At 34.7% G+C, this 72,089-nt stretch overlaps 5 protein-coding genes and 1 pseudogene across 7 annotated transcripts; 4 read left to right on the top strand and 2 right to left on the bottom strand.

The window, feature by feature from the left end:
• The window catches only part of LOC113077212 (cytidine monophosphate-N-acetylneuraminic acid hydroxylase-like), a 5,865-nt pseudogene extending 66 nt beyond the window's left edge, over positions 1-5,799 (top strand).
• A 6,519-nt stretch (positions 5,800-12,318) lies between these two features.
• Positions 12,319-15,682, top strand: LOC113077210 (GLIPR1-like protein 1). The gene is made up of 6 exons (XM_026249664.1): positions 12,319-12,720; positions 13,149-13,397; positions 13,483-13,601; positions 14,380-14,465; positions 14,542-14,568; positions 15,341-15,682. Exons 1-6 carry the CDS (start codon positions 12,559-12,561, stop codon positions 15,469-15,471), a joined length of 774 nt encoding a protein of 257 aa, XP_026105449.1. The 5' UTR covers positions 12,319-12,558; the 3' UTR covers positions 15,472-15,682.
• Positions 15,683-19,037: 3,355 nt separating this feature from the next.
• Positions 19,038-24,096, top strand: LOC113077209 (GLIPR1-like protein 1). The gene is made up of 6 exons (XM_026249663.1): positions 19,038-19,287; positions 21,541-21,789; positions 21,875-21,993; positions 22,826-22,911; positions 22,988-23,014; positions 23,757-24,096. The coding sequence occupies exons 1-6, from the start codon at positions 19,126-19,128 to the stop codon at positions 23,906-23,908; spliced, it is 795 nt and encodes a 264-aa protein (XP_026105448.1). The 5' UTR covers positions 19,038-19,125; the 3' UTR covers positions 23,909-24,096.
• Positions 24,097-26,049: 1,953 nt separating this feature from the next.
• On the bottom strand, positions 26,050-31,403 carry LOC113077213 (KRR1 small subunit processome component homolog). Its single transcript, XM_026249665.1, has 10 exons — positions 31,274-31,403; positions 30,397-30,569; positions 30,161-30,295; positions 29,466-29,591; positions 29,140-29,223; positions 29,001-29,057; positions 28,440-28,610; positions 26,944-27,021; positions 26,756-26,852; positions 26,050-26,477 (listed from the first exon to the last, which is right to left on the bottom strand). The coding sequence occupies exons 1-10, from the start codon at positions 31,341-31,343 to the stop codon at positions 26,338-26,340; spliced, it is 1,131 nt and encodes a 376-aa protein (XP_026105450.1). The 5' UTR covers positions 31,344-31,403; the 3' UTR covers positions 26,050-26,337.
• Positions 31,404-32,224: 821 nt separating this feature from the next.
• On the bottom strand, positions 32,225-39,919 carry LOC113077208 (cytochrome P450 2J2-like). Of its 2 annotated transcripts, none has more exons than XM_026249662.1 (9): positions 39,702-39,776; positions 38,099-38,261; positions 37,849-37,998; positions 37,602-37,762; positions 35,986-36,162; positions 35,751-35,892; positions 35,486-35,673; positions 34,433-34,574; positions 32,225-33,287 (listed from the first exon to the last, which is right to left on the bottom strand). In XM_026249662.1, the coding sequence occupies exons 1-9, from the start codon at positions 39,702-39,704 to the stop codon at positions 33,112-33,114; spliced, it is 1,302 nt and encodes a 433-aa protein (XP_026105447.1). In that variant the 5' UTR covers positions 39,705-39,776; the 3' UTR covers positions 32,225-33,111. The 2 variants fall into 2 exon arrangements, with proteins under 2 accessions (XP_026105447.1, XP_026105446.1); XM_026249661.1 differs by having other exon boundaries at positions 32,226-33,287; positions 39,676-39,919.
• A 620-nt stretch (positions 39,920-40,539) lies between these two features.
• On the top strand, positions 40,540-49,135 carry LOC113077207 (crystal protein-like). 2 transcript variants are annotated; one of them, XM_026249660.1, is made up of 8 exons: positions 40,541-41,564; positions 42,378-42,579; positions 42,953-43,086; positions 44,143-44,270; positions 44,342-44,460; positions 45,436-45,576; positions 45,652-45,824; positions 47,615-49,135. In XM_026249660.1, the coding sequence occupies exons 1-8, from the start codon at positions 41,187-41,189 to the stop codon at positions 48,068-48,070; spliced, it is 1,731 nt and encodes a 576-aa protein (XP_026105445.1). In that variant the 5' UTR covers positions 40,541-41,186; the 3' UTR covers positions 48,071-49,135. The 2 variants fall into 2 exon arrangements, with proteins under 2 accessions (XP_026105444.1, XP_026105445.1); XM_026249659.1 differs by having other exon boundaries at positions 40,540-41,564; positions 45,436-45,824.
• The last annotated feature ends 22,954 nt before the right edge of the window (positions 49,136-72,089 follow it).

Raw genomic sequence — 72,089 nt, 5'->3', positions numbered from 1 at the left:
TGATGAGCGACTTCGCCGGTGGTGCCTCCGGGTTTTCCAATGACCTTCCACGGCGGTAAATACACCGGTGAGTCACACGTGCCGCTTTAAACAGGTGCAACTAGGAACAGGTGACCATAAGCAGCACAATGCTTTCTAATGCACATCGTGTTTGTTTGTTTTTGACAACAGAAAGCTGGAAGGCAGATTTCATCAAGAACGAGAGGAAGAAGCTGTTAAACTATAAGACACAGCTGGTGAAATCACTACAGCCCAAGATCTACATCCCTTTTGCAGGATACTTCACTGAAGCGCATCCCTCTGACAGGTGAACACACATGCCTCAATCAACCTTATCACAGAAACTCGTCCAGCTAGTCAACGATTAACTACGGTGTCCAGGAACACATTGTAAGTAAAATCAATAAAGTCAACATGAAACAACTATATGCACTATGATGCATTTCTAAGTGAAATATAGCAGAATGATTTCTGAAGATCATGTGACACTGAAGACTGGAGTAATGATGCTGAAAATACAGCTTTTCATCACGGGAATAAATTACAGTTTAAAACATATTCACACTAGACATTTCACAATTTAACTGTGTTTTTGAGTACATTAAACAAATCTTTTCGACTGTAGTGTACTCTATATAACACTGAAGTATGAAATGTATGACAGGAACACTTGAACATGACTAACAGGTACATAAAGGAGACGAACAGCAAGAACAGTGCAGCAGATCTGAATGAATCGATAAGGAAGAGCTGTCCGAATATCTTAACCTGGACTCCTGTACCCGGATCAGTCCTGGACTTGGCCCTGGCGTTAAATGACCCATCCAACAGGTGCGTTCACACGGCTTTACGTTATTATTACGATGCAGCATTTAAGCACACTGATGTAGCTTGAGTGCATTAGACTGAAATTAATAAAGCTTTAATATTTGCATGAAAAGCAAGCAATTTGCAAAAACACTAACATGACGTCAGTTCAGTTCAGTTCACTTTATTAGCCATTTGCAGTGTAAAACCACATTGGTTTATTTTAATATTACTGAGACACTATACAATTATTATTATCATTATTATTTATTATTTGTATATTAATTTGACTTAAGTTTTAGTAATTCTATTTTAGTATCTGTATTTTGTTTTGTCATTTTAAAACGTGTATTTTGTTTTTATTCCTTTTATTTGCTTTAGTTTTTCTAGTCACATTAAATGAAAATGAGAAATGTTGGCTTGGCAGCTGAAATACTTTGTGTATAGTTGTGTTAACTATTAAAATGTATTTATATATATATATATATATATATATATATATATATATATATATATATAATATATATATATATATATATATATTGATCAATAATTACTAAGTTTTTCAATTGTTTATTTTTTTTAAAATAATTTCTGGTCATCAAAGAATCCTGAAAAAATGTGTGATGTTTAATTGTGAAATAAGTTGTGACATAAAATAAGTGTTTTCATATTTATTTTATTTCAGTTAACCAAACTGAAAGAATTATTCATGTTTAAAACTTTTTTCATTTAATACATATTTTTTAAATGTTATTATTTTTACTTCTAGTTTGAACTATAATAATCCTTCAAGAAAGGCTGAATATTTATAAAAAAAATAATTAATGTGATTTATATTTACAAACATATTTAATACAGTCTCGTTTGGTATTTTTTATTTAGGCATGCATCTGTTTTAATTTCCATTTCATATTAAAATGTTCATTAGCTTGTATGCATGTGAGAATTATGTCGGAGTCTGTTATTATTTCTGCCTGTTTTCCATCAGCATTATTTATTTTTCCTGGTTTTAATATCGTGACCATAGGAGAGTCATCACTGAGCCGCCCAATGGCACGAAGAATCTTTAAGACAGTTGGGACTTTGACTTGTATTTGGATGAAACTGAATGCTTCCGTTTCAGCTGAAATCTTTAAATACAAAAGCTGGATCCAGTACTATTATAACTGGGCAGGATTTAAAGACTACAATCTCGTGATTCGGGTAAATCATATACTTCATAAACGAACTGCTGGTGGATTTCACACATAAAGCAGCTTAATGCACAAAAAAACCCCATGCAATAAAATGTTTTCCCATCAGGTCACTGAGACGGATGATGATTTCAATCCTCTGAAAGGAGGTTATGATTATCTGGTGGACTTTCTGGATCTTTCTTTCCCAGCCGTGCGTCCGGAGAGAGATCACGCGTACGAGGAGGTACAGACTGAGCTGTATGAGACGCATGCTGAAGCCTGAATACAAACTGATGAAATCAATACGTGTGCGTTTCAGATCAAGAACCGAGTTAATGTGATGAGACACGTGGTCTGAACGGCCGGCTGTGGACGACCTGTACATCGGCTTCAATAACAGAATGAGTCGAGATCCCGATGTTTACCACCACAAGTAAATACACACGAAACAACATCATCACAAGATGAAACAGAAAAATACATAAGAGTGCATTAGTCATGCATTCAAGTGAAAATATAGTCAATTCAAAGACCAGAATCCAGAAATGTAATCATTATTCACGTGGTATCCTGAAGGATTCCTCGCAAATGAAGCTTCAAAATGTTTTTAAGTTTAAACATCTATAGTAATACATAGTTAAATAAAAGCCGGTCCTATAACATTATTTATCATCATTTCATATCATTAATTTTTTTATGGCAGATTCTGAATCATTTTCAGATAGAATTGCCACTATTGCAAATATTTCTAAAATGTTTATATTTAGCTTCATTTTTTTCCCCAGTTTTTTAATACTTTAGTCATTTTAGTACTTTCAGTTTAACCTTGTTTTGTTTCAGTTTGTATTGTTTTGTTTTCTTTTTTGTTCTACAATTTTCATCATGCATTTGTATTTTATTGTAGCCTTGTTTTGTGATAGGTTTCTTGACGCATCTTAGAGATGTTTCCACGGTTCTTCTGGATTTTATCTATCTGAGTTTGTTGTGTCTCTTCATTGCCAACTTTTTTATATCAGTATTGCATGATATAAACTTGCAATTGTGAGATATAAATGCGAGATATAAACTCGCAATTCTGATTTTTCTACTCTGAATTGAGAGTTTATATCTCGCAATCCTGAGAAGAAAGAAAATCAGAATTGTGAGAAAAAAACTGAGAATTGCAACTTTATATCTCTGACTTTACTTTTTTAGAATTGCAAGTTTACAAAGTCAGAATTGTGAGAAAAAAAGTCACAATTACTAGTTTAATTACTTACTTAATGGAAACTGATATTTGTTACTGACACACTATAGCAAAAGATAGAAATAACTGATTAAAACCATTTTTCAGCTGGTGAAAATACTACTATTCTAATCATCTTGGCCATCACTGTATATATTTTATCTCAATATTTTCCTCTTGAAGTGGTGCACGCATGAGTGGGGTTGTTTAAAAATGTTTAAAATGTTTAGTCTTTCAGTCATCTTTTCAGCTGTGCACCACATCTGTGTTCTTTGTTGTACTTTTTACGTTGAAGACTTTCACGTTAGCAACACATAGACCCTGTGATTCTTTTACTCAAATTTCAGATGCATCTCTTTAATCAACATTATCTAAGGTGGTTTCGAGTGCAATTAAGATTGTCTCATGGGATCAACCTTATAATTAAAAGGATATAAACATTATCTTACAGTAAAAGGGAACAAGCTCACATTGCTAATTTCCAGGAAACCTGAAAATCGAACTGAAAACCTGAAGGTCAGACGAGGATGACTGGGGTCAGGTTTTCAGCTCCTCTTTCAAGTCCTCACAGTAGACGTCTAGCAATCTTAAGTCATAACGAGTTTAGTTTTAGGTTTGAGGAAATGATAAATGATAAAAGATACAGGAGGATGTTACGTTCTGATTATTAACCAGCTTTTTGGAGAAAGGATCAATATCAGAAGTGTGTGTGCTCCAAATTTGAACCTACTTTTTGCTCTAAATTAATTTCCGATATTTAATCTTTTTCTGTTAATTCACATCGTTCTTGGAGAAAACTTGATGGAGGAGCCACTAACTGCCTTTTTATTATTTTTTATAGTTCACTGAGGTCCACTTATTTTTATATATATAGAATATTTACATTAAAAAAAAAACATGATCATTTAGAAGAAATAGGCTATTTTCTGTCCTGTTTTTAACCCCTCGTCAGAACGAATGAAAAGGCGTGATGGAGTGTAAACGCCCACAATAGTTGTGTAAGTTCAACAGTGACATTCCTTACAGATGGACGCTGCTGTGATTTACGTCAAAAATGCATAACTCAATACATATCAAACAATCCATAAGAAGAGCCAAAGCAATTGTGATCACGTAATGAAAAACGTGAAAACTTGTGTTGCATCATTACTGTCAGATCCAGTGTAACTGGCACAACATCATCATTGAATTGTGTCTTGTTTATAAACAATCTGCGATAAAAAAAAAAAGTTAGGTTTATTTGGAAAAAATAAAACAGAATTCATAGGACCCTACAAATATCATGCATCCGAAGCTATAATTTAATACTAAACAATAATGCATATTATATAGGGCCTATTTGATTTGTGTTTGTGAAGGACCCAATTAGGACCATGCACTTTCACTTTCCACACAGGCACACTTTATGTTTTCTTGAAATAACCCTTAAGCATGTAAATGTATAGCTTCCTTCAGTTTAATTTAAATAAATAGAAAATAAATGGATGTTTTAAAGTTTAGAATTAGACAGCCTTGCATTGTGTGTAGACAAATGCATAGTGAAAATAACCCAAAAGCACCACCTAGTGTACAACCTACTCTAATACTATTCTAGTATATATACATATATATATTTTATTTATATATAAATCCCTAATTTTCCAACATGTACATGAAAAATAAAAAATATTGGATACAGCTATGGGACACAGTCATGCAGCAGCAAGCCTCACAACAGTGAAAGGAACCTCAAATTGTACAGGTCCCCAAATCACTAAATAAATAAAATGTGTATTATAGAAATCAGTTGCACTTTGCAGATTCATGTGGTCTTTAATATCTGTTGCTGTTGTTTTATTTGCAGGTTCTGGAATCACTTTCAGACAGACCTGCCTTTATCAGCACCAGACTGGGATGGTTTCCTTCAGGAAGCCCGTGAAACACACGTCCCAGACGAGAGCAGTAACGGTTGCGCTCTATCTTAACACAAACACACACACATCACAGTTATCTGTGTCATTTTTCTGGATCACAGCGCTGTTTACGTGGTTTTGAGGGTCTGAGGGGTTTGAATCTGATGCTGCTCGCTTAATACCTGTAAAAAGAAGACAAACACTACTTGAACAACCCCAGGTTAATATTTATAAAGTTTCATCAGGATACATGATTCTGTGCTCAAATATGCAATATTTTTGTATAATGATGCTATGAAGTGGATAATTTTGATTTGATTTGGATCATGGCAGTTTTCTGTCTCTTTACATCAGGTATTACTGGCATGTATTTCTTATTTATGAAATGTGTTTGGGATGGATTTTTGTATTTTTTGGTATTTGGTTCTTTAAATCCTTAATCACTAATGAAGAGTAATCAGGTTGAGTTATTGAACACTGGAATGAGACTTGAATTGCTTTATAAGCAACTATTTTAATGAATGATAATTAAAAAAATGAATGTAAAATGCAAATTATGTGTTAGAGACCACATTGAAAACATGTGACTTAAAAATCTGATTTTAATATTTCATAATAATCTTTTCACACAAATGTATATAATTATGTAAATGTGCAGTTTACAAATATAATTATGGGGTTAAAAAAATCATTTATATTGACGAAAAGGATTTTCACATTTTGTTTTAGATTTTAAGACCCACTGGAAAAATAAAATGAATATGAACATAAATGTATTGCAATATAATTTTTATAAAATAAATATATTGCAATGGATTGCAATAAATTGTGTAATTTTATTTGTATTTTTTATTATATTTCTATTTAGCTTTTTTGTTTGTTTGTTTTAATTTTAGGAACTGTAATACTTCAATTTAAATTTATTCTGGTTCAGTAAACTGCCCAGACAAGTATTGGGTATTATCTTATACTGTTGTTTATAAATGTTTTATATATATATATACACACACACACACACACACACACACACACACACACACACACAAATAAAACATTTATTTGTAGTTTGGATTTATTTCAATAGCTAAAACATTTTTTAAATTAGTTTTAATTAACATTGGTAATGTTGATTATTAATTACAGAAACATTTCAGGTCAGAAAATAAACCTTTTTCCAATGAATCACAGCAGAATCGCTAAAACATAAGAGCCTGCATCACTTCGAGGAAAACCTGTTTTCAGTATATTGCAGGTGAATCCCCTGCATGCAAACATCAGAAACAGGAAGCAGAGACTGCAGATATTTACTTCCTCATATTTACATGCGGTTAATGAAGCTCCGTGTGCTGAAGAACATTCTACATGAGTTTGAGTTTTTACAAACATTCTGTAACAGATATAATAATCTTTTCGCTTTATTTAGCCCAGATAACCTGATGAGCAGGGTTCAAATGGTGAGAAGGTGAAGTGGTTTAACCCACAAAAACACAGTGCGGTGTGCCAACACAGGTTTCTGCACGTTGGCTTGATATGAACAGAGCCAGCTAACTGATTACATGCATACTTTGCATACTCATGCATATAACTAATACTCATAACAAGACTGGTAATCTAAAAGTATTCAAAAAGCAGTCTGATTATATTACCTAAAATGGCAAGTCAAGTCAAGTCTCCTTTATTTATATAGCACTTTGAACAAAAAAGATTGTGTCAAGCAACTAAACAATATTAATGAGTGCAGGGCCAGATTGGGACTCCTTTTCAGCCCTGGAGTTTGATGCCTTAGACCGGCCCACTTTAGTTCACAACTGACTATATTAAAATAATGTAATTAAAACCTCAGAATATAATTCCCTACAGCCTTGTAATTCATTGTATTTTTAAAAACCTCATCATTTCCAATTCAGTGCAAAAACAATAGCCTAAGTTTTGCTTCACAGTGAAGATTTATTAGAACAGTAAATAACAGGATAGTGTAAGAATCTCTTTTCTTTAAGATTTAGTATTCATAAATATCCAAACATTAAATTAAAAATTAAATGTATGCATTTAGCAGACGTTTTTATCCAAAGCGACTTACAGTGCATTCAGGCTATCAATTTTTACATATGTGTTTCAAACATAGAAATAAAGAAAAAGAAAAAAGAAAATAAAAACAATAACGTTATATAAAACAAAATACCATTCTGGTGTGTTGGGCTCATGACTGGAGCTTGGTAACGTTACTGGGCCTTGCTCTTCACTGTTAGCAGCAAACTGGACTAGAGGCGGCTGCCGCTGAAGAGCTACAAGAAAAAGTTTGATACATGAGCGGTGGTTTGCAAACGACGTTGTTTTGCAATGTCGCTAGCATCTTGAACTGCTCATAACTACCTTAACGTTAGCTTTCTTACCGGCCTCGTCCTTTGAGGAAGAATGTGCTGCAGCTTAGAAAATTTGGACGCGTCAGTTTCCAATTTATTTATTTATTCTGGACTTTCCAGCGCCACATTTGCGCTTTCTGTTATCCATTTTTATCTCACATTTATTTTATTTAGAGCAACTTGCAAGGTGACGTGTTGGGGGCGGGGCCAGGGAGTCAACAGATAATCACGTCATCATTATCTTGCAGGCTGCACTCTGCGAGAAAATATTAAATAAAAAGAGTGGGGCTGCGGTAAAATAATAATATTTTATATATATATATATATATATATATATATATATATATATATATATATATATATATATATATATATATATATATATATATATATATATATATATTTATTTATTTATTTATTTTATTTTTCAACCCAGTGCCATGACAACAACGGCCCTCGCAGTTATAAAAACATACCGGCCCACAGGGAATTTTCCCGGTGCTCCAGATTACCCAATCCGGGCCTGAATGAGTGTCAATAATGCAACATTACTGTTAAAGAAGACTGAGCCGAGCCGGAAAATGACTCGTTCACGAGTCAAGAACCGTTTCTGTCAGACGTGTCCAATTCGAGAACCGAGGAGCTGATGATACTGCGCATGTGTGATTCAGCGTGAAGCAGACCGACACACAGCGCCTGAACTGAACTGATTCTTTTGGTGATTGATTCTGAACTGATTCTGTGCTAATGTTATGAGCGCGGGTAAACCGAAGGCTTGAATCAAGGGCAATCATCGCCAATGACATCATTTAGTCGAGCGCAAAAGCACCGGTGAACAATTTTCTTCAACGGGTTTATTGAATCGAACTGTCAGAAAGAACTACTGGTGATCCGAAAACAGATGCAACCGGTTCTTGACTCGAGAACGAGTCATTATCTGGCTCGGTGTTCATCTTCAGTTCTCTCTTCACAGCAGTTCAGTCAGTGTACTGTTTGAGTAAATGAATTACTCCGGGATATTGGTTTGTTTTAACTCAGAGGGAGTGTCAGCCATTTTTAAAAAGTTAACAGCTTAAGTCATTTGTGGATTAATGCGTACTGGAGACGCGAACCGTTTAAAACGATTCAGTTCGATTTGGTGAACTGGTTCAAGAAGATCTGGTTACATCGAGTGATTCGTTCACGAAACGGATATCACTAAACTGCTGTGTTTGAACTCTCTCTCACAACAGACACAGAAGAGAAGACAATGATGAATAAAGTCGTAGTTTTTGCTACGTTAGTTATGAATAAATAATGTTAAAACATGTATAAATGACTCATTCTTGACAAAAGGCAAAAGAGCTGTGTGTGTGCACACATTTGAATAATGTCGGGCTGTAAATGTGATCGGGTCAATCAAAATGTACTTGTCGGGCTCGGGTCCTGTCGGGCCTAACTTTTATGACCCGATTACAGCTCTAGCTTGAAATACTTTTAAAACTACATTTCATGACACGATAACAGAAATATTTTGAATTATCAGAATAAAATTGGTGGTTGAAAATGCTGCGTGACCTCAACTGGCAGAAGCCCCCCCCATGACACGAATTCGCATCTGTTGTGTTAATTTGTGTTGTTTAATTTCACGCGGAAATGAATGAGTGTATAAACTCAAAATGTTCAAGCGTCTAACTACGGTGTGAATGCACCATAAGGCTATGTGTCATATTTCTAGTGAGAAGAGTGGCACAACCCCAGAAGGGATGAAGACCATCTCTTTTCAACCGGTCAGGTCTGCCCCAAAAGCTTGTCCAATTGTGTATGAAACCTATGTTATTCTGTGGGCAATTTGTAAGTAAACTAGTCTGCTCTGGATATAACTACATTTCCTCTTTGAGAAAGCAGGTATGTGCAAACCACTGACAGGAAACCTGACGGATACACTGAGAGTTTTTAACCAGTTGTATGTTTAACAGTCAACCTCAACGATGAATGTCTATCTTCTGATCTCTGTCACAGTTCTGCTAGGTTTATGTTCCTGCGAGCCGGTCTTTGATATCACGGATCCAGCGTTCATTGAGGAATGTGTGAGAGAACACAACAGGCACCGCTCCAACGTGAAGCCCACGGCCGCAAACCATGCAACGGCTGCAAACAAGAGACGTGTGCAAGAAACCTCTGTCGTAAGTGTTTGTAACAGACACCGTATCCTCCTTCCCAATAACTGCATTACTTTATAACTGTTACTTCCTTTCACAGAAAACTCCACTCGAGATGCACTGCAGAGTAAGTGATCTCTCACTCATTCACAGTTACAGATGTCTGGATGTTTTTTTTTTTTTTTTTTTTTTAATCTATAAATTTTCAAGAAGTAGATTAAGAAATCGTGAGATTGTGGTTAATAAGCTTCCATGTGTTTCCATTGCTTATGCATTTACAAATACACAAATGTTCTATTTTGTTCCTATTTTTGTCTGTTTTGGGTCACCACTAATGCAATGTAACATGCAATGCAAAGTCACTCAGACATCTGTAAGAGCAGTAGACCGCTATAACAATGTGTGTGTGTGTGTGTGTGTGTGTGTAGGTTATAATTGGACTCCAGACTGGGACCCATCGCCGTCCTCCTGCGCCTCTGGTGGTTGTGATTATCAGACTCATATTTTGGTCCTGCTCATGTTTGCCTGCGTTTATGGCCTACAGCACCTGTATAACCTGTTTGAATACGAGTAAACGTCTGGACTCACAGAAGCTATGATTCCACTGGACCGAGAGGAACATTGATGTTTGGGAAACCGTAATGTAATGCAATATTTAATGCACTTCTTGCTATAAATAAAGAATGAAGTATATTTTCCTTTCTGTCTGTATCTTCATATCAATGTTACGTGCTCGCCCTTTCTTAGTCCAGGATTAAGGGCATAAAAGAAACAAGTTTTGGAGCGTGAGAGCACAGGAACTTCTTTTTTCCAGCCCCAGCAACACACATCCAGATCAAATAAGCTTAAAGATTTATTAAATCAAAAGAGAAAGATACAGGTCCTTGTCATATAATTAGAATATCATCAAAAAGTTGATTTCACTAACTCCATCCAAAGAGTGAAACTTGTATATTATATTCATTCATTACACACAGACGGATACATTTCAATTCTTTATTCCTTTTGATGATTATAATTGACAACTAAAGGAAAATCCTAAATTCAGTATCTCAGAAAATGAAAACATTGTGAAAAGGTTCAATATTGAAGACGCCTGGTGTCACTCTCTAATCAGCTAATTAACTCAAAACACCTGCAAAGGCCTTTAAAATTGTCTCTCGGTCTAGTTCTGTAGGCTCCACAATCATGGGAAAAGATGACCATTGATACCTTGCACAAGGAGGGCAAGACACAAAAGGTCATTGGAAAAGAGCTCGGTGTCCAAGCACATTAATAGAGACGCGAAGGGAAGGTAAAGATGTGGTAAAAAAAAGAAACAAAAACCCATTCAAAAATGTGGGGGAGACTGACAAAGAGTGGACTGCAGCTGGAGCCAGTGCTTCAAGAACCACTACACACAGACGTATGCAAGACATGGGTTTCAGCTTCACATTCCTTGTGTCAAGCCACTCTTGAACAACGGACAGCATCAGAAGCATTTTGCCTGTCTAAAGGACAAAAAGTACGGGTCCAAAGTTATGTTCTGTGATGAAAGTGAATTCTGCATTTTCTTTGGAAATCAGTGTCCCAGAGCAAGTATAGGTCTATTCAGGAAAATAATGGGAGTTACCAGAACAGTCTGTTTTTATACCATGATAAATGATTGGCTGACGTCATAGAGATGGTAGGTCTAGGGGTGGGGTAAGATAAGGGGGATCATTTTGATTGCATGATTTAGAAACACCCACTAGGTCATAAACACCCACTTTTGCTCTGCAGAGACTGAAGTCTCTCCCAGAGTCTGGAGGAAAAGAGCACACAATCCACGTTGTTTGAAGTTCAGTGTAAAGTTTCCACAGTCAGTGATGGTTTGTGGTGCCATGTCCACTGTGTTTTCTGAGGTCAAAGGTCAACACAGCCTTATACCAGGAAGTTTTAGAGCACTTCATGCTTCCTGCTGCTGACCAACTTCATGAAGATGCAGATTTCAGTTTTCAACAGGACTTGGCACCCACACACAGTGCCAAAGCTACCAGTACCTGGTTTAAGGACCATGGTATCCCTGTTCTTAATCGTCCAGCAAACTCGCCTGACCTTAACCCCAATAGAAAATCTACGGGGTATTGTGAAGATGTGAAATGCCAGACAAAAAGGAGCCCCGACAAAGTATTGGGTGCTGTACATGCTCATACTTTTCACGTTTATACTTTTCAGTTGGCCAAGATTTCCTAAAATCCTTTCTTTGTATTGGTCTTAAGTAATATTCTAATTTTCTGAGATACTGAATTTGATGATATTTTAATTATATGACCAGCACCTGTAGAGGAGAAAACAAACGTCAGGAGAGAACAAAGGCCAACACAACAAACAGTTTCTAACTTAGTTATAATCCTAATTTACCTATACATAAAAGAAGATGAATAACAGACAAACTTGCCCATCTCCCTGACTACAAAGAACCGGGAGAAATGCAATATCAAACAAAAAGGCACTCACCTCCCTACAGGTTTCCTTTAAAGAAAATCTTAAGGTCTCAACAACAACAACAACAACAAAAAAAAAATGTTTTCAACTACACTCACAATAGCACCAATGGTTAGCACTTATCAATAACAAAAAAATACTTTATATGCTGGCTTTCTCCTGGATGCAGCCAATCAGTGGAGCTGAGGTGAATGGGCAGCAAATTAGCAACAGGTGAACCTAATAGTAGCAGCAGACATAAGGACAAAAAACACAAAGCAAGTCTCAGGACGTTATGATCAATATGGATTATCTTATTTAAATCAACAAGCTAGGTCAAAAGCAATCCAAAAGTAGTCTGATCACCTAATGTCTAACGTGTAATTAGTAACAGACAACCATTTATAAGTAATCTAGCCAGCTCTGGAGATTATTTAGTTTCTCTGAGGAACCTGGCAGATACACAGAGTTTTTAACCAGTTGTAAGTTTAACAGTCAACCTCAACGATGAATGTCTATCTTCTGATCTCTGTCACAGTTCTGCTAGGTTTATGTTCCTGCGAGCCGGTCTTTGATATCACGGATCCAGCGTTCATTGAGGAATGTGTGAGAGAACACAACAAGCACCGCTCCAACGTGAACCCCACGGCCGCAAACATGCGCTACATGGTAAATATCAGATGTTTCCTGATGTGTGTTCAGAGATCAGCAGGTCTCGAGGGAGTCTGTGGAGGTTAAACATGTGAATGTATGTTAAACAGATCTGAATGCATCGCTAGATTTGACCGTCTTCATACAGTACAGCTTCATGGTCTTATTGTGCACGACAGATTCAGACTCTTGAACACCACTGTACAATACGTGAGATATAAACTACAATATTGTCAGTGTGGTTTAGTATTACTTGCATAATGTTATAGAACTAAACATTTGAGTCAGCTTTTAAAATTGGCTTTCTTTTCAGAACCCATTCTCATTTTTTTTGTTCAATAACCTGTTTTACCTGGGGTTAAATTTTACATTTTTATTCTTTTAAACCCCACTTTAAAGTAAACCGTGCCCTGTGTGCGTGCGTGTGTGTGTGTGTGTGTGTGCAGACGTGGGATGAAGGCCTGGCGGTGACGGCGCGGTCCTGGGCCAGATTCTGTGTCTTTAAACATAACATTTACCTCCGAGAGGTGAGAAGAGTACATCCCACATTCACATCTGTGGGAGAAAACATCTGGGTAGGAACACCGTACTCCTTATTCAAACCTGAATCTGCAGTGAAGTCGTGGAAGGACGAGGACAAAGATTACAATTACGATACAAAGCAGTGCACAAAAGTATGCGGCCACTACACACAGGTACAGACTCCGATCCAGTTACAGCTGAATCACACACTAGAGAATACACACAAGTGAATGAAACCTCTGTTTTCTGTCCATAAAGATTGTCTGGGCAGATTCGTACAAGGTTGGTTGCGCCGCACAAGTGTGTCTCAATGGTGTGGCTGAAACTGACTTCTCAACAAAACCTGGGATCATTTTTGTGTGCAATTATGCGACAGCGTAAGTATGAAAACCACCACACACTGTGTGTGCAGAGCGCCAAAACAATACTGCAACTTGCCAAAACAACAAGCTAATAAAATGGTATTTCTCGTCAGTTGTTCTAAAATATTGCAGCAGTTGATATGAAGGTTCAATTCGTTAAGATTACTGCATGATTAACAAAAATATGAACACCTCAATTTGTAAAATCTGACTTGACTGATAGTTCATGCACTTTTTATAAAATGTTAATCTGCTTATAGCTGATGTAAAAGTGTTATCTCATCTCACATGTTATCAATTTAAGTTTTTTGCTTCCCGCAATTTTGACTTTAGAATTGTAGAGTTTGTATTTCACAACTTTGACGTCTTGTATTCTGAATTTATATCTTGCATTTCAGACTTTCTTTTCTCTACAATCTTGTATTTACATCTCACAATTCTCTTTTTTTTTTTCTGGTTTACATCTTGTTGTTCTAACATTTTTACTCTATTTTTTTTAAATGATAGTTTTTTTATTTTGCAAACTGATTTCTCATAATTCTTTATATCTGTATATGTAAGTTTATATCTCTATTTCCAAGTTTAAATATCACAATTTTGGCACACTTATTCTCAAATTTGAGTAATTCTATAACTTATTTTATTTTTAATTCTTTAGAATTCGTATATTTTCCTTCCAGTGTAATGTTAACAGATTAACGCTTGTTGGCAGGTGTGGTAAGCACAAAGTGTCTTTTATATGAAGAAGCAAGAAACCGCATGATTTCATACATGTCACACTGATTCTCAACAGAGGAAATTATCCGGATGTATCTCCGTACAGAAGTGGAGAACCATGCAGCGGCTGCAAACAAGAGACGTGTGCAAACAACCTCTGTCGTAAGTGTTCATAACAGACATGGTCTCATCCTTCCCAGTAACTGCATTACTTTATAACTGTTACTTCCTTTCACAGAAAACTCCACTCGTGATGCACTGCAGAGTAAGTGATCTCTCACTCATTCACAATTACAAATGTTTGGATGTCACTGCTTTAACAGATGTCTTTGTCTACACTCAACACTTGTCAAGTCAATCATGTGGAACAAGCGGAGTTCAATGGATGATCACAGTTTGACAAATCTGCATTGTTTTGTGTAGTGAAGAGCATGAAACCACTGAAACTCGTCTAATATTTAGAGACCCTAAAAGTATGGTTTATGCCATAAAAACAAAAATATGAAAAGGGTCATTGTAACTTTTTTAACTTCTAATTCTCACATTTTATTTTCCCCCCAAAATGAAGTTTGTATCTCCCAATTCTGACACATTAAGATTTCTGAGTTTACATCTTAAAATTTCCATCACCTAATAAAAATATTAACAATTCAAACCGTTTTCTTCAAATTGCAAGTCTTCAAATTGACTATTTCCCTCCGAGTTATTCTATGAATACATCTATACATCTTGCAATTGTTTTTGCCCACATAATGTAATAAAAATAAAGGCAATCTCAATACTAACTTTAATCTCGGAGTTTATATCTGCAAGCTATCTTAAAATTCAGTTTGTTTCCACCGTGGAATTTAATAATAATAAAAAAAAAAGTATAGCTTTTTCTCACAAATGAAGAATTTCTAAATTCTGAGTTTACATCTTTCAAATTTTTTTTTTTTAAATCTAGCAATTCTTAAAAAAAAAAAAAATACAAAAAATTTTCAAATTGCCACCACTAATGCGGTGCAACATGCAATACCGTGTGTGTGTGTGTGTAGGTTACAATTGGACTCCAGACTGGGACCCAGCACTGTCCTCCTGCTCCTCTGTTGGTTGTGATTATCAGACACATATTTTAGTCCTGCTTGTGTTTGCCTGCGTTTACTGCCTACAGCACCTGTTTGCATAAGAGTAGACATCTGGACTCAACCGCAAAAACCATGAAAGTCTACATTCAGCAGAAGCCACGATTCCACTGGACGGAGAGGAACATCCATGCCCTGAAAAACATTTAATGCAAAGAATAAGATGCCTACTCATTGTATAATAAATTTGTATAATAACTCCATGTGTAACTGAATTTTTGGAAGCTTTGTTAAATAAAAAATAAAAGATTTCTCTGGAAATATCTCATTAAATCTATAAATAACTTATATTAAATAATAATAAATGTATAATATAAGTTTACAAATAACTTATTTATTGAACATCTTTATCCAAAACACCTCTCTTATTCCTCGTCTCCTACAAACTAAAGTCTAATCAATTATTGTGAGATTCATTCAGGTTTTATAGTGACCGAGACAAAATCTGAAACCCAGCATCTTTTATTCAAACACCCTAATAAACAATATTACAACAAGGTGCTGATCCAATGAAGAATTGAGTGTGTTTCTCCAGGATCACAGTTGTTTACGTTCATGTTTGTCATGTCCAGCTGCCTAGGTTAATGGAGGATCTCCAGAGGGTCTGCAGTATGGACAATCTGGATCAGTTTTAGCAATTTGACACTCTCCGGGGGCCTCTCTGTGCCACTGCCCATTTGAGGTGAGAACACAGGAGGTTACCGGCTCTACAAGAAGGCTATAGAACCTAGCGGACGTGTTAGGGGTCACCCAGCCCGGCGAGGCGCCACGAGCCAGCGCCCAGGATGATGCAACACTTCTAGGTGAGTGAGCTTGCACCCTGAACGGGCAGGGCACACCCTGTGCCTGATAAACTAGGGTTATGGCATCCACAATACAGTGGGCCATCCTCTGCTAAGAGACGGCATTCCCCTTCTGTCAGCCTCCGTAACAGACAAAGAGCTGGTCTGAGGACCTGAAGCTTTGTGTCTGGTTTACATAGCCTCTCAATGCTCGGATGGGACAGAGCAAAGCCAGGGCTGCATCTGCCTTCTCCAGGGGCAGTGCATGCAGGCTCACCACTTGGTATGTGAAGGGTGTAGTGGGAACCTGTCAGCGGGCCCAAACTCCGCCCCTTACCAGGACCCTTCCTCCATGAACACTGCCCGACCCACACGATCCCCACAGCACAACGAGGACACCAGATTCACTGTTTTTTTTGGCCACTTTTCCCCTTTGGCCACTTTTGTCCCGTTTTATTTTATTTTCAGTTAATAAAAGCCTATCCGAGGCCTGACACCACGCCCACATCTATCGTGTGCTCCTCCTGTTATACTGGTGGAGAATGCGGGAAAGGCAGAGCCTAGACAGCGCAGTTGGGAAACACCTGATGACGTCACTCCCTCTCGCATGCAAAAGTTAGTGAAAACCCGGACTGGAATGGAGGAATGCCGGGGACAACCTCCCAGCCACAAATGGGCTAAGAGACTTCTCTCCAATTGTCATTTTACCCTGTGGTTGGTTGAGGCTGTTGATTAAAACACAGTTTCTCTGTCCCTGTTCCGGCGCGATGCGAGAGGGAGGACTGCCCAGAAAGGAATCCCCACCCTGCCCACTCCAACTGTTTGGAGCCTGGTTGAGGGTGGTAGCACTCCCATGTGGGCGGCGCCCTGATGACGGGGATGTCACTTGGGAAGGAGAATGTAACAAGTCAGCTGCCTCCTCCCTTATTATCATCGACACCCCTTCCTAAATCGCCGCCCTTCACCAGGCTCCCGACAGGAGTGGGTGTGTGAAGAGGAGGGGCTGCAGGACGAGTCAGGGCTGGTGGCCTGTGATGGGGCACACCTGATGTAAATGGAGCCTCATCACCGGCGCTGTTTAAAAGCCCAACGCGCCTCTCTTCGAGACCTGTCACTTCCCCATGCATGCATGCACACTGGTGTCTGCATGGGTCCAGGAAGGGTGCATTTAGGGATTCCCACAACACCAGAGATGTGAGCTGCCGGACCCTCAGTCTGGAAGAGGACTGCATCTGTTTACACAGCTATCGGGCCATGTGGAATGTGAACAGCACAAAGTGACCTTAGAACCTTCCGACTCCTAAGCAGGCAGGCGAGTTGCTACATGGGATGGGAGTGCATACCACCTTGTCGTTTGTTGTATGCAATGGTCTCTGTGTTGTCCATTCAGAGCAGCATGTGCTTGCCTCATAAGCAACCTTTGAGGCAGTTCAGCTCAAGGTGTACTGCTAACAACTCTAGGCAATTATTGTGCCAATGCAGCGGCTGGCCTGTCCAAACCCCTGAGACTGCATGCCCGTTGTACCTGGCCCCCCAACTAGTGTCGGATGCATCCGTGTAAACCACAGCATGCCTGGAGATCTGTTCTAGGGGCACACATGCCCGGAGTAACATAAGATCTGACCACGGGGTGAAGGATTGCTGACTGGCCGGTGTAACTTGAACCTGGTGAGTGCTGCGCTTTCATGCCCACTTTGGACTCGGCCATAAAGCCAGTGCTGGAGTGGTCTCATATGTAACAGTCCGAGCGGTGTAAGTGGCACGGAAGAATCAATACATGAAAGTGCACATGGATGGACCTGAAGATGCGTTTCTGCGGCAACATCTTGAATGGTATCCAATGAAGGGCCTGATTCAAAACTTGCAGATCTAAGATCGGTCGTAACCCACCGCCATTCTTGAGTACAATGAAGTAAGGGCTATAAAACCCCATCTTCATATCGGCTGGACGGACCAGCTCTACAGTGAACGGTCATCAGACGCGTTCAATGTAGTGAAGTGGATACTGCTGAACTTAGGGGGGATGCTGGGCAAAATTAATTGCATAGCCGAGGCTGATTTTCCACAGAAGCCAGCGAGATTAGCTGACCCAGTGCTGACCAGGTGCTTAGAAACTGTACAAGCGGGACCAGCGGAACCACAGCTGTACCTGGACTGGGGCAGCGAGGTGGAACACAGGGACCCAAGTTGGGCAGCTTGTGAGCATGACGGAGAGGGGTCTGAGTGTGGAGTGCAAGGCTCACCTGGTTCCATGAAGGCCACCTCAGCGTGCTCGGTGCCCAGACACTTCATTGGTCAGTATAGCAGTATAGATGTACTATCCTCAGAAAATAACTTAACATACAGCCATTATTGTCAATATAGCTGCAACAAAAGTGAGTACACCCTTAGTGACCCAAGGTTCTCTGACGTTGGTTAATGGTCACACGAGAAGCGGGGCAAACAAATTAAAAAAAGTGTTTTACTTCAACTGTTGGTATTTTAAGATGATTTCTTTTAATTGTAACATTTTTTTGTGATTTTATTTTCAAACCTCCTGTAGTTCATTCACGAACCTTAGTTCGAGAAACCATGATGTTCTGCAATATTGAATGCACTTCTACATTCAATATTAATATCAGTACATTTTCCTTTCTCTTTGTATCTACATATCAATATGGATTATTTTATTTAAATCAATGAGCTAGGTCAAAAGTAATCTAAAAGTTATAAAAAAGTAGTCTGATTATACTACCTAATGTATAATGTTATGGATTACAGTTTTTGTCGTTTAATTAGTAACAGACCCCAGCCTGCTCTGGATATAATTATATTTCCTCTGTGAGAAAGCAGAAGTGTGCAAACCCACTGACAGGAAACCTGACGGATACACTGAGAGTTTTTAACCAGTTGTATGTTTAACAGTCAACCTCAACGATGAATGTCTATCTTCTGATCTCTGTCACAGTTCTGCTAGGTTTATGTTCCTGCGAGCCGGTCTTTGATATCACGGATCCAGCGTTCATTGAGGAATGTGTGAGAGAACACAACAAGCACCGCTCCAACGTGAACCCCACGGCCGCAAACATGCGCTACATGGTAAATATCAGATGTTTCCTGATGTGTGTTCAGAGATCAGCAGGTCTCGAGGGAGTCTGTGGAGGTTAAACATGGGAATGTGTGTTAAACAGATCTGAATGCATCGCTAGATTTGACCGTCTTCATACAGTACATCTTCATGGTCTTATTGTGCATGACAGATGTATCATCTTCAATATCCTTTTTTATTGAGGAAGAAAGTATTTTCACTTTCAGTTTCAGGCTTTTTTCAAACCCCACTGAATTGTTGGCCTTCTGGAAAGTATGTTCATTTACTGTACATGTACTCAATACTTGATAGGGGCTCTCTTTTGCTTTAATTACTTCCTCTATTCGGCGTGGCATGGAGGTGATCAGTTTGTGGCACTGCTGAGGTGGTCTGGAAGCCCAGGTTTCTTTGACAGTAGCCTTCAGCTCATCTGCATTGTTTGGTCTCTTGTTTCTCATCTTAGTCTTGACAATACCCCATAGATTCTCTCTGGGGTTCAGGTCTTGTGAGTTTTCTTGCCAGTCAAGCACACCAACGCCATGGTCTTTTAACCAACTTTTTGTGCTTTTGTCAGTGTGGGCAGGTGCAAAATCCTGCTGGAAAATGAAATCAGCATCTTCAAAAAGCTGGTCAGCAGAAGAAAGCATGTAGTGCTCCCAAATTTCTTGGTAAGCGGGTGCAGTGACTTTGGTTTTCAAAAAACACAATGGACCAACAACAGCAGATGACATTGCACCTCAAATCATCAAAGACTGTGGAAACGTAACACTGGACTTCAAGCAACTTGGGCTATGAGCTTCTCCACCCTTTTCTCCAGACTCTTGGACCTTGGTTTCCAAATGTAATACAAAACTTGCTCTCACCTGAAAAGAGGACTTTGGGCAGCAGTCCATTTCTTCTTCTCCTTGGCTCAGGTAAGACTACTTTGATGTTGTCTGTGGTTCAGCAAATTCCTTGACACGTCTGTGTGTTGTGGCTCTTGATGCCTTGACCCCAGCCTCAGTCCATTCCTTGTGAAGTTCACTCAAATTCTTGAATCGATTTTGCTTGACAATCCTCATAAGGCTGCGGTTCTCTCAGTTGGTTGTGCATCTTTTTCTTTCACATTTTTTCCTTCCATTCAACTTTCTGTTAACATGCTTGGATACAGCACTCTGTGAACAGCCAGCTTCTTTGGCAATGGATGTTTGTGGCTTACCCTCCTTGTGAATGGTGTCAATGATTGTCTTCTGGACAACTGTCCGATCAGCAGTCTTCCCCATGATTGTGTAGCCTAATGAACCAAACTGAGACCATTTTGAAGGCTCAGGAAACCTTTGCAGGTGTTTTAAGTTGATTAGCTGATTGGCATGTCATCATATTCTTATTTGTTGAGATAGTGAATTGGTGGGTTTTTGTTAAATGCATACCAAAATCATCACAATTAAAAGAATCAAAGACTTAAATTACTTTAGTCTGTGCGCAGTGAATTTATTTAATACTCAAGTTTCACAATTTGAGTTCAATTACTAAAATAAATTTAACCTTTCCACAACATCTTAATTTATTGAGATGCACCTTTAAAATATATATATAAATAAATATATATATACCTAAAATACATATTTTATATACTGTATATATATGTGTGTGTGTGTGTGTGTGTCTGAAACTAATGTGAAAATACATATATATAAATATATGTATACATTTTAGTATTACTTGTATACTATTATAGTAATTATTGACATTTATTTTTTCCCATACAATATAATTTGATTGCAAATTTTCATGTTTAGCCTCAGACTCTTGAACACCACTCTATAATATTTAAGATATAAACTACAATATTGTTACGTGGTTTCAGTATTACTTATATAATGTTATAGTATTTATTAAAACTTTTTGAAAAGCTTTTCAAATTCGCTTGCTTTTCAGAATACACTCAATTTATCATCTTTTTTCTTGTGCAATAACCTGTTTTACTGGATCAATTTTACCTTTTTATACTTTTAAAACCCACTGTAAAGTAAAATGTGTAAAATATCAACTACAGTAGACATCAATGTAAAATATCAACTACAATATATATTTTTCTTCTCATGCAATATCCTGTTTCATTTCCTATGTTCAGATTACGTAATTAGCATGCATTTCCTTTTAGAAAAAAGCAGCCTAAGTTAGTTTGCTGGTCTTCTCTTGTTTAAATTGGTCTACCCGCCTGACCAGCTGAACATTAGATTAGTTTTAAGGCTGTTTTAGGGTGTGCATGTGTTTGTGTGCAGACGTGGGATGAAGGCCTGGCGGTGACGGCGCGGGCCTGGGCCAGATTCTGTGTCTTTAAACATAACATTTACCTCAGAGAGGTGAAAAAGGTACATCCCACATTCACATCTGTGGGAGAAAACATCTGGGTAGGAACACCGTACTCCTTATTCAAACCTGAATCTGCAGTGAAGTCGTGGAAGGACGAGGACAAAGATTACGATTATGAAACTAAGCAGTGCACAAAAGTATGCGGCCACTACACACAGGTACAGACTCAGATCCAGTTACAGCTGAATCACACACTAGAGAATACACACAAGTGAATGAAACCTCTGTTTTCTGTCCATAAAGATTGTCTGGGCAGATTCGTACAAAGTTGGTTGCGCCGCACAAGTGTGTCCCAATGGTGTGGCTGAAACATCTTTCTCATCAAAGCCTGGAATTATTTTTGTGTGCAATTATGCGACCGCGTAAGTATGAAAACCACCACACAGTGTGTGTGCAGAGCGCCAAATCAATACTGCAACTTGCCAAAACAACAAGATAATAAAATGATATTTAGATTTATATAGGCTGAATGCACTGTAAGTCACTTTGGATAAGAAATGCATGTCTGCTAAATGCATGAATTTAAATGTATTTAAATTTAAATAAAAAATATTAACTACATATTTAGTTTATGCGCTATTTAAAAAATGTCTGCTTACAGATGGTGTAAAAGTGTCGTTTGTTGATATCTCATGTTAGCTATTAAATACATTACTACACAAGAAAAGTAAGAAAAAACACAGAAGCTTGTTTGTGGCATGGAATATAAAAAAAAAGATAATTGCATTTTTCTTTCAGAATTCTGCATTTATATCTCAAATTCTGACTCTTATTTTTCTGGAATTTTGAGTTCACATTTTGCCATTTACATTTTTTTTGGATCCCACAACTTTTACATTAGAATATAGAATTTTACGTTTGCATACTTTTTGTCACCTGTATTTTGATTTTACATCTTGAATTTCAGTCTTTTTTGCCTTTTACAATCCTGGGATAACATCTTGCTATTCTGTCATATTTTAAATTATGGTTTTCCATTTTGCAAACTTTTTCCTCAGAATTCATTATTCTTCTGTTTTCTAAGTTTAAATATCACACCTTTTTCTCAAATTTGTGAGTTTAAAAATCACAATTCTGTAGAGCCCCCCCCCTCCTTGTTGGCAGGTGTGGTAAGCACAAAAAGTATTTTTTTATGAAGAAGCAAGAAACTGCATGATTTCATAGAGTAAACATGTGACCACTGATTCTCAACAGAGGAAATTATCGAGGTGCATCTCCGTACAGAAGAGGTGAACCATGCAGCGGCTGCAAACAAGAGACGTGTGCAAACAACCTCTGTCGTAAGTGTTTGTAACAGACACCGTCTCATCCTTCCCAGTAACTGCATTACTTTATAACTGTTACTTCCTTTCACAGAAAACTCCACTCGTGATGCACTGCAGAGTAAGTGATCTCTCACCTATTCACAATTACAGATGTCTGGATGTCACTGCTTTAACAGATGTCTGTGTCTGTACGCATCATGTGGCACAAGATGTATTCAATAGGATGATCATAGTTTGACAAATCTGCATTATTTTGTGTAGTGAAGTGCATAAAACAACTGAAACTCATCTTATATTAATTTATTGCATATTTATATTTATTTCTAATATTTATTGCGAATTATTCTGAGAATACATCTAGCAATTCTGTCTTTTAAAGGCAATCGCAATACTAACTTACATTTTCTTTGAGGTTTATATCTGCAAGTTTATATTTTCTCGCAATTCTCTGAGTTTACATCTAAATATTCTGTTTGTTTCCAACGTGGAATTAATAAAGAACATTTTTAGTTGCCTAACTTTTTCTCACAAATCAAACTTTTTCAGAATTTTTTTTTTTTTTTTTGAGTTTACATATTTCAATTATTTTTTATTTTTTTTACAATGGCATAAAAATAATGTAACTTCAATTTTTTTATTGCAATTGAGAAATAGAGTCAGACTTGTGAGATTGTGGTTAATAAGCTTCCACGTGTTTCCGTTGCTTATGCATTTACAAATATGCACATTTTCTATTTTGTTTTGATTCTGTTTTGGGTCACCACTAATGCAATGCAACATGCAATACAAAGTCACTCAGACATGGGTAAGAGTGACAGCTATAACTGTGTGTGTGTGTGTGTGTGTGTGTGTGTGTGTAGGTTATAACTGGACTCCAGACTGGGACCCAGCGCTGTCCACCTGCGGCTCATTCTGTCTGGCGGTTGTGATTATCAGACTCTTATCAGTCCCGCTCATGTTTGCCTGCGTTTACATCCTACAGCACCGTTATAGTCTGTTTGTGTACGAGTAAACCGTCTGGACTCACAGAAGCCACGATTCCACTGGACAGAGAGGAACATTAATGCTCTGACAAACATTCAATGCAAAGAATAATACATGATAAGGAATAAGATGCCTACTGATTGTATAATAAATGTGTTTAATAACTCCACATATGTAATTTAATTTTTGGATGCTTAGTTCAAATACAAATATATATATATATATATATATATACATTATCAGATATTTCCATGTTATCTTTTTCAATAAAATGTTGACTAAACATTTGTACGTTTTGTTTTTGTTAATATTTTTTTTTATTGTGATATTTTGATTACAATTGAGCACTGTAACAAATCATATCTATGTTATATAAACAATTTAATTACAATAAAATTTTGTTCACTGCCAGCCAGCAATGCATTAGATATCATGAACTAAAAATGAACTTACTTTAGTCATATAGATTAATTTCTAAATATACAACAAATGCATTTTTAATATTAAATGGATGTTTAACTTATTAACAGGGTAGCACCTAAGTGGTCCGGAGGTGCGCGACCAAAATAAAAAATGCTTAATATAAATATGTTCTGACAGCGCATTTGCGTACTGACATGGTTGACATCTGTTAATGCACAATTACCATTTTAGTCACAAACTGTACTATATGTTTTATTTTCAACCTGAAAACATAAATCTAGGCTATGCTTACCGTTTCAAAGCACAATAGAAAACTGTGACATGCATCCACTGACGCTCTTTAATCAGCAGCGATAAATCCGGAAGCGCGAATACTTACTTGCCGGCAACCCGCCAAAATAAAAGCCTGAAGTTTGAATGTGATGAAAACGCTTTTATTTATTTATTTTTAGACGTTTTTTTTTTTTTTTTTTTTTTAAATTGGGCAATACATAAAGCGATTCTTCTTAAAGAGGCAAACAAACAAAGTAGTAGTAAATATTAGCATTTTATTTATAAGTTTTTTACTAAAAAATAAATGCATTTGTATTTAATACTAGGACTGCTTTCTATTTTTAGTTTTATCACACACTATTATTTAGTTTATTTACTATTATTTATTTTTTTAAAAACAATAAATAAAGTGTAATAATATTATAACTATTAATTATTCATTTTTTATAGTTGCATTTAATGGGTCACGCTATATGCAGTGTGAGGACCAAACCAAATCTCCAGGTTTTCTTATGAGAACCAGGCTGAAAAAATTATGTGCACCCTTGCTTAATAACAGTGAACAAATGTTTTTATAATTTAACATTAACTTGATGTAAAAGTGCTTTTTTTTTAATTCACAATACTTTGTGCATTAACAATTTAAATGTAGTGTCAGTTTATTTATTAAAAAGTGTTTGTATTTGTGTGTACTGATTTTAATTTACTCCAGACAAAGAAAAAAAAGTTACCCGTATTTTTCGGACTATAAGTCGCACCTGAGTAGAAGTCGCATCAGTCCAAAAATACATCATGAAAAGGAAAAAAACATATAAGTCTCACTGGACTATAAGTCGCATTTATTTAGAAGCAAGAACCAAGAGAAAACATTACCGTCTCCAGCCGCGAGAGGGCGCTCTATGTCTTCAGTGTAGACTACAGTAGAACTGGGCAGCATAGAGCGCCCTCTCGCGGCTGGAGACGGTAATGTTTTATCTTGGTTAATTTCTCTCGGTTCATGTCAAATTAATTTTGATAAATAAGTCTCACCTGACTATAAATCGCAGGACTTATAGTCCAGAAAGTGTTATTCATATATTTTTTATATTTATATTAATATATTTTAAATAATTATATTATACATTATAAAAGGTAAACATACAATTATATTTTATTTTATAAATTATATATATAGTAAAATAATTCAGTATTTTTTAACTTGCAAATTTTATCATATGATCTGTAATTATATTTATAATATTAAAATATTTATGAATTATATATAGATTTAATATTAAATGTTAAGTATTTTATTTAATTTACAAATTAAGCAAAATATTTAAAATTTAATCAATTATATAAATAACTTGTACTGATAAAATAAATGTCTAATATATATACGTTTACAATTAACTTATTGGGACAAATGTGCTTAGATGTTATGAAAATATCAAATATAAGAGGAAGTATGAGCTAGACATGTTTTGTGTGTTTTTTTTATTAATTTTTTTGTAAATAAGTACAAGTTTAAATGACTGTATGGTGCATTTCATTAGCATTATTGTCATATAAATAAAAAATACAATAAAAACATGTCACAAAGTACATCTTTATCAAAAACACCTGACGTCTCTTATTCCTCATCTCCTTCAAACTAAAGTTTAATAAATGATACAGGTTTTGTAAAATCTGCAAGCATCTTTTATATAAACACATTGACTAATAAACACAATATTACACAAGCTGCTGCTCCAGTGAAGATCTGAGTGTTTCTCCAGATCTTCAGCTCTTCACTTTCTTCCGCTTGCCGTCTTTCGCTGAAGGCATCACGGGGTTAACAGGAGGAGCTCCCAGCTTTTTACTTTTCGCTTTCTTCACCTTTTCTTTAATGGCTTGAATGTCAATTTTATTTTCGGCAGTTGCTTACAAAGAGAATAACAAGTAATACATATCAAATGTTTTGCATGCTTATTCTACTGAATTATTCACACATTCAAACAAAATGAATGATAAAATACTAGTAGTGACTAAAGACTTTCATTATGTACATGCATAAAAAAAATGCAAGTTGCTCTGCATAAAAGCACATACATGCATCAGTTTCATAAACACACCAGCTGGTATTTTTATGATGCCACAATATATATAATGAAGGATGAGGTATGTTTCTGGATGTATATTGTGTTGTGAAGTGTTGTACCTGGTTTGCTCTTCTTCACAGCCGGCTTCTCTTTCGGAGGAATGAAAGCTTTCTGCCGCTGCTCTTGTCTCTTGGATAAAGCTTCAGCCTGTTTGGCCTTCGAAGCCAAGAGATAAAGCACAAGCCATTATTACGAGGAGACTAACTCCCATCAGTCTCTGCATCTGAGCTCAGAAAAACCATCATACCTTAATTTGATTCATCTTCTGGCGTCTCTTCTCGCTCTCGCGCAGGAAGAACTCGCCGGTCGCCAGCTCCTTATCAATCTGTGCACAGGAATATTTCACATGAGCCATGACAACTCTCAAATATTTTTCAATCATTTTTATATTTTCAGATGCTTGATTACTAGTGTTATTTATATTGAGGTCTGGAGATGTCCTCAAAAATACACTGATTAAATTAAAAAATATTCAAGTATATGTATTTGATATAAATTGGAGTTTGAGTATTTGTATTATTATTTTTTAAGTAAATTATGTAATAATATTTAATCATGTAAAATTTATACATTTAATCATTTATATCTATCTATACATATATCTATCTATCTATCTATCTATCTATCTCTATATATATATATATATATATATATATATATATATATATATATATATATATATATTTATAAATAAATGTATAGTTTTTATATATTTGATTTTCATTCATGAATATAGAAAAAATATATTAAATAAATATATGTATATATTACACATTTATTTACTTTTAAATATGTGATTATTATTGTCATATTGTCTGAGGATTTCCTCAAAAATACACTAATTAAAAAAAACAATGCAAGTATATGTATTTAATATAAATTGGACTTTAAGGTTTTTTTTATTAAATAAATGATTTAGTAAATAATGTAATAATATTTAATTATATAAAATCTATACATTCATTAATTTATATAAAAATATATATTTCTAAATAAATGTATAGTTTTTATATATTTGATTTTCATTCATGAATATAGAAAACATATATAATATAAATGAATATATGTATATATTTATGTATACATACTTATTTCTTTTTAAATATCTGATTATAATTGTTCTTTATACGTCTGAGGATGTCGTCAAAAATACACTAATAATCTAAATACATGAACTGAGTGTGAATTTGATATTAATAAATCATTTAAGAAAATATTTCATCATGAAAAAATCTATAAATAAATTATTTACAACAACATTTGTTTATAAATAAAGTACAGATTTGGTATAAAACCTTAATGATAAAATTATAGTTCTATATTTATAAAAATGTATATATTTTACATTAAATATTATTTTAATATTTATAAATTCAGTAAACTGTTATATTTTCTAACATAAAATTCAGAAATTATTTATTCGTGAATAAATATGTTTACTGATTTTTAAATACATGTTAATGAGCAAATGTGCTAATTTTAAATTAGATTTTCTTTATCTTTATTTATACCGTATATATATATATATCTGCCTATTATTTTAATTTATATTCCTTTTGTGCCGAATTCATGCACAGGGAATGTGCATCATAGAGAAAACATAATGCAAACTATTAACAGGCTAAAGAATGATTTACATGACATTTATATCTTTTGTAAGCAGTGAGTTTAAGAGGGTGTTAGAGTCAAAAACGCCCATCACACAGCAGTGAAATCCTGATGGTGATTTGGTTTAGTGATTACCTTGCTCTCGGGCTGCGGCGGGGGGAACGGCGTGTACTCCTTCTTCACCGTCTTCTTCTTGGGCTGCTTGCGTTTGGAGAGACTCTTATGTCTGAAGTTGGGCAGGAATCTCTCCCAGCTCTGAGTGCGCAGCTCGGGGTCGCTCGCCAGCTCCCGCTTGATCATCAGCGTCTGAAACACATTCAATCACACGCACAATTACTCATCTACCCTATAAAGAAAGCATCGAACGTATCCAGAGTGATGTGAAAAACCTGTGCAGTTTACTCAGGGAGCTATAATGAAACCCCTGTATCTCTGGAAGTGAACAATGAAGGGGCTAAAATATTAAGATACCAAAAGAAAAGTTGGTTAAGAACTCAAATCTAAAAGAGCATTAAGATATCTTCAAAACTTCTTGAGTTAAAGGCATTTTTCCTCTTTTAATACACATCTGTGACCTTTAATATCTTTGGTTTCTTGACTAGTTATATATCTGTCTCTCTTCAGACCAGAATGCAGAGGAAGTTTCTGTTTGATCTTGATCTTATTTCGAGCATCGACACGTTCTCTTTCACGTACCTTGATGTTGTAAATGGGGTGGATGTTCTTCATTGTGTCCAGCACCACTTTCCGAACCTGCAGAAACGAGCGAAAAACAGCAGTTTATCCCTCTGTGTTCGTCAGTTTCTCAGGTTTATTAAACTGAGTTGTGTTTGACCTCCTTGAGACCGCTGTACGGGCCGAGAGCAGAAACCGTGTTTCCCTGAACCATCACGTAACAGTTGGTCAGCAGCTCGAGAGCCTGAAACAACACGAACGGATGAGATTATCACTGTAAGAGTTCACCACAGCTTCAAATAAAGAGATACACCTGACAAACAAGAAATCACACCACAAACTGACTCATGAACATCTGTCGAACATCCTTCAGCTCAGAGAAGCTTGCTGACACACTGGTTTCCTGTTGAATGCTGTTCAGTTGCTTTGACACAATCTGTATTGTTAAAAAAGCTATGAATATAAAGGTGACTTGGCTGGACTCACCTTCAGCGTGGAGCCTTTGGGGCCGATCAATCTCTGTCGTCTCTTCACAAAACGCTCTCTGTTTCGCACAAGAGTCCCAATTTTAATAATGTCACATGCCATGTCATCTTCAAGAATCCTAACAGCCTGAAATAAACACGAGCGATAAAGATATGAGGCTGAATTTACCAGACAACTTTTGGAATAATTAAGAAATAAAAAATAAAAAAAGTTTCTGAAGGAAGTCTCTGGTGCCCCACCAAGGCTGAATTTATTAATAATCATTTGTATTTCTTTTTTTTATTTAATAATGTGAAATATTAGTACAATTTAAAGCAATTTATTATGTCAGTATGTTGTAAAATGTAATTTATTCCTGTGATGCAAACCTGAATTTTCAGCATCATTACTTTTGTAACATTATAAATGTCTTTAATGCCACTTCTGATCAATTTAATGCAATATCTATATATATATCATTTAATTACATACATAATCTAACCATAAATACTCTGTACCTAATATATTAATATTACAATAATATTTGAAAAATATTTTTATAAATTGATAAATTGTTTAAAGTTTTCATATTAATTTTTATTGCAATATTTTACTTAACTTATGAATTATTATAATGAATTATTATGAACCATTTCTAATATATATATATATATTTATTTATATATAAAATAAATGAATTTGTGATGAACTCTTACCTGTTCAAACGGCACACTTCTAGCCAGTAACTTGATGAGATCCCTGGCTCTGAGAATGGAATAGGGATCAAATGTTTTCTTAGTTGTGTTCACTGTCATACTGCCTTCAATCAGGTCCAGTGTGGCATTGATGAACTACAGAGCAGCAGCACAGATTCAAGGAAGCTCGATCACCTAATTCAAAGAGCTCATAAGCATTTAGAAAACAAAAAAGAGCACTTTTTCGTGACACTCACAACCCCTCCGAGAGCTTTCTGCACCAGCGGCCAGCACTCCTTCAGATACGCCTCTCTGTATTTTGGGAAAAGTGTGGCGAAACTGCTCTCCTCCAGCAGACCTTTGGGATTGTCTTCTGGAGTGAACTTGGGCTCCTTCCATCCGTCTGGAACCGTCAGCAGTTCAGTCTCATCTGTTTAAGACAAAAAAGAAAAAATGAGTTTAATAAGTCATATGTGACCCTGGAGCACAAAAGCAGTCATAAGTATCACAGGAATATTTTTATGCCAAAATTATTTATTTTTCTTTTATGCCAAGAATCATTAGGATATTAAGATCGTGTTCCATATTTTCTAAATTTCCTAGCGTAAATATATCAAAACTTAATTTTGGATTAGTAATATCTATTGCTAAGAATTCATTCGGACAAATTAGGTGATTTTCTCAGTATTTTTTTTTTTTCGCACCCTCAGATTCCAGATATTCAAATAGTAGTATCTCAGCCAAATATTGTCAGATCCCAATAAACCATACATCAATGGAAATATGTCTATTTAGAAAGTGTTATGCTCCAGATTGCATTTATATGTACCATGTGAATATTCATGTGTTACATGAATGTAATAATAATTTAGCAGTCAGATGTGCATTAAAGAAATGCAGCAGACCATGAAAGGCATCAGATACAGAGTAAATGGGCTTTTGTGGAAAACGGTCATTTAAAAGACGCACAATAACAAAATATGACATCATCGTGGCTAAAAATGTTTCAATTTTACGCGAGCTGTGTTAAACGTAAACATATTATTTAAAGTCAGTAATATGGAAATTGATGACACACGCGATGTCTGTGAGGATTATAATGCGTTTGTTGGTGGTTTTTAAGTGAAGGTGTACCTGTGTTTTTGCTTTTTTTCAGTTTTTTATTTGTTGGCGTTTTACTCGTGCTTTCTGCGGGAGCCGCCATTGCTGCTGTTGGAAGTGACGTCAGACAGTCTGGTCGTGAAGACTGCACGCAAACAGCGCATATACTGCCCCCTGGTGGCGTGGAGAAATCTATTGCATAATTTAAACAAAATGTTTTAATAATAATAATAAAAAAATAATTATATATATATATATATATATATATATATATATATATATATATATATATATATATATATTCAAAATAAATACATTTAGTTGGTCTTGTATTTAGTAGACACTTTTAACCAAAGCGACTTACAAACGAGGTCAAACAGAAGCAATAAAAACCAACAAAAGAGTAATAATATGTAAGTGTTCTTTTTTTTTTTTCAAAGAAAAAAAATCTAAATAATATAAAAAGAATAAATAGTGCTAGTGTTAGAGGCTTTATTTCTTAAATAAAAAAATCAAATATTTTAAGTGTTAAAATAGTGCAAGTGTTAAAGTTTTTCGGTTTATTTTTATACAAAAACATGAAAAATCAAAAAACACGCAGATAGAATAGAAATAGAATAGAAATTGCTATTGCTATAGGGTCACGTATAGATTTCTTGGATAATAAAGCTTTTTGACTTCACTTTTAAAGAGTGCAGGTTTTGCAGTTGTTACATCTTCTGTGGAACATGAAAGAAGATAATTTTAAGAATGTTGTATCTAAACAGTTGATGGTCTCCACTGACGTCCATAGTATGGGTGAAAAAACTACCGTGGAAGCGGAAGAAATTCATGCAGGTTTGGAACGTCTTGAGGGTGACTAAATAAATACAAAATTGTATTTTTGGGGTGAATTATTTCTTTGATTAATAAAAAGGGAGAGATGTATATGAGTTAATCTAAAACGGTGAGTGAAATAAATAACTGTCGCTGCTCAGATGTGTTGAACACGCGAGGACCCCAGTATTATGTAAACCAGAAATACAATACAATACAATGTTTATTTATATAGCACATAAATAAACAACCGAAGTCGACCAACCGAAATGCTCTTTTAGATTCTTTAAAAAATGTGAAGTCTTAAACTGAATTACTACTGCACATTAGATAATTATACAATACTTTTTATGTTTTACTCATTCTTTTATTACTTGCAAGTCCATTAAACAGTTTGAAAAAAAAAACAAATAAGGCAAGCCATCACACTCAACTTAAGTTAACTCAACTATAGCAACTAACAATTTAAAAACTTTGGTTCATCTAATAAACAAAATTCAGTCTGTTGAGTTTTAAAAGATCTGTCAGATCAACTAAAATTTTTTTCAACAATGTGGATCAACAAATGCTAAATCAGTAGAACTCTGATCCATATAACAGCTAACGTGTGTGCAATATTGTTCAAAGTGAAATTGTTTTTGTTATTTTGTCTTGGTCTCATTTTGTTAGTGAAAAATGTATTTGTATTCAGTTCACACAAAAAATTAAACTGATTTCTCCTATAAAATGATTTGCCCAGGCTACTTTTACATTTGTTAGTAAAACTTTTCGAAAGTTGGATTTTTTACAGTGAGCCTTCAGTATAGGCCACATTTTGATTCCTGTTTTTCCGACCCCACTTATACAACTTTTTCAAATTATACTTAAAGTATTATAGACATTTTTTGACCTTAAATTTGATGCAATGCAATGATATTTTCACATTATCTTTTTTTCCCAGTGGATTTATTTGTAAATGTTGTATTATTAAAATCACCAAATAACCAACTAATCTATTGTCAGTGTACATTCAAACAAACAATTAATAAGCTAAAATACATAATGCATTGCTTGTTTTAGCGTGGGACTGCACATAATTCATATGGTTGGGGAGAGTGAGTGGCCCCCAGTTTAAAATCCAAGCTGGGCTCCACACCCGCTGGTGAAGAGAAAGTGAAGCGCTGCAGAAGAGAGGAGAAGAAGAGGAACAGCTCCATCCGTGCCAGTTGCTCCCCAAGACACACTCTCTTTCCTGAAAACCAGAAAATCACAATAAGTTTCCTTTTACCCGGGCTTGTAAAGAATTGTCAACTAGGGGTGTGCCATAATGGAATAAAATTATGCATTGCATTCTATGCATTTAAAAAATAAAAAATATTTTTTTTCTAAAAAAGGAAACTAAGTTGTTCATTTTAAGAGATCCAGTAGTCTTATTTTCTCATGCATAATTAATTTTGCACTTTAATTAAGCAAAAACACATTTTATCCGATTAATCGATGGAATTTTTGGTAGAATACTCGATTACTAAAATATTCGATACCTACAGCCCTAAAAACATTTAATATGAAATCTATAAACAATTTATCCTTTTATAAAAATACATTTACAAATATATATATATAATTAAAAAAAGATATTTTCTGAAATTTTGTCAGTAATGATAATTAGACATTAAACATTTGCTGAGCATGTTATTGTGCTGGCTGCACCCCAAAACTTCTGATATTCGTCATATTCTATGAGTTGGTTAGTTTGCTGGAGTAACAGAAAGGAACTTTTTTAATAAGTTTAAATAGATTTTAACCTTTTATGGGTATTTTTGCTTTTATAAGGCCAGTTTTCTAACCTAATTAAATGCATGCATCATCTTTTGTGTCAAATTCTTAAATTTAATCAATAAATTCAAATAGTAAGACACTAGATGGCTGTTACCAATCAAATTAAATGGCATTTACTGTAGATGCATTTACCCAGACTGTTAAATGAAGGACATGACTGAATGCATTTAACCTGCAGTTACAGATGCATACATGTTTGACGTTGTAAAACCAAAACATTCAATAGTGATATTTGAAATGATGTTGGGGAACAAAAGGGAAAATATACTTTAAATACAAACCTAAAATCACCAGTAGGTGGCGGCAAATCAATGCATTAGAGAGTCATTGAGTCATTCATTCAACCGATTCATTTAAACAACAAAACAAAACATCGTAGTGAGTAACTGTGTCCTAAGAAAGATGGGTCTCAGTCCACTTCCACGTTTTTGTGATATACTTGATAATATCAAATCTCGTATCGTTTAAACAACAAATACAATATTTATTCATATACGATATATATCGCACACCCCTATATCTTTGTATTGCTCTCAAGGAAACAGAGTTGTCCTGTACCTAGAGAAAAAGGTAAAAAGGCATCTCGTCTCCTAAATTGGCCTTCTGCATCCAGGAAGTGACCCGGGTTAAAACACTGAGGCGTCTCCCACTCGGACTCATCAAACAGCACTGATGTCAAATTGCCGGACACTATTGTGCCCTGCAAAAGAAAAATTATCTTATCTCTTATTATTCTTAAACTAATTGGTTCTGAACATAAATGTCTAGTACAAAAATATGTTTGCTTAAAGGATAAGCCCACTTCCAGAATAAAACAATTCACCCCCATGTCTTTCAAGATGTTCATGTCTTTCTTTAGTCGAAAAAGAAATTAAGATTTTTGAGGAAACATTACAGGATTTTTCTCCATATACTGGACTTCAGTGGGTACCAACGGGTTAAAGGTCCAAATTGCAGTTTCAGTGCAGCTTTAAAGGGCTCTACATGATCCCTAGCGAAACAAATCAGTCATTTTCTAAAAAAAAGATATATATACTTTTAAACTACAAATGCTCATCTTGCACCAGCCTGACCTCATGCATTACATAGTCATGTTGGAAAGGTCATGCGTGACATAGGCAGAAGTACCAATCCAGTGTTTAGAAAGCACACATTGAAATAAAGTTAAATGTTCTTTACAAAAAAGGTAAACCAACAACGTTGAACAATTTTGAATAGGAATGCACCGATCCGATACTCAGTATCGGTATCGGCTTCGATACTGCTGTTTTCTGCCAGATCAGGTATCAATTAGATGAGCTTGATCCTATCAATTTAATTTTTTTTAAGAAAATGACCAATCGTTTCACTTGATAAGACCCTTATTCCTCGGCTGTAGAGCCCTTTGAAGCTGCATTGAAACCACAATTTGGACCTTCAACCGGTTGGTCCTCATTGAGGTCAAATACATGGAAAAAAGTCCTGGAATGTTTTCCTCAAAAATCTTTATTTCTTTTTGACTGAAAACCGAAAGACACGAACATCTCGGATGGCAAAGGGGAGTAAATTACCAATGAACTAATCCTTTACATTTAAATTCCCATTTAGTGCATTAATCAACATTAGACCAACCTTTGGAATGGAGTATTTTCCTATCTGAATATCTTCCACAGTAGCCCGTGCCACATTCATTGGGATAATATTTCCAATTCTCTGTATCTCATGGATGACAGCATTGGTGTAGGGCATGTTATCTCTGTCTGATAAAGATGGCTGCCGTGAACCTCCCACAACGTGATCTATCTCCTCCTGAACTTTGGCTGAAGATACAAAGTCGGAGACAGAGAGTGTGAGCATATGTTACATTTTATGTGGATATGAATACAGTTTCCCATACCCTGTATCTCTGAATATTTCACCATGTAGAGAAGACCCCAGTACAGAGTGGTGGAGGTGGTCTCAGTTCCCGCTCCAAACAGATCCAGAGTACAGAAGCACAAGTTTTCCACATCAAATCCAGCATCTGTGTCGTCTTTAACCTAAACAAAACGATTGAGAGGCATTTCAATTCAATTAGATTGCTATTACCAGAGCAGTGCACGTACTGATGCTCCCCTAAGAAAGGGTCTTACTTTTTCCATCTCTCCAAGGAAGCAGTCAATGTAATCTCGAGGATTTGATGGATCATAATCCACTCTGTGTGCATTCACCTTCTCTCGAATAAAGTCAATCACCTCACGCCACAGAGTAAAAATTCTCTGATGTGGTCCAGGCACCTGCCGCATGAGTCGTGGAAGCATGTTATACAGCTAAAGAAAGAAGAAGATAAAGCAAGTAAGAGGCTGCACTGTCAGGACCGCATTTCTGCAGCACTATAGTTAATTTTATTTTATCTCAAAACTTAGTCGTTAGTCTAAAAACAGCTTATATTGAAGGCAGTCTGCCAAAACGACAGCTTGTGGAATGTTTTACTCTATGATGTAATAGTGTGGCTAAGCACCGCCTCTGCAGAAAATCAACACCTGCTTCTACATCGCTGCCTGCTTAGCCCCGCTTATCGATTATACATGGCTAGCAGTTTAGCCTCACCCACCGATTCTACATTGCTGCCGGGTTTAGCCCCGCCCACTGATTTTATATCGCTGCCTGTTTAGCCCCACCCACTGATTCTAAATCACTGCCTGTTTAGCCCCACCCACTGATTCTAAATCACTGCCTGTTTAATCCCACCCACTGATTCTACATCGCTGCATGCTTAGCCCCACCCACCGATTCTACATCACTGGCAGTTTAGCCCCGCCCACCGATTATACATCAATAACAGTTTTAGCCCCGCCCGCCAATTCTACATCGCTGCTGGTTTAGCCCTGGCCACCAATTCACATACCGTATTTTCCGGACTATAAGTCGCACTTTTTTTTCATAGTTTGGCTGGTCCTGCGTCAGGTGCGTCTTACTTATCAAAATTAATTTGACATGAACCAAGAGAAATGAACTAAGAGAACTCTATGCTGCTCAGTGCTCCTGTTGTCTACACTGAAAACAAGGAGCGCCCTCTCGTGGCTGTAGACAGTAATGTTTTCTCTTGGTTCTAAATAAATACAACTTATAGTCCAGTGCGACTTCTATATGTTTTTTTCCTCATCATGACGTATTTTTGGACTGATGCAACTTATACTCAGGCTACTTATAGTCCGAAAAATACGGTATGTAGTGTTTAGGAGAGAGGCCACCGCGCATTTCTATGCAGAAACAAAACAACGAAGATGCTATGAAGATAATAAGATGCTGTTCAGTGCCAAGTTGTTAAAAAAACAGTGTTTGTGTTGCCTTCATTCTGATTCCAGCATTAGGAGAGAGTGAATGAACTTTATTTTTTTTTTTATGGACTGTCAGACCTCGTCAGTAAGAACTTGGCCCTTTGCTTACTTCATTTTACAGCGGATTTGTTTACAAACAAGGCATGGTTCAATGCGTGATTTAAAAAAAGATTTAAACTAAAAGATAATGCTGTGCAAAGTATGTTGGATCTGACTATAATTCCGCAACACAAATGTTGTGTGTTACGGTTTTTATTACATGGTCACTATTGCTTTGTTCCTCTTACAGATCATTTGATATTTCTTGAGTTATTTATGTGTTTTTTAACTAAATCAGAGCAGCATCTATCTATACAGGATGTATTTTACACTAAACAAACATATGCAACTATAAGCCAGTTCATGTACCACAGGAACAAAAGGTTTACCTGAGCACAGATGCCTCCTTGCAGATACACAGCTTCATTGATGTTCTTCAAGAGAGACTGAAAGCCATTGTCACTGTACTCAAATCGATGACCAAACACAAGCACGCAGATCACGTTTGAGACAGCATTGCTCAGCAGTGAGCGAGGGTCAAACGGTCGACCTGGAACAGAAGTTGTAAATCACGCTGTGCTTCTGATTTCAAATGCAATTCTGAATTGTTTCCAGTACACAATGCTTAGTAAACACCTTGTTCATTTGAAACGGCCTCATTCAGAAAGCGACATTCAAGACTGATGGACAGCTCCAGGCTTTTCTTTCCCAATCCGAAGTTACGAAGGGTTGAGAGAGCAAATCTTCTCTGTTGCTTCCATTTAAAGCCTTTGGCAGCAATTAAACCTGATCGCAAAACAGACCCTTTACAGTTCATTGATTACTGATCCAATTTATGGTCAAATATGGTAAAAACACCAATTTGGCATTCATATATTAGACTGACCTTTGTCTCCGACAATGTCAGTAAATATAGGTAACATAGGTCGACCAGCGAGACTGTCATCGTGTTGTAAATACACCTCCTTCACGAGTTTATATCCATCCAACACAACGATTCTTGAACCGAAAATTCTAAGACTGAAAATCTTGCCGTATTTTTCTGCAAACTGTAAAATATGATTTGTTGTCAGAACATGAGCTCCTGAAGTAAAAGCATATGTTCAGGAAAATCATAACACAGATTGTAAGCAGATGCATATGAAAAATAATGCGATTATCAACAATAAACAGCATAATGAAGCCTGCCTAATGTTACCAAGCAAAACTTCAATCCAGGAAGTGGTAAAGGACTGTGGAAGTGAATATGAACAATACTTCATAGCCTTTTTGATAAAAAAATAAAAAAATAAAAATACCTACATTCAAGTGTTGATAAAAAAAAAGAATGCTTGAAGACAGAATAAAAGGGATTTTCTTTTAAGTATAGAGACTCTGTTCTTTGTTTTGATGTAGGCTGTTGCATGTTCAGATATGCATACAACAATATCTCAATATTTGGGTGAAAATTGTAAAAAAACAAAAAATGCTGGAGGTGTCTGAAAGGGACATTCTGTTGTTGTATATTAATCACTTTTTGAATCTTTTCTTACTTTTAATATTGTATCCTGGTCTAACTCTCTTTCTGTTAAAAGCAAAAACAGACTGCAATAGACACCATCACAAAATTTGTAATAGTTTTACTGGTTAAAACTGGACTTCTATTGGTTTGTAATGGACCCTGTGGGTCTCTGGTCAATCGGCTGCTTGTTAAAACCAATAAATCCTAATAGAATGTCTACCCAAAAAACACTACAGAAAATAATTTTATAATAGTTTGTAATGGTTTGTAGTTGAACCCATTAGAATCTTCTGTGATGGTTCTATAGTTTCGAGTAAAATAACTGGTGAAAGACATGTACCTCTCACTGATCTCCATACTGTGGCATTAAAAAGAAAAGCCTCTGTTGTTGTGGGAAACTCTTCTTTTCAGTTATTTCATCTGGCAGACTGTAGCCTATAAAGTGCCTTTGGTGAGAAAAGGCCAAGTGTAAGAAAACCTGTATCCCATCTGCCATTAGTATTTTAAAGATGCATTTTTAAAAGTGCTGTATGTTGTTGCTGTGATTTATTATTTGTACTGTTTGTATGTTGATCATAAAGACTATTTTCTACTCCACTGGGGATAGACAATAAAGCTTTCTTTATGCTACATTAAGTTATTCATGTTTAGGATAATATTGCATTATGTAACTGCGGAAGCAAATGTTCCCAAGAGCCATACCCTGACCCTTATTTTCATTATTGCCATTTTAAGGCTCTGAGAACAGAGTTAAAGCAAAGTTTAACTGGTTTTCCTTTATCGCTTTTGCAGCTGTAACTGTAATACGCTTATGTTGTGGATATAGCTTTCTGATTGAGCTCATGTAAAGCATGTTTATTTATTTTCGGTGTCGTACTCATCATTGTTTGCGGTCATTAACCGCTAGCTTACTTTGCGTTTTCAGATTTATTTAGTTGGATATAAGCTGGAAATGTATTTACCTGAGATAACTGAAGATGAATCCTACCATTTTCGATATGATGAAGGTCTCCTATGAACGGCAAAGACCAAGGTCCAGGAGGAAAGTTCTTCGGTGCTTTATTTCTGATATAATCACTCAACAATAAAAACACACACGAAAATATAAAAACAGCTTTGATGTCGATCCACTCGTAAAGGATCTGCAAAATGTTCATGACTGACACTCGACTATGCTTCCTGTGTAAAACTGAATACAATCATGTTCAAGGAAAGTTGCTCAATAGCTTTGTTATGTCATTGCGCGACATCATCATTATGTAACCCACAAGGCAAAACGCCATAGAACACATTTACATTTAGATTTAGTCATTAAGCAGAAGCTTTTATGCGAAGCGACTTAGAAATGAGGACAATGCAAGCAATTAAAATCAACAGAAGAGCAATGAGTGCTATAACAAGTCTAAGTTAGCTCAGTTTTTTTTATTGTATAATAAATAAAAAGAAAACATAGAATAGAGCAAGCTAGTGTTTAATGCCTTTTTTTTACTTTTGTTAACTGTATAATAAAAAGAAAACAAATAGAATACAAAAAGATTAGAGAAGATACTGAGTTTTTTTTAAGGAAAACAAGCAGTTAGTAAATAAATAGAGCGCAAGTCTAAAAGGGGCAAGTTTTTTAAGAATATAGAAATAGAATAGAGAATGCTATAGAGAATACACAATCAGATCACTTAAATCTCAGCAAACAATATTATTATGAATATTATTTGAAATGTTTATTTTAATTTGTTAGTAAATAATAAAAAAGTAATATTCAACTATAATATCTTTTTAAATTTGCACATTTATCAACAGCTATATTTTATGCATATTCTTAATAACTACACATTTTGAACAATGATGTTTTAAGCAGTGTGATTTTTCTTAGGTTTTTCCCTGAATTATGCATTGCATTTTGTGTTTTCAGGTTACAACTTAACGGATAATGTCCCGGCAGAGAATTGCAAATACCTTTTCCATTTTTCTGCATAATTTTAACTGATCAACAGGTAAAAACTAAAAACAAGGTTTTATCATAACTTTTATTATTGAGAAATTGCAACTATCATGTGATATGTGTAGTGCTAGATACCTCTGGTGTCCTCTTTTAGAGGGAAAATGTGTCTTTCTTGATTCACAGTTGCTAAATGTTGCCAAAAAATTGGTGCCTTTTGAAGAAAAAGTTGCTAGTGTAGTCAGACAATTTGCTAAAAGGCCATGTGTTATTATTTATAGAAACTTATAGTGCCACATAAATCAGAAATTAGTTCATACTTTGTGCCTAAATCACTGATTCAACAAGACCAAGGTAATGAATGAATGTGATTTAATTTTCTAAAGCACAGACATTCTGCTTGTCATTACACACACACACAGTCTCAGTGTGCAGCATAATAAGAGTCACAAGTGCTGAAGCAGCTCAAACTGAGCAATTGTCCTTTCTAGTTTCTTTCCATCCCGACCAGAGAGAAGTGAAGCAGCAGGAGTAAATATGCATGTTTTGGGTCTGTTTATGGTGGCGTCTGTGTTCCTCAGCACTGGATCTGCTTCAGATGATCAGATGGAGCTAGCAGCTTTACTGCGCAGCGTCTCTTCAGCAGCACTGATCCGAGATCAGCCGCTCACAGACCCACAGACAGCTGCTGCTGGACCCAAGCTGCTGACTAAAGATGGGCTCATCCAGGGCCTAACGCTGGACAAGTCTTATGTGTTTTATGGGATCCCGTTCGCCGATCCTCCTGTGGCAGCATCCCGCTGGAAACCGCCCCGTCCTGTCACGCCATGGAGAGGGGTGTATGATGCAACTTATCCCCGAGCAGCGTGCATGCAGGCCTGCATTGGACCCATTGCAGACGAGTGTCCCAAGAAGGTGAGTGGGACACGATGACAGACAGGGATTTGGGTTCCATAAAAATTAAGATCTACACAGAGGAATAAATAACTTGAATTGATTTAATTTGCTATTTTTAGTAATTTCTTTGGATTTAATAGAATTATGTTTACATTTAGTCTTTTAGCAGACACTTTTATCCAAAGTAACTTAAATGATGACGATGGAAGCAATCAAAATCAACAAAAGAGCAACTACTATAACAAGTCTCAGTTAGAACGAGCTGTGTTCAACAAAGTTTATGCCTTTCTCACACAAAACAAACTTATCGACAGCAACCAATCTGGCTTCAGAAGTGGACATTCAACCAAGACTGCCTTGCTCTCAGTTGTTGCAGCCCTAAGACTTGCAAGAGCCGATTCCGAATCTTCAATACTTATCTTGCTGGATCTGTCCACTGCTTTTGACATGGTTAACCACTAGATCCTCCTGTCAACCCTACTTGCAAAGGGCATCTCATGAATCGCACTAAAGTTGTTTGAGTCTTACCTCTCAAATAGGGCCTTTAAAGTATCTTGGGGCGGTGAGATTTCCAAGTTGCAACATCTAACTACTGGGGTGCCTCAGGGCTCGGTTATTGGACCGTTTCTTTTTTCTGCCTACATGGCATTGTTAGGTTCTATCATTCAGAAACATGGCTTTTTTTATTACTGCTATGCTGATGACACTCAGTTCTACCTCTAATTCCATCCTGATGATCCGACGATAGCTGCAGCTCAAAATTACCACCTGCATATTCCAACTCGCACGGTGCACATGTGTAATGCTAGATTATGTATGTGTATTGGTCAGGTGGGTGAGGACTGTCTGTACCTGAACGTCTTTGTTCCTCTGAGTGTGAATCTGGAGGCTCCGCTGCTAAAGCCGCTGCCGGTGATGGTGTGGATCCACGGCGGGGATTTCATCGCAGGCTCCGCATCCAAACAGCTCTACGATGGCCGATACATCAGCAACTTCACGCAGACGCTGGTCGTGAGCGTCGCCTACCGTCTGGGTGAGACTCTGATTACTGTTAATAATAAAAGCCACAAACACAGTGCTCAATCCATACATATATGTATGAAGATGCCTCGATAGTGACTGTTTCAATAAGCCATCCGTCATATTGTAATGGTCACCTTGAAGCCATTCACCATAATAAAACCTATTCTACTTAAATTTGTATGTTAAGTTGAAATAAAACCCAACTTTGCTTTAAAATGTAGAACAAGGAATTCAGATATTTGGAATTTGCCCAATGAATGCGAACCCATAGTATGGTGAATGATGTCAAGTTGACCGTTCCAAAACGATAGACGCTTCTACGAGCTTGAAGGGGTCAAATGGGATATCTTTGCATATCTCTGGCTGAATCTGTGCTTCTTCAGGCGCGTTTGGCTTTCTAGTGTCAGGAAAAGACCCACAGACTTCCGCCGCAGGGAATTATGGGATTCTGGATCAGCAGGCGGCGCTGCTCTGGGTCCAGCAGAACATCGCTGTGTTTGGAGGAGACCCAAGCAGGGTGAGAAATTATCTAAACATATTTATGAAGGGATCAATTTCAAAACCATGTTTAAGCTCCCCAAAATAAAAATGTTTACGTTCCGCCTTAATCTTCAATGTGGAAAATGGTCTTCAACGCTATAGGGAAAAAACGAGAAGAATTACATCGTACAGTAAACGGTAAAACTGTTTGCACTACAAACCAGTGTGTTCATAATTAAGATAACAAATTGAAATAATATGGTAGGACACAACAGTATGCAATGTCTAGCAGCAAAACTTTTGTACATAAAAGTAGCTGGAAGCAAATAAAACCGGAAGCAATAGAATGGCCACGCCCTTTGTACAGATTTTTTTTTTACGACTAATGGAAATGTCTATAAAATTAATGGATAATGTCCTGGCAGGTTTTCTTTTTTTTTTCTTTTTTTTTACCGTGGAAATATATATTGCAAAATATGTTTTTTACATCTAAAAGTGTTATATAACATGGCTACATAGTTTTTGAATTGAGACTTTATCCCTTCCCCAATTTTCAGTAATTGCAGTGCACAAAGAAAAAAAAAGACTTATTTTAATCAGATTTATTATAGTTACTTGAAATAATGAAGTAAATAAATAATAAATAAAACTAGAGTCTAGAAAGACATATAGTCTAGAAAGACATATTCCACAATTAATAATAATGACAAAACCACACAACAAAATTACAAAAACTTTAACTAAAATAAAAGAAAATGTGAACATAAAAATGTATCCAAAATGTTCATAAAAAACTATAATAGTATCAATGATACTAAAAGAACACTAATTGAAATTAATAATAACAAATAAAAAAAGAATGGTACTAAAATAACCTAAATCTTATACAAAATATTAATTTAATAACAAACAAACCATACATAAAAAACATTTTTATATTCTACCTGTTTTGGTTGAAAATAGATGTTTTCACAAAATTCAGCTGAAGACTCCTGAAGAGTTTTACGGAACTAAAATAAATACATAAATAAAATCATATGCTGAAATGAAGATTAAATAGCAGACTCTGAGCTGAATTTGTGTGTGACTTCAGGTGACTCTGTTCGGCGAGAGCGCTGGAGCTCAGTCGGTCAGTCTTCATCTGATGATCCAGAGCAGTAAACCTCTCTTCAAACAGGCCGTCTTCCAGAGTTTACCCTTCTCCATTCCTCTGAAAACACGGTAAACACACACACAGACGTGTATCTGTACAGACGAGTGTCGTGTCCTCAAGCGCTGCTGTTTCTCCTCAGACACGAGTCTCTGAAGCTCGGGAAGAACTTCGCTAAATCAGCAAACTGCTCAGTTCTGGATCTGATGTGTCTTCAGTCTCTGAGTCCTCAGGAGGTGCTGAACGCACAGATCAAATCCAGTGAGAACAAACCCCTCCACATCTCAGACAAATATCCATGCAAATATTTATTTTTTTTATTAGATTTTACATTTAAAAAAAAAATTACAGAAAAAAAATTCATTATTTGAAACAAAATTAACTTTAAATTGAATTGTGGGAAAAAAACTTATGTATTGCAAAAAAGAAAAATAGATATAGACATATAATTAATTAAAAATCATTGTATTACAGCAATAATATTTTTAATAAAAAAAATTACCATTGGGAAAATGTATAATAAAATATAAGGCACAATAATTGTATTAATTGTATGTTATTACATTTTAGTAAATAATAATAAATAATAATCATATAAAGCACAATATAATAACTGGACAAATAAGAAAGTAAATAAAATATCTATAATAAGAACAAATTAGCATGAACGTAAACTTTAATAGACATGGTAATCTTAACATAAATAATTAAATATAAATAAATAAAAATCTAAATGTTTTGAAATGGTATAATTAATTCTTAATTAATAATAATAATAATAATCATTTACGAGTTATACAATTGTATAACATTTTAAACTAAAATTAAACTAATAAATTAGTAGTAAACATAGTAATTATAATAATAATTATTATTATTATTAATATTAATTTTATAACCCATTCATAGTGCTATTCATGTTGCTTTTTGTGACATTATTCCTTGGCCAGTTCACAATATTTCTAATGCAAATGTAATTAAAAATAATAATAATTTGGTTTGAAATTGATTGTGCTTTAATTATCCTTAAAATAATGTTAAAATGTAAAAAAAAAAAAAAAAAAATCCTTAATTTCTTTCATGCAAATCATGCTAAGATTTTAAGAACAAGCAAACAAATTTTATTTTATTTTAGTGAATCTAGGCATGTTTTTAATGACTGCACAGATCAGATCTCCTCCATCTCCTGCACAGCTGATATCAGTCCGAGATGCTGAAGCTGCTTGTGTTTCTCAGGCTCGAAGGTGGTGAACCCCTTCCGCTTTCTGGAGCAGTTTGAGAGCTGGGGGCCGTATGTGGACGGAGAGCTGATCAGAGAGCAGGCGGTCAGTGCCTTCCTGAAGGGACACTGGCAGAAAGACAAGCCCGTGCTGCTCGGTACGGTTTCATCCAGTCTCACCGTCAGCATAAATTCAAACTGTCCTTGTTCACTGGCTAGTGTGTGTGTTCCAGGGACCACCTCAGAAGAAGGAGTGATCTTTGTGTACGGCGTCTTCATGAAGCCTGTGTCAGCGGTCGAGTGCACCATCTACACCACGGCCATCTTCAAACAACACGCCATCAAAATCCTGCGCAAATACCTGCCGCTGTACAGCGATGCGGACCGCAGGGACATGCTGGCACAGGTCAGCCACGCTCCATCACTCCCCATCATTTCATCATGCCTCATAATAACTCTGACGGGACTTTACTTTAAGCTCTCGCCAATTATTTATACATTGCAAACATGTAAAGACACTGTTCACCACACAGTTTGTACACCTTTTTGGCATCTTAATCCACTGATTCAAAAGTTTCTGTGCATGCTAATATTTCATCATATTATAGTATATTATAGCATCAAATTTTCCCTTTCGGAGGATCTTAAAAGCATGAAGTTCATCTGTGTATTTTTATTATATATATATATATATATATATATATATATATATATATATATATATATATATATAATTATTATTATTATTATTACGTACAGGTATTCTTTTTGCATTCTTTCCTCAGTTCTCATTTAACTGCAATGCATTTTTTAACAACATGCATTTAACATGCATAACATGGATTTATAAAAAAAAAAAAAAAAAAACTCGTATTACAATAACAAAAAAAAATGGTTTGAAAAAATGGTTTTAAACAATGCAAAAATAATGTTTCAAAATCAGGTTATATATTCTGGTTATTTACAATAATAAGGAATTAGAACGAAATGAGCTTTGATTGTAATAAAAAATGATCTCAAAAACTAAAGGATCTAAAATACCCTTAATATTCTTTACAAGAGTTGAGTCCACTGTATTTAGAGATGAATGGGAATACTAACATATAAACTTCATATCAACATAACAATATCAACGATGGAAGTAAAATAGCTTATCATAATACAGAATGGGGTTTTTTAAACTAAAATAAAGACAAAGATACCAACTAAGAAAGTGTTGAAATGGTTCTGTTCTCCTTCTGTCCACAAGGCGGCACTGAGTGCTGTGATTTACTCATCTGGCTCTGAGACCTCAATCAATGATTTAACCAGTTATTCTGAGTCACTTCAGCAGACTTCACCCGAGAGGTCAAAGGTCACCACAACTCAAATCTATCCCTTTACTGCTAAACTGACTCATATAGTCGAAGTCTGGACCTGATTATAAAGATTTATATTTGAAATAAATGTTTTTTTTTTTTTTTTACTTTCTATCCTTAAATGGTGCGGCATTTTACCCAGCAGAGATATTTTTATATTATTTAAACACTACAACAAAATGTATTAATATATGTTTAAATATTTATATTTATCAACAGTCAAAGTTATTTTAATATATAAACCATTAAATAGTGAATTAACATTGTTAATGATAAATAATTCAGTTTTTTTTTTTTTTTTTTAATTGTGAAGTGATCTTTTAGTATTATTTATACACTATTATAGAATTAGTTAATATATATTTTTAATATTTATGTTTATTTATAGATTGTTTTTGTTTTTATATTTTTTATATATCTAACTAGATAAATAGATAGATATTTAATACAAGTATTGTACTATCTATTCAACATTTTAAATATGTAGTTACATTAATATTCCTTATTAAATAATCCATTAAAGTATTGTCTAAATTATAAAGAGTTGCGTTTAAAATAAATGCTGTTCTTCTGAACTTTCAATTCTTCAGAAAATCCTGGAAAAACAATGAACACTGTTTGCAACACTGATAATAATCAGAAATGTTTCCTGAGCAGCAAATATTAGAAGCATTTCTGAAGACTGGAGTAATGGTGCTGAAAATTCAGCTTTGATCACAGAAATAAATTACATTTCATAATAGATCCACTTAGAAAACCATTTTAAATTGTTTATTATTTTTAATGCATTTTTTTGGTGATAAATGCAGCCTTGCTCACCTGATTCTTTCTCTTTCAGATTGTGACTGACTACATCTTCCTGTGTCCGTCGCGGAGGTCGGCTCGCGCCGGCGTGGCGTCCGGGAGCTCGGTGTGGATGTACGTGTTCGATCACGTGGCGAGCGATCCTAGCGTGTGGTCGGGTGTGACGTTCTGTTACCGTCACGTGTGTCACGGCGCCGAGCTGCCGTTCGTGTTCGACTCGGCGCCGGTGGCGAACCTCAGCATGACTCCGGCGGAGCGGCTGCTGTCCAATCGGATGCTGTGTTACTGGGGAGCGTTCGCTCACACCGGTGACCCCGGGTCTCACGCAGAGTCCAGCGCGTTCTGCAGACAGCAGCGTCCGCCAGCGTGGCCACGCTACACGGCTAACAGCGGCTGGCTAATCATGAACCTCACGCTGCATTCACACGCGCAGAGCGGAGCGCGCGAAGACATCTGTGACTTCTGGGACACGCTGGGAATCTATCCATAAAAAAAAAAAACTGGTTAAAGGGATAGTTCAGCCAAAAAGGAGAATTCTGTCATTAATTACTCACCCTCATGTCATTCAAATCACATCAAGCCCTGTTCACGCCAAGAACAATAAATTTAAAAATAACAATATTAGTCAATGTAATATCGTCTGTTATTGTTATCTTTATAGTTATTGTGCTTGGTGTTGAACGGGTCTCAAGATCTTCGTTCGTTTCGGGAACATGAATTTTCGATGAAATCCGGGAGCTTTCTGACGCTCCCATAGACAGCAAGGGTCCCTGATCGTGTAAGGATTCGGGTCACAGAGCTCTCGGATTTCATCGAAAATTTGTGTTTCAGAGACGAACGAAAATCTTACGGGTTTGGAACGACACAAGGGTGAGTAGTTAATGACAGAATTTGTATTTTTGTGTGAACTGTCCCTTTAAGGCTAGAAGGGATACAGATGTGGTTACTGGGCAAGCACACATCAATATAGTGTAATTTGTCACTGTACAACAATAATCACTATTTTTGAATTTTTGTAAGGGGTAGGTTTAGGGTTGGGGTAGGTGTAGACGTTAATAAAACTGTCTAATAACTTGAAAAATTACACTTCATTGTTAGTTTGCGGTCAGAGCTGTATCCCTTCTTGCCACAACTAGAAAAACACGAGCGCTCACACATATCTCATCTCATTTCTCATGGACTAACTGTACAGTCCAACCAAAATTTATTCAGACACCTTCAACTTTTCTCACGTTATCACGGTTTATTCACTAGAAAAAGGTGATACAACAAGAGCTCCGTGTGTCAGAGCAAATTCATCTTGATAATGTCAGATAATTTTGATAGAAAGGTATGTAATGAATTCAGTTCAGCTGCATTTAAGTAAACAATTAGATAATACCAATTTAGCCAAACTAATTACCAAGCAATGCTTCATTTTGTTCAGTCTATGGTGTAAAAAGGTTGCATTAGCAATTAAATAAAAAACACTTAAGCAAAACATGGTCAGGTCAAAGTGTCTGAATAATTTTTGGTCCCACATTTGTATCAGTTTTACTGAAGATTTTTTCTCTACAATTTTGCCTGCAACCATTAGTAAAAAAATAAAAAAATAAAATAAAATAAAAATAATAATAATAATAATAATAATAATAATAATAATAATATATATATATATATATATATATATATATATATATATAAATGATATCTGGTGTCTGAATAATTTTTGGTTTGACTGTATTGATGTATTGTTTTTTTAGTGCAAATACCTAAACATTTATTGTGCTGTAAAAGATTAATCGCATCCAAAATAAGAGTTTTTATTTAAATACTATATGGGTGTATACTTTGTATATTTATTATTTATAAATTCAAAAAAAGAAAATATTTACATGCATATATTTATATAATGTATATTATATATAAATATATTTAATAACCATAACATTTTACGTGCATATGTGTATTTATATATATATACACTACTGTACAATAATACAGTAAGATTATTATTATATGTTTTTTTTTAAGAATTCTCTTCTGCTCACCAAGCCTGATTTGATCCAAAACACAGCAAAAGCTGTAATACTGTGAAACATTTTTACTATTTAAACTACATGCTTTCTATTTGAATATGTTTTAAAATGTAATTTATTCCAGTGGTCAAAGCTGAATTTTCAGCATCATTACAAGGCAATTTTTGACAGTGTACATAATAAATATACACATTACACACACACTTATTATGTAAACAAAAACTTTTATTTTGGATGCGATTAATCATTAGACAGCAATAATTCTTAAATGAACGTATATTGAATTAAGAAGATAAATGACTAAATACTTGTTATAAATGTTACAATCTATGTTGCAATGAATGAATCTATGATTTCTGAAATATTAATCAATATCTAGAGTAAGCCAGATCAACTTTTTTTTTTTACCTTTAAGTTAAGTTTATTTTTTACAGAGTACAGAGATTTGTTCTTGTTGTAAGTTTAGACATAAAATGAGTTTGCCTGCTAATCTGAATGGTCCTGCTGCATATTTAATATATAGCTACATAGTAATAATAATAATTTTACATATAAAAATATAAGATATATTTATGATAAAGTGGATTTCATTATGTAATGTAGTTACATTACTTCTACTATTATTATAGCACAAGACCTTTATAAATATTCATAATAATCATAATACTTTTAAATATAAGAATATAAAATATAAATGTATATTTATGAATTTCCTTTAATAATGTAGTTACATTATTATTATTATTATTATTATTAGGCACAGATCAAAGCATCTACACCAGGATCCTATAAAACTAATAATAATAAAAGTAATAATATTAACTATAAAACAAACTATATATTTATTTATGTAATTACATATTTAATATGGTTACATTATTATTATTATTATTATGCACAGATCACACTAAGAAGTAAATGCATACATTATATATTCATAATATAATATTTTGGAAATCTTAAGAATTCATCTGTTTTTTTTTCCATATTTCTGACAATTCTATGATATAAAGTTTTGTGTAATATTAAAAGCTAAATAATCCCTTTGCTACTGGGGAAAAAAAACATGCATTTTAATAAAAATTAATGGATAATACATTTAAAGCCATAAAATGACAGAATGAAGAACTACACTGAAACATCTTTGAGTTTATTGGTGTATTAAATTACAGATATTTGTATTTGTGAGCGCACAGAAGGAGCGTGTAACTAAAGAACGGAGTTAACGGGTCTGGACCGGAGCAGAGCGGGTGATAACTCACACCAAATAACCTCTCCAGAGATACACAAGACAAACCAGCAGACACACAGAGCTTATGAGAAACCATAAAACACACGCGAGCTCCAGACGTCCACAGTCACTCCCAATAAAACACAGCTCCTGCATCAGAGAATGAAACAATAATGCTCCAGTCGAGCCGCTGCACAACTCTTATAATCACCAGCTAAAGCTTTCAGTCAAACACCATCCTGCAGAGAGATTCTGCACTTTGAAGGAGGAGGAGATCAAAGAAATCGTGACTGTGTTCAAGCCACTTCAGAAATTTGAGGCCACAATACACACACACACACACACACACACACACACACACACACACACACACACACACACACACACACACACAGACAGACAATATATATGCACATAAAAAATACCTTATTATTAATATAAATAAGTTTACAATTAAATAGTATTTAAATAGTTAATTTATAACATTAATAACTGTATAACACATTAAAATACACTTACATATCATTTAAATAATTGAAACAAAATAAAAATAATTTGCAAAAAAAATAAATGTTTTATTAAAGCATCTGCATCTGTTTTAAAAATTACTGTGTATTGTTGCAATGAAAATTAAAATATAAATTGTGTTCATTACAAATATAAATAATTATACTTTTGTTTTATTTTTATGTATTACAATGTTTAGGTACCTACAGCCAGTATTACTATTGTTAAATTGGTGCCCCAATTATATATATCAAATATAATAATATATTTAAAAATATAATATAAATAAATATAATTATATATATAATATATATAGTTTTAGTATTTTAAGCATGGATAAAAGCATTGGATAAAAGCGTCTGCTAAATGCATAAATTTAATTTTATACATATATATATATATATATATATATATATATATATATATATATATATATATATGCTTAAAAATACTAAAACTATATTTAAATATAGTTTAATAAAAATACATCTGTTTTTAAAATACAATAAGTATGATTTTTATGTGCTGTGGAGCCACGGCTCTGTTAGCTGTGACGTCACATGAGAAGTAATCTGATGTGTCAGAATTACTGCTGCATCATGGGAAACAGAGCAGATGTGTCTGTGTCACACACAAGATCCCCAAGAAATTCATATCTGCATGTAATAATAAAACACAATTTAAAGCTGACTGACCGCTGTCAGTCGTTTCCCATCATGCCTCAGTCCTGCTGCTTCCTGCATGTTCAGCATTGTTTGAGGGTGAATTAGGAGTGAAGCGTGTGTGCTGGTGAACGACAGCAGAGCTGAGCACAGCGGGATTGTGGGATTGAGAAGGACTGAACTCATGACTTTCAGATGGAAAACACACATGAAGGTGACACACGCTATCAGCTCTCTGATGAAAATTAAACACGTCATATCACCATCATGATGACACATATCTGATAAAACACTCCTTCTTATATGATGATAAATACAAATAATATCAAATAATATATACACAAATTATTTTATCAGGAAACGCATGTGTATTTATTTATTATTATTGTTTTTGCAAAAAATCATATAAAGTCTATTTTATATAACATACAGCATTTTATTTACAATATATACAAAATTTTATATTTAATTGTTTGCATTGCTTTCATTAAAATAATAATAATAATATAGTGGAGTTATATTAAATGTAATTAATAAAATGTATTCAATACATATTTTTTGTCCTTTTTAACAATGAAATTGTTTCGCTGATTTTTTATGTTATATTTCTAAAATAATAAGATAAACGGGCTAATGTAGTTTATATAATATCTCTATAATATAGTTTCTTTATTTCCCTTTTCTTTCTAGCTTGCTGTATTTATTTAATTATATTTTTACATTAAATATGCAGGAAATTAATTAAATGAATATACATATAGTAATATATTCATTATTTTCATTATTTCATTGAATTTAATTGTTATATAAACTGTAGATAGATAGATAGAACATTATTTAAATAAAAATAGTTGATAAACAAAACTATTTAAGACTTTTTATTATTATTTATAGTATTGTGACATTACTTAGTTATTATTATTAATTATTTATTATACATTATGACAATATATATAGAAATTAATAACATTAATACATTTTTCAAATATTAATTTGACATTGCTTTTATTATTATTATTATTATTATTATTATTATTATTATTATTATTATTATTATTATTATACATTCTGCAAGTATATTAAAAATATACTAAAAAATCTTTTTAATATATTTTGCTATTTTATAATATAATATAATTTTCCATAGAATATTTTTAAACTTTCGGTAGTCTTTAAGGAAGGATTTGAAACAATTGAATAAAAATGTCGGTGAACGGCTGATTTTGTGTGCCAACAATGTACAGAAGTGTGAGAAACAGACGAACGGTTGCATGCAGAGTTATTAGAGCTGGTCAGGCTAATTAAAACTCAGTCCAGCGCTGGAAGGACAGCAGCAGACACACACACACACACACACACACACACACACACACAGAGCAGCAGACGAATACTAATGACCCAGAGCAGCTGATCCTCCACTGATCCAGGGTCAGAGAACAGCTCATTCATCCGTTATTACAGCTGCAGAGACACTGATCTCAGTCCAGCTGGTGAAGGACGGTCATTATCCAGTCCATGAGGAGCCACGCTTTATCATTCAATATAAAGCTGCTTTATACGGCTGTCCTTTATGGACAATAATTCTATTCTGAAGCCCCAGCGGGAATTATAATATCATCTCTCACCTCCCTACATCCAACCTGAGTGATCTCTATCACGCACCGCTTCTTTAATATGCAGCACAGGTTTGCATTTTATAACCAATCCCGCGAAAACACTGTAAGGAGAGAGAAAATCATCTGTGAACTCACAGACTCAACGGCAGCGGTGCTTCAGAAGCTCTTCAGAGCCAAACACTGCAGCAGAACATGTATTAAACTCTCCACTCCGCAATTAAATCACCATTTAACCACGGGTTCAAACCCAATTAAGTAATTAAGCCACTTGGTGTTGTCATGAAGCGAGTTAATTACTGTGAACTTCCTCTGTTCCCAGCGGGCCTGTAACACACAGGAGATTTTACTGTCTCACACACACACACACACACACACACACACAGCTCATGTTGGGTCCTGCGGCCTTAAAGCAACATGACTAACTAGAGCTCTCTTTATATGCATCACATTTCACGCTTCAAACACACTGCGTTTATCAGCCGCGTCTCTCGTTTCTGCTCATCTGTGAGTCTGGATCATTTCACTCATCAGACGGAAGATGAAAGGAGAAACTCTAATGTGACAATCAGACAAACAGCATGAGCTCAAAAACACACTGTTTACTGCAGTATATACACACACACACACACACACACATATGCACGCGTGTGTTACGTGATGAAACATGCCAAAAAAGTGTTTTGTCTGTCTTTGATGATTGTATTTCATTAGGACTTCATGATATGTGTAGGACTCTCCACTCCTGAAATAATTTAACTCCCTAATTGTAGATAGTCATGTAATATCAATAATTAGCAAATCATATTTGATATGAATTATTTAATATTTAATCAAAAAATTATTTATAAAAGAAATTATATAAATATATGCATGTATGAGTATAATGTAATCTATATAATATACCATACATGACTGTATATACAAAATATATGCAGCTGTATAATATTTATATATATACATATATGTGTCTGTGTGTGATATATATATTGAGTGTTTATATATATATATATATATATATATATATATAAACTATAATTATATTTAATAGAAATATTATACATATAAATATTAAAAATAATATATATTACATGTATGATTATATACATTATATATAAAAATAAACTGTTAAATATTTATATATATATATTCTGAGATTTGAATATTCTGTATTTCTATATATATATTAATATGCATATATATATATATATATATATATATATATATATATTTGTATATTCTATAATTTTATGCATTTAAATAAATGAATTAATAAATTTCATTTAATTTATTTTTCTGATGTATTAATTTGTCAAATTTGATTTTATATTTCAATATTATGTGATTATGCTGTTTCCAGCATCATATAGGAGCTGAGTCTGTCTCTGGCTCTCAGTGAAACTTCACCTGTTAAAAAAACAAGATTTGGTTCTTTCCATTTTCTTTTAGTAATTTAATATGAGAAATATCTGCAGGCTTGACTTAAAGCTCCATCACTCTGCATTAGTTTGCACTGGATCTGTCGCTTCAAGCACAGACACAAACATCCTTCGGTTCAACAAACCCTTGTTTGCTTCTGCAGGATCATCTGAAAGACATCAGATCAAGCAGACCGATTCAGAGTCAGGATGGGTTTCCTCCATCACTCTTTAAGAGATTGTGTTTCACTGGATCTATATGGCGTCTGTGCTCAAGACAAAGACAAAGTCTCTCCACATTTCGAGCGACAGCAGAACACCATTAGTAAGTTCATTCTCTCTCTCTGTGGAGGACAATGTATTTGTTGGGTCTGGACTATACAGGTGTAGATTACACACCCTTCACTGACCGCTGAGACTCTACACCTGTGGGAACCAACACACACACACACACACACACACACACACACACACACACAGAGATAACGGTGTACGTTATGGACAAAAAATGTAATTCCAATATTTTGGGAATTTTTTTTCAATACTGATATATTTTTATGCTTGTACCTTGACTGACTTAGGCCTGTCATTCATAAAAAATGTGGCACTAAAACTCTCAGTATGTGGCAGTAAATCCCTGTTTAAATGAGCAATTCATTTAATTATTCATTCAAAAGATTTGTTCAAAACAGCTGATTATTCAGAAACGAAGCAGATTGCTGTCTTTATGAATGAATCATTGAATCACTGACTCAAATGATTTGTTCTAAACAGCTGATTCATTTAGAAACTAAGCACATGACTGTCTTTATGAATGGATCATTGAATCACTGACTCAAATGATTCGTTCTAAACAGCTGATTCATTTAGAAACTAAGCACATGACTGTCTTTATGAATGGATCATTGAATCACTGACTCAAATGATTCGTTCTAAACAGCTGATTCATATAGAAACTAAGCACATGACTGTCATTATGAATGGATCATTGATTCACTGACTCAAATGATTCGTTCTAAACAGCTGATTCATTTAGAAATGAAACAGATGCCTTTCTTTACGGGTGGATCATTGAATCACTGACTCAAATGATTCGTTCAAAACAGCTGGTGCAATTTTGAAACGAAGCAAATGATGTCTTGATGACTGGATCAGTGAATCACTGACAAATATTTTGTTCAAAAACAGATTAATTCAGGAACAAAACGTGCAGGGTTGTTCTGAGATGCACAAATGCTCTGATTCAGCTTTGATTGCAACTATTTTCATTGGCCAAAAAGAAAAAACTAAAATGCAACTCCCTTAATATTAACACCATGTTTGTCGAACTGTTGTGTAGAGTTCATGCAACATTTGCACTCTCATGATAATTCTATGTCAGGGTGTTATTTGTGGTTGCTAGATAGTCTCGCTCTGGATTAAGTTAAAGAGCCTCACCAACAAGATATTTAAGTTTTCTGAATACAAGCATTGAATGAACTGAATAATTGAATAAAAGTGAATAACAAGATGATAAAAGCGAAGAAATGAAGTGTGTCAAACACCCGTCAAACAATAATAAGAGGCTGACAAAAGAAACAGGAAAACAAAACAGAAAGAAAGAAACTAACAGACAGATTGAGACGTGTGGCTAGTAACACTGTTGGCACAGGATATGATGTAGCAGCTCTGCAGTTACCGTGGCAACATTCGGCACATGCACGGATGCGCGGGACGAGCAGAGAGAAAACTCTGGAAGAGAATAGAAGAAAACAGCCGCTCCATCAGAGCAATGAATGATTGAAGAGCTCCACTTTCACTGACCTTCTTCTGTCCCACATACATCTCTGATCTTCTTCTCCAGACTACAGAGGACATGAAGTAGGGTTTAATCATAAAAACACACTTATACTGCAACCCAAAATAACAAGAAGGAATAAATAAGAATCTGTATTGTGCATAAAGTAAATTAAGTCTGTTTTTAAAATAAAATTCATTTTAATTTCATGACAATTAAAAACACCACTAAGTTCCTTTTAATGTAAAAGATAGGTTGTTTTTATTATTGGTAGTAGTAGTATATGTAAATAAGTTTTATATCATTTATATTTATATAATATTAAACTTTAATAAATTCCAAATGAAATGTACAAATAATCAAAATATATTAACGCAACATTTTATGCAAATGCAAAATGCAAAATTGCATTTTGTCAATTATTTATACAATATTAAAGCTTTGTTTAATGTATTAAAGAATATTAAACTTACTTTGCAGTTTGAAATGTAAAAAAGTAAAAAACAATTGTGAATAATTTAAAATAAAATTACCCAGAAGTTTATTATTAAAATGGTAAATTATTTATATGTAAATAATTTTAAATGTGTGTTAATCTAAATAAAGAAAAGAATAAAAAATTTACGTTTTATGTCAATTAATTGCTGATAGAAATGTAAAAAAATATATAGTCTGTAAATATTTACAATTTAAAAAATGTAAAACATTTCATATTAATTAATTACCTAAATATAAAGACCTAAATATATAGTTAAAATAATTTTTATACTCATACACACAAACACTAAATGTTTGTTTCTATATATACATTTCTATATTTAAATGTATTTATAAACAACATAATAATAAATAATATTCTTCCACTTCCCACTATTAGGCTTACATCCTAATAGTTTATATATTTTGTACACTACACACACACACTATACACACACACACACACACACACACACACACACACACACACACAATAAATAAATGATATATATTATAATACAATACACTTAATTTCAAGGATGCCGTCTGACCTGAAGGTGTGTTTGTGAGATGCTCATTAGCTTCCACTGTCACACATTCTGTTTAAACCAGTAATAAGCAGCAAAGGCCAGACTCTGAATAACAAACAGCTCCATAAATCACCTTCTTCTCTCTGTCACATACTGATGCTGCTGCGCTGAGCTGTGGATAAATCACACGAAAGCTGTTCAGATTCTCCCCACCAGTGCTTTAACAGGACACACGTTCAGTCATCAGCGTGAATGATGAGCCATGAATTCATTTAGTGGGTTTGTAAAACGGCATCAATGGTGTTTGCAGCTGCAGGCTGCGGTGCATCAGATGTGCTGATCATGCAATTTTACACCAGATTGATAGTTTTGTGTCTCGTTTTCCTGCTCTTTCTGCAATATTATGTGGCCTTAACCAAACCTCGCTGCCCCACTTACATCTTAAACTCAGTCAGTAATGAGTCTTCACACCCAAGCCACCGGTCTCCGATCTCCCAGAATGCCTTGCATGTTTAATTCATGGTGTTTCACAGCACAGCAGTGGGCAAAATGTATTTACCCTCTTCTTCTGCAGTTTCCCCACTAGAGAGACTGTAAACAGACTCCAAACATCAAATCTTCTCCAAACGAGTCCATTACATGAAAGCCACATTCTGACGCTCCATCTCATATTGATGTGTGTGTGCATATTTGCTAACTTATGAATACTAATTTGAGTTTAGTTTGTGGGTTTTGGGGAGACTGAATTAGCACAAGTCACACACACACACACACACACACACACACACACACACACATACACATACACATACACATACACATACACATACACATACACATACACATATACATATATAATATGCAATATAAGTGTAATAAAAACATATATTATTTATAATTTTGGCAGTAGATAAAATACAAGTGATATTGATTATAACCTATACATTTATTTCCATGCACACTACATATCTGTAATTTCCTTCAGTTCAAAAACTGTTGCAGGATGGAAGTGTTTGGGGTCCTAAATGTGAGCAACAATAAGAGTTTAATGTGTTTCCACAACAAAAGTAAAAAGTGTGAGGGCAAAGCAAACGACAGCAAGATCTGACTGCTGTGATAAAGAGGCAATCAAACAGATGTGTTTGTGCAGAGCCACTGTGAGCCTGGGGTCCAGTGTTCAGAGTTTGAGCTCGGTTTACACTTTATACTCATCAAACCGCTGTTTCATCGTGGCCCTCGTCTGCTAGAGCATTTACTAAAACAAAGAGCCGCGACGAAACCCCATAGTGTGCAGACTTCCATGGTAACCGCATGGATCGTGGTACTGTGGGCCGAAACAAGCAGATCTCCCACAGACGCAGCATATTGTGCCAAAACACACCTGATCGCGGCGGATTACACCTAATGAACACCAGAGCGCCGTGGCAAAGCCTCCTAATTCTTCAGAACATCACTGAAAATAAAATGTGACCACTTACGGTTCTGAAGTTGATTAAACAGCTCTGGAAAACTTACGGACCATCTTTTTTCCCAGATGGCAGCAGGTACGGATGCAGTGTCTCTGAACAGTGTTGAAGTGCAGCTGCATCTGTGCAGAGGTTCAGTAACGGCCCTGTGGAGAGAGAGAGAGAGAGAGAGAGAGAGAGATGATGAATACTAATCAGGGATTCTTGTAGTAAAGCTTCAGTCAAACATCCTCCAGAGACTCACACTGATCAGCTGCATTCACTGAAGAACCTTCAGATGATAAATGTCACCATTTTATGTAGCGGCACATCATTATGTCACATCAAATAAGCAACACCCTGGACAAATCACCCTAATGACACCTAGCGACCACCCAGTACACCCTAGCAACCACAGTTACTTCTTGGTAACTAGTTGTTTATTCCACATCACATAGCAACGCCCTGACCGAGTCACCCTAAAAACCACCTAGCAACCATCCAGAACACCCTAGCAACCACAGTTACTTCTTGGTAACTAGTTGTTTATTCCACATCACATAGCAACGCCCTGACCGAGTCACCCTAAAAACCACCTAGCAACCATCCAGAACACCCTAGCAACCACAGTTACTTCTTGGTGACTAGTTGTTTATTCCGCATCACATAGCAACGCCCTGACCGAGTCATTCTAAGAACCACCTAGCAACCATCCAGAACACCCTAGCAACCACAGTTACTTCTTGGTAACTAGTTGTTTATTCCACATCACATAGCAACGCCCTGACCGAGTCACCCTAAAAACCACCTAGCAACCATCCAGAACACCCTAGCAACCACAGTTACTTCTTGGTGACTAGTTGTTTATTCCACATCACATAGCAACGCCCTGACCGAGTCACCATAACAACCACCTAGCAACCATCCAGAACACCCTAGCAACCACAGTTACTTCTTGGTGACTAGTTGTTTATTCCACATCACATAGCAACGCCCTGACCGAGTCACCCTAACAACCACCTAGCAACCATCCAGAACACCCTAGCAACCACAGTTACTTCTTGGTAACTAGTTGTTTATTCCACATCACATAGCAACGCCCTGACCGAGTCACCCTAACAACCACCTAGCAACCATCCAGAACACCCTAGCAACCACAGTTACTTCTTGGTGACTAGTTGTTTATTCCACATCACATAGCAACGCCCTAACCGAGTCACCCTAACAACCACCTAGCAACCATCCAGAACACCCTGGCAACCACAGTTACTTCTTGGTGACTAGTTGTTTATTCCACATCGCATAGCAACGCCCTGACCAAGTCACCCTAACAACCACCTAGCAACCATCCAGAACACCCTAGCAACCACCGTGAACACCTTAGCAACCGCGGCAGCATCCTGGTAGATAGTTTTGCATAGGAAAGTCTGGTAGCCCTTTATAATGCAGGCTAAGGAAATGTTCTCCATCGCTGTACTTCCTGTATTAGATTAAGCGTCATATCAATCTGCCTGACAAACTCTATTCTCTGTTTCTAGAGGAAGTGCATGGTAATCAATGGAGCAGAGAGACTGGGCTGATTAGATTAGCATCCAAAACATGTCTGATTCTCCGAGACGGAAGATCTGATCGGCCGGAAAGATTAATAGCTGCTATGCTTCCAGAAGTACTCCCAATTCAAACAAGCAGAAAACAATACTTTTAAACGTACTGTCACAGGAACACTTCATATCTCTAACGTTATTCATAAATAAATAAATACAAATAAAGTTAATTGTTAATCATATATAGCAATGCACTTAATTCATTGCCATTCATACACTACATGAGGTCTTTCTGAAAAATTGTAATTGAATTTATTTTCAAAATATTAGTAACATTACGTAATAATAATAATGTTATTAACATAAATTATTAGATATTAAAATGTTCTCATTTCAGCAATAATTTAAATTATAAGCATAAAACAATGCCAACAATACATAAGTAATTTATTGGCACATATACATACTATGCAAAATATTTTTACAAAGTTGTAAATGAAGATTATTGGATTATGTTTTACAAAAAAAAAAAAAATACTATTAAGTTTTTATTTACTTCAAAACTGTACATTTAATTTGACATTTATTTGTAATTATTGACTAGCAATTTAAAAACCATTTAAAAAGTATTTTATACGTTTATACGTATATGTGTATATTTGTACATTAAATATCTGTGAAGTTCTAAAAAAAAAAAAACATAATAATCATAATAAAAATCAAGGAAATGAATGGGATTTTTACCATCAACATTGTTGCACTCTTTAGAGGAATTACTCTAGTTTTACGTCATAACAACTCAATTGAGAGTCTGTACAATAAACAGTATGTTCTTGGCTGTATCTATATAACGTGTGTCTTCATTTGCACTGGCTATTAAACAGCAGTCTAGGTTCAGATGCAAAACCTGATCAAGGGTCTTTGTGCATAATTCATGCTGTGAGACGCTTCAGAGAAAACTCCAGAAACAGAGCTTTTATCATCAGAACTGGCTTTCCTCCACGGGCCGGATTAAAGATCACATCCCTCCCTGCCATGAATTAATAACGTCAAACGCTTTTATCATTCACGACTCGAAGCCACAATTCCAGAGACGCAACTAACACATCAAATTATATTAGGAACGGAAGTCTCAATGACAAAGACAGGTTCATTATGTCAATAAGTGAAGAAACTCTTGAGGAATGCCAAGTCAAACTACTGTTTAATTAGTAGTGAATCAGTTGAAAACTTCCTGGATATTGATGATATAGATGGAGAGAACTGGTGCAAGCATCAGAACCATCTAGAGTCATTCAACCTGATTCAACTGAATCACTTGCAGGAGCTTCTGAATCAGAAGCCACCATTAGTGATCGTGTGAAATAGTATGGTGTTACTGGAAGTGGGTCGAGAAACCTATTAAAATAAGACTTATATATGTGAATAATTCTGATATTATGCATATAATTAAGGGAAGGAATTAATTAAGGAGAATATCATACCATCATGCAACACTTGTGGTCCCAGAGGGCTGATACTTTTCTGTGGCTAATTAACCCAGATGAACATTCACAACCAACTGTTCTCAGTGTAGCTTTGAGAATATTGAGTTTATGAAGAAAATATTACAATTCCTCATGTTGTTCCAAACCAGTCCAACTTTCTTTCTCCTGGAAAACACAAACAAAACCGTTTAGCAGAATTACTTTTTCTGAACATTCCAAAACAATTTAACAATTTAAATTAAATACAGTTATGGTTATGTGAACATTAAGAGAAGATTCTATTTATTTCATAGGGCTAACATCATGAATATTCTGGAACAAGGAGTAATAAAAATAAATAAATAAAATGTTCTATGAAAGTCCAACTAAAATCCTTTCTAAATATTTCAAAACATTATTTACATGATTTACAAATATTTTTGGTTACACTAAGCGAACATTCTATTTGATCATTTTGTAGCTAGGGGACGTTAGTTTTGAATGTTTTCTGAAACAAGCAGTAACATTAAAAAAATTATAGCTGGACATCTAACTAAATGATTTGTAAATGTTTCTAAACATTCCAAACATTTTTTAAATCTTTTTAAAATTCCAAAATGGAACATTCCGTTTTTGGACTGTAAACGTTACATTTGAATGTTCTCAGAATGTTCTGAAAACAAGTCGTAACATTTAAATATTAGATGAACGTCCAATGTTACCTGAACTTTTAAAATCTTTGATGTTTTTTCTTGATTATGCATACGTTAAAGAAGCATTCCATTTAATCATTGTGCAAACATTATGGGAACATTTCTTCTGAATGACAAGTAACGTTTACAAAACTTAAATGTTTCAAGGAAAAATATTTTTTGTGCTTATGTTTTGAGAACATTATTAAAAACCAGATAACTTCAACAAAGGTTTTACCAGAATCTTGTATTTCACTTTCAGCTTTCCAGAGCTTGCTTATTTTGCTGACCATTTTCTTTACACGTGTTGGCAGCGTGTTTTTATCATTTGCTTATTTTAGCTGCTGAGCTCATGCAGAGGCAGTCAGAGGAAACCAGGGCAACATTACTGCCACCACCCAACTTAGACACATCCCCAGACACACCTAGAGACAGTAACACTATCTGAGACCACACACACACACACACACACACACGGCTTTCCCAGAGGCCCTGTGTGGCTCTAGCATCTGATACAGTTTCCTGGAAAAAGTTCCTTTTGTCACATTAACCAGTTACCAGCGCCGCCAAGCACAAACCAGCCAAAATGTGTGTGTTTGCAGACTTCACACTAAAGCACTGACCGGCTCTCGGTGGAGCAACTCCCAGTTGTGCGTCACAGTTACTGTTGTCATGGCAATTGCTAAATCCTGACACCCAGTATTTAGAGGTTTACCAGCCAAATACTGACTGACAGTTTCATATTAGAGCAAGCGGTAAAAAGAAATGCATCAGAAGACAAGCACCATACAAGAAGTCTGTATAACCTGTGCACTATAATCCAAGTCTTCTGAAGTCATTGTATAAAATACAGAATAATTCTAAGATAAAAGTCATATGAACTAATTTGAAGGTACCTTCACGAAGCTCAGGGTTATTATTGTTAACTAAAGCTAAACTAAAATCACAGAAAACTTCAGGTACTTCAGTTAGTTGCAAATGCAATTTTTCTTTCAAGTACTAAAATAACTCAAATTAAACTGAAATCAATGAAAAAATAAAAAAAATAAAAAAAATAATAATAACTACTGAAATTAAAAAGAAAAACCAATGAAAATGGCAAAAAATAAAAATGAATCGTGCATAAATGACGAGCATCTCCTTTGTGTTTCCAGTCAGAAGAAGCATACCGAGGGACGAACGACATGAGGACAGAAACTATTCCTTTTTACAGCCACTAATTCTGCAAAAAGACGGTCTGTGGTGGGTTCAGAGGGTCTCGAGAGCATCCAGCAAAATTAAACACACATGGGGGAGCGCAGCGTTACTTGGAGGGTTACCATGACAACCGTTCATCTGTCATCTTCACTACAGCAGTGAAATGCCAGCGCGTGTCGAGGGCCGTCCACACCCACCGAATTACAAAGCATTCGTGTGCGTATCTGTGCTGAAAACAACTTTCACACACACTCTTCAGCTGCCAACAAAGAGCTTTTCATTTGAACACACACATGGATGGATGGATGGGTGCCGATCCAGTGTCACGGTGCATGTCAAACTTTCTAAAGTCAGGAAAGATGATCGCTTACACTGATCTGTCTTGGCGTTCCTAAAAGGGAATACTGTTTCCTTTTAAAGGAAGAGTTCACCCAAAAAATACAGTACATTTGCTGAAGGTTGACTCACCCTCAGGCTATCCGAGATGTAGATGAGTTTGTTTCTTCATCAGATTTGGAGAAATGTAGCATTGCATCACTTGTTCACCAAAGCATACTCAGCAGTGAATGGTTGCCGTCAGAATGAGAGTCCAAACAGCTGATAAAAACATCACAATAATCCACATCACTCCCGTCCATCACTTAACATCTGGAGAAGCCAAAAGCTGCGTGTTGTAAGAAACAAATCCATCATTACGATGTTTTTAACTTCAGAATGTTGTTCCAGCTAAAATACGAGTACATCCTACATAATAATGCAGTTAAAAAACTTCATCTTCTTCTGCCTCTCACTGTTTTGGCTTGTAAACATAGTTTGATCCATGCAGATTTCTCTCCTGATGCAGATAAGACCACTTTTTCACTGGAGGAAGCATTATTTTGGATTATAGATTCATATTTTGTCCAGAAGCAACAGTTGGAAGTTTGAACGTCTTAATGTTAAAAACATTATTTACTTGTTTTACAAATATTTTTTTTTTATGGTTATTTGAACATTAAGGGAACATTCAATTTGATCATTTTACAACATGGGATAAAACATTTCGAAATGTTTCCGAACATTCTAAACATTCTATTACATTTCAAAACATTTTGAAATGTAAATGTTACTTTTGAATGTTGTCTGAACATTCTGAAAACTAGTAAACTCTGTTTCCATTACGATTTATTCATACAGAAAGTGAATTTCACTATTATGAACTGAAATAGTGTCACGTTTATGAGCTCTGTGGTTATTCCACATCACCCTGACTCACGCAAATACAAATCAAACCCAGTATATAACATTACCATCTAATTCCAACTATATTTCCTAACCCGGCTGACACAGTTCATAAAGACATGAAAAGTACAAATACAAATTGAAATTGAATTTCGCCGTGGAATCCCTGAGAGGCACATTTAGGAAATGAATATTAAGTTAACGTGACAGCTGATCTCTCAGGAAGGAGCTTTTATTGAAACTATTAAATTTAGTTTAACGACTGCATCTTTTATTCATGAGATCAGCAGTGTGTTCAGAGAGGCGAGGAAACGAGGCTGTCGAGGACGGTGCTTCCCAGACCCAGAGGACACCTCCAATTTGTCTTGTGCATTATTTCATCATCAAAAATACATGTACTTTTCTCAGTTGAAATATAAAGGTGCGTACACAAGAGGAGTATGAATGGCTCTGACGATGAGGAGGTGATGCGAGTGGTTGTCAGGATGTTGCTGTTTATTTCCTAAGGCGATTTCCTGCATGCTGCTATAGAGTTGTTTATATTTAATTCAACATTCGTATTTAATTTAATATTAATTTAAGTTGTAAATTATGATTTATACAATTGTATTAAAATAAAAAATATTGTTAAACATTGTAAAATTTTACAAATAAATTTTACTTGAAATAAATGTTACTTTCAATTAAAATATTAAAATAAATAAAAATAATTATATATATATATATATATATATATATATATATATATATATATATATGTTAAATATATAATGTAAATTGAAAATATAAAATTATAATTTTATTCCTTATTTGTTTTAATTAAAGTATTAAAATACGTACAAATAATACAAATATATTACAATTAAATTATGAAAATTAAACAGTTTTAGTTGCTATTGTATATTGTAATAGTCATTATTCATATTTTATTTAATATTAATTAAAGTTTTAGATTATAATTTCTATAATTGAATTTAACTGAAAAATATTGTTAAATATTATAAATATTAAAATATTAATTTAACTTTTAATTTAAATATTAAAATAAATAAAATAAATCTATGCTAAATATATAAATAATGTAAATGCAAAATTTACATTTTTTTTTTCATGAAAATATTAAATAAATACACATAATAAAATATATAACAATATATAAAATAAATAATAATTTAATTTAATAAATCATTTTTTTATTTTATTTAATAATTTAAACTTTAATAACTCAATTAAATAAATTCTATTATAAAGATCATATTTTAACTACATATTTCTTTCCTATTCTTGTACATTAAGTATCACATTCTACCAGACCATGTCAACATTGATATTTTCTCACACTCTCTGGTGTGTGAGAGCAGCAGGAGTCTCACGATCACAACACAAATCAGATGTTGAGGAAACAGTGAAGAGCTTTGAAACAGATGCACGCGAGCAGCACTGACTGTGAGGCTCTTCACATCGCTCTAATGCTTACTGTCATCCATACAGACATGTGTTCTGCTTTAATGAAGGAGGAGAAATCCACCGCGGGCAAAAACACGCCTGCGACTCGCCCCGTACAAAACACTCTTTGTGCGCACACACACACACACACGCACTGTGCTCACATACACACAAGCAGCTAAAATAGCATCAGGCTAAATTTATGCTTCTTGTACTGTTCACTCAAAAAAGACTGAAAGATCTTTGTTTGCACATCATTTCTATTCAAGTTATGGCAATTCCAAGAAAGAAAGAGAGCAAATACAAAACAAAAACAATGTAGATGTGAAGTGGTCGTTTTGGGTCATCTTTTATATCCCACTGCAGGTTATACTACAAAATTACAATAAATTAATATGGGGTGTTTTTTTCTTTAATTTAATATTGTTTAATAATGAGTGTTTTGTGTCGGTTTAATATCTATTATTGATGACAGCAGTGGCTTATACCAGATTACAACAATTTTACTGTTATAGCTAATGACATGATATTATGGTGGAAAACATATTTTATTTTCGTTTAATTTAAGTTGAAGTACTAAAATAACTAAATAAAAAAAAACTCAAACTAATAAATACCATTTATAAATGGTAATATACACATATATAAAATCTAATAAAAATGACAGTAAAATTACTAGAACTTTAAATAAAATTAAAGTGAAAACAGAAAATAAAAAAATAAAATCATTTAAAATCAGGGTTATTTTAATCAAATAAAACTGTATCTAACCTTCAAATAAAATAAATGTGAAGTGAAATGTGTTTCAGTTACTTCCCAAGACAACATTCTTAGTTTTTATTTAATTCATGTTGAAGGACTAAATAAATCAAAACCAGCAAATTACAAATACATACTATATAGACTTATTATTTTTTTTTTTTTATAAAATGTCAAAACAACATTATTAATACTAATTATTAAAGCAGAAAATGTAAATACTGTAAAAAATGTAAATAAAAAAAAATGTCATAGTTAATTATAACTAAAATGAACGAAACTATTAATTGAAATAAAGATTAACTTTAAAAAAAATTAAATATTACAAATATACTGTTAATACTTGATATTGACTCCACTCTTATATAGGCTGTTTTATTAAATATAATGGTTAGATATAATAATATTACATACATACATGTAAGACAAAGAAAGCAGTAGAGAGTTTTCTCTGCTGAACACAGTTTCTCCTCTCTGGTTTATTCACTGGCCTGGTTCTGCGTGTCATTGGGTCACTGTACGCTGCGTTAGATAATGGACGGAGGCCATGAGGGCCAGTCCAGCCCGACCCGTGAAGTCCTGCTGATAATGGCTGTCATTTCGTTCTGTGTGCTTAGTGTTTCACATTAAACAGCCTGTTTCTCCACCAATTGACCCCAATCCATCCCAAAAACCTCAGAGCGCAGGCCAGGTGCAGTCATCCCGCAGATAGCATTGCAGGACTCGTGGATATAGTGCAGGGTTTTCTAGCCGCGGACCTCTGAGACGCTGTGATAAACCTCTTTTACCCCGAGGCCTGGAGAACAAGGCTCTATTGTGAACACGTGCTTCCATACACATGGGCATCAGAGACGTCACTGCAAAGAATATTAGGGGACAAACTGCAAAAAAATGATTTCCTTACTCATTATTTTGTCTTGTTTTTCAGTTCAAATATCCAAGCGCTTTTAAATCAAGACCCTGCTGCTAACAGGGAACGTTCTGAAAAGGTTCTCTAAATGTTACAGCAAACATTCTTCCAGTGTTTTATCAATGTTTTATTTCTGAAACATTTAATCTAATGTTGTTTTAATGTTTTAACCCCTTTCAAAACATGAAAATTCCTCATTAATTTTTGCATGATCTTCTAACGTTTGTATAACCAGGAAAGTAAAACGTTCTGAGAACATATTTTTGTGAGCTGGGGAGTTATGGAATGTTTTCTTTTGAAACGTATCAGTTGGAAGTTCATCTAACATTCTTTAAATGTAATGACTTGTTGCAGAATGCAACATTCAAAAATTCTAAAATGGAATGTTTCCTTAACGTTTGCATAACCAAAAAAAGGATGTTCTGAATGTTCAGAGAACAGCGTTTTCATAACATAAACATCCATTATACATAATTCATGGAACATTTTATAAATAATAAAAATAATAATAGTGTTTTAGTTGAATGCTTGCTAACGTTTTTTTAAATGTTACTACGTGTTTCAAAATGTTTAGAAAACATCCAAAAAATGATAACACAGAATGTTCCCTTGACATTCGCGGAAGCAATAAATAAATAAATAAAATAACATAAATTGTTTTTCAAACAGAAACCGTGTCAGAAAAATAAACTTAATTCAAAGTTAAGATGACAAAAAACACTTACTTTTCTTATATTTACAATGGAAAACAAGAACATCTGAGCAAGTGGCAATGCAAAGCAGTGCATTTATGTATATTTTTAATCTATACTTATTTAAAATAAAATCCACTTGCTTTGATATTTGCTTATTTAATGAATGATGCACGGTACTGAACGCTGAACAATCAATGATCTGGGACAGGACGGCTGATACACGCTTCGTCTGGCTTTTGTGAGAGAATAAAAGAAAAGGCAGAGTGATAAAAGTGTCCCTGTGACCTCAGAGTAAGAGAAGAGGAGACGGCCAGCGTCCAGAAGAGAGTCAGATGTCCAGCAGATACAGCAGCACAACAGCACTTCTGTCCACTCGCTGATATCTCACTCTCAATGAGAGGAAATCAAGACAAAGTCAATGTGAAATCAAAATAGACTATTTACTATCTAACTTCATCTTCTGGGTCTTATTGAATAATTCATCAGTGCATGTTATTTCAAAATAAAAACGAATGGTCTTCATAATCTTTCATTAAAATATAATAACTTAAAATTACTTTGTTTTACATTATAGTCAGTTTCAATGTACTTCAATTACATTTAAGTTTAAATGAAATGATAATAAATTAGCCAGCTAACTATAACAACTAACATTCAGATAACTCTAATCAAAATATTATAAGTGTGCATACATTTTTAAACTAAAATTATGTTGTATTGTTTTATATTATTTTCAGAAGAAATAATAAAATGATATGACACAAATAACCATCATTTTCGAAAATATAATATCATTTAAAATAATAGTTTTTTTAAATAATTTATTTATTTAATTAAAAAGGAATAAAATAAAATACAATTACATAAAACAATATATTATAACTCACATATACAAAATACAGTTTTATAAAATAAAATCAAAATTAAATTAAAATAGACAAATATATATAAAAACTAATTCAGAAAACTGTAAAACTAGAAAATGAAAATATACAAATATAATAACTTGCTCCACAACTTGGCTGACATCAGCTAGGATGAGTAAAATTTTATACAATTATAATGTTTTGTATAATTACTAGCTCCAAGATTTGATGCATAATTTGTTAAACTATAATCAAATTTTATTGTTTTACACTTTTCCAAAAAATTTATTAAATTAAAATTATTATAATTACAAATAATTTACAAAAGTAAAATTTTTAAAAACACATTAAAATGTAATTGTAATAAAATACAAATGAAATGAAGTTTAAAATATATATATATATATATATATATATATATATATATATATATATATATATATATATATATATATATATATAATTTTTTTTAATATCTTTTATAAGTCACATTCTGATGATTTTCATCATTCCATTCCATAAAAAAAAAAAATCTATGATAGCTACTCATTTTATATATCTCAACATTTTCCTCATTTGTATCTGTTTTTATTTCTCCTGTGGAGAATACCTGAGACAAGATTGATGCTTAATGAGACATAAAGGCTGTATAAATGACATTATGCCTTTGAGTTATAAGAGAGCAAACGCTGAGCGATAAAATGTTTCTCTGGCCAGAGACGCAGAAGGGGAGAAAAACAGAATTGTGTTTCTAAACACACACACAATAATATCCTGTGGTCCTGACCTTGAGGATCTTTTGAATGGCTCAGGCTTTTTCCAATAAAATCTACACCCTGCAGCTCACACAACAAAACCACACACAGGAACACACAGACCGCCTCATCTCGAATCGTCTCGTCTCCAGACAGCACACAAACAATTAATTGTTGCATGTGGAGACAATGCAAACAGCCAATTTGCAGACCTCAATTATTCAGCAGTGAAGATAAAACGACTGGAGAAGAAGATCAGAGGTTCATTAGCCCCTAGTTAACAAGAACTAAATGGCTAAGAATGGTTAAGAAACGAAACAATAACAAATGTTTTGTTCAGCATGTCGAGATGGAAATGAGATCTCAGAGATACTAATATCTGCATGTGCATTTAACAGATCCTCTTCTGAGCTCATGAATATTAAATGAGCACGTTTACATTCTCTCACTGCTCTTCTAACTGCTAGTCATTACACATCGCCGATACAATGGGTTATAAATTACTCCATGTCATTCATCATGGAGAGATTTTGACAGGTGTTGGATCACTTGAGGATATTTCATTTTCTCAGCATCCTTCAAACGCACAGTATATGAATGCCAGTCATGTTGAGCGGGAAAGGTCACACGCCTCCATAACCGAGTAAAACGCCGGGCCACACAACACACAAAAAAAACCAAGATGACAAGAATGGAGTGCGTGATAAAATTTTCACAACTGAAAATTATTCTTGCATCAATTTTAAATGAAATTATATAGTGAAAAAAAAATATATAAAAATAATAATATTATATAATATTTGTAAAAAAAATCATTTTTCCAATAAAACCAAATATCTATAATATCTCACATTCTGATAATTATTTAATCAAAATATAATTTATTCCAAAAGTTGGCTACATAGAATTTTTTATCAAATAAAATTATATTGTTTTATTTCCTAAAAACAAATATTATATATATATATATATATATATATATATATATATATATATATATATATATATATATATATATATATATATATATATATATATTAGGGGTGTAACGATACGCGTATTCGTATTGAACCGTTCGGTACGACGCTTTCGGTTCGGTACGCGGTACGCATTATGTATACCGAACGGTTCGTTGGAGTAATTAATTATATTTGAAAAAAAAAAAAAAAGAGAGAGAAAGAAATATAATGATATGCGTTCAACAAGGTAGCCCAATAACCCAAACAACGTAACAGGCAACGCCCCTGACACTCCCGAAGAAGAAAAAAACACCATCTTAT

Source organism: Carassius auratus, unplaced genomic scaffold, assembly GCF_003368295.1.
Source record: "Carassius auratus strain Wakin unplaced genomic scaffold, ASM336829v1 scaf_tig00021970, whole genome shotgun sequence".
Classification (NCBI taxonomy): Eukaryota; Metazoa; Chordata; class Actinopteri; order Cypriniformes; family Cyprinidae; genus Carassius; species Carassius auratus.
Note: the sequence above shows the minus strand (reverse complement) of the source record. Positions and strands in the feature narration are given on the sequence as shown.

Bases quoted from the DNA above. Each gene is read 5' to 3' on its own strand.
- LOC113077210 (XM_026249664.1), top strand. From the start codon at position 12,559: ATGAATGTCTATCTTCTGATCTCTGTCACAGTTCTGCTAGGTTTATGT. The intron at 13,398-13,482 runs GTACAGACTCCG...CTGTCCATAAAG, and splicing joins TATGCGGCCACTACACACAG to ATTGTCTGGGCAGATTCGTA. The intron at 13,602-14,379 runs GTAAGTATGAAA...GATTCTCAACAG, and splicing joins GTGTGCAATTATGCGACAGC to AGGAAATTATCCGGATGTAT.
- LOC113077209 (XM_026249663.1), top strand. From the start codon at position 19,126: ATGAATGTCTATCTTCTGATCTCTGTCACAGTTCTGCTAGGTTTATGT. The intron at 19,288-21,540 runs GTAAATATCAGA...GTTTGTGTGCAG, and splicing joins CCGCAAACATGCGCTACATG to ACGTGGGATGAAGGCCTGGC. The intron at 21,994-22,825 runs GTAAGTATGAAA...GATTCTCAACAG, and splicing joins GTGTGCAATTATGCGACCGC to AGGAAATTATCGAGGTGCAT.
- LOC113077213 (XM_026249665.1), bottom strand. From the start codon at position 31,343: ATGGCGGCTCCCGCAGAAAGCACGAGTAAAACGCCAACAAATAAAAAA. The intron at 29,592-30,160 runs GTAAGAGTTCAT...TGTTTATTTCAG, and splicing joins GAAGTGTGCCGTTTGAACAG to GCTGTTAGGATTCTTGAAGA. The intron at 26,853-26,943 runs GTATGATGGTTT...TTGGCTTCGAAG, and splicing joins AGAAGATGAATCAAATTAAG to GCCAAACAGGCTGAAGCTTT.
- LOC113077208 (XM_026249661.1), bottom strand. From the start codon at position 39,870: ATGAACATTTTGCAGATCCTTTACGAGTGGATCGACATCAAAGCTGTT. The intron at 36,163-37,601 runs GTAAACCTTTTG...TTCTTTCTTTAG, and splicing joins AAGGAGGCATCTGTGCTCAG to CTGTATAACATGCTTCCACG. The intron at 35,674-35,750 runs GTATGGGAAACT...TTGTATCTTCAG, and splicing joins GAAATATTCAGAGATACAGG to CCAAAGTTCAGGAGGAGATA.
- LOC113077207 (XM_026249659.1), top strand. From the start codon at position 41,187: ATGCATGTTTTGGGTCTGTTTATGGTGGCGTCTGTGTTCCTCAGCACT. The intron at 44,271-44,341 runs GTAAACACACAC...GTTTCTCCTCAG, and splicing joins TCCATTCCTCTGAAAACACG to ACACGAGTCTCTGAAGCTCG. The intron at 44,461-45,435 runs GTGAGAACAAAC...TGTGTTTCTCAG, and splicing joins GAACGCACAGATCAAATCCA to GCTCGAAGGTGGTGAACCCC.